This window comes from Amborella trichopoda, chromosome 2, assembly GCF_054954075.1.
Source record: "Amborella trichopoda isolate Santa Cruz 75 chromosome 2, AtrichopodaSantaCruz75HAP2 v2.0, whole genome shotgun sequence".
Classification (NCBI taxonomy): Eukaryota; Viridiplantae; Streptophyta; class Magnoliopsida; order Amborellales; family Amborellaceae; genus Amborella; species Amborella trichopoda.
In genome coordinates, this window is record NC_142337.1 from 47145620 (window position 1) to 47217708 (window position 72089).

At 36.3% G+C, this 72089-nt stretch overlaps 2 protein-coding genes across 7 annotated transcripts; one reads left to right on the top strand and one right to left on the bottom strand.

Annotated features, from left to right (window-relative positions):
* Positions 1-20466: 20466 nt before the first annotated feature.
* LOC18426383 (casein kinase 1-like protein 10) lies at positions 20467-24362 on the top strand. Its single transcript, XM_020662498.2, has 9 exons — positions 20467-20472; positions 21710-21834; positions 21925-21986; positions 22108-22171; positions 22313-22397; positions 22711-22837; positions 23628-23701; positions 23843-23909; positions 24022-24362. The coding sequence occupies exons 1-9, from the start codon at positions 20467-20469 to the stop codon at positions 24042-24044; spliced, it is 633 nt and encodes a 210-aa protein (XP_020518157.1). The 3' UTR covers positions 24045-24362.
* Positions 24363-25463: 1101 nt separating this feature from the next.
* Positions 25464-46068, bottom strand: LOC18426384 (Adenine nucleotide alpha hydrolases-like superfamily protein). Of its 6 annotated transcripts, none has more exons than XR_016049443.1 (4): positions 45176-46068; positions 33442-33495; positions 33223-33272; positions 25464-25734 (listed from the first exon to the last, which is right to left on the bottom strand). XR_016049443.1 is itself a non-coding variant. In XM_011622175.3 (3 exons), exons 1-2 carry the CDS (start codon positions 45843-45845, stop codon positions 33488-33490), a joined length of 678 nt encoding a protein of 225 aa, XP_011620477.1. In that variant the 5' UTR covers positions 45846-46068; the 3' UTR covers positions 25464-25734; positions 33442-33487. The 6 variants fall into 6 exon arrangements, 2 of the variants coding, with proteins under 2 accessions (XP_011620477.1, XP_011620478.1); XR_016049442.1 differs by having other exon boundaries at positions 25464-25737; XR_002279627.2 differs by having other exon boundaries at positions 33223-33282.
* Positions 46069-72089: the final 26021 nt, after the last annotated feature.

A 72089-nucleotide genomic window follows, 5' to 3' on the forward strand; every position in this document is an offset into this window, starting at 1 on the left:
TACTTAGGTCTTTCATGAACCAAACCGTTATAGTTATATAAGCCCATCAACAATCACAAGCAAGCGAAGACCTTAACACAGTAAGACATGCAAGGGAGTGGAATCAAACCATGTCCTAATCTTTCGAGTCACAAAAAAGTAGGTCCGACTCCCCTCATATTGTGATGCTTGGTGGGTCGTCCTAGATCCTTTCGATGACCTATGTTGAAGCGATATCTATATGATCAGATCAATTTCGTTAGTGCTCTCGGCTCGGTGAGTCCTTTCTTCTATGATGAACTAGTGGCACCAGTCCTACATTTTGTCTCTGTGGACTCTCATATCGATCCGAATGAATCAATCTTTTCATGGACTCTCATATCGATCCGAATGAATCAGTCTTTTCATGGACCACAATGGTATATCTTTGCCTACTAGGCAAGATGATAACAAGTTACAAATTTGTCTCGTAGGATTAGATGCCCCTGTATTCTCAAATGTAAACGATGGATATTATGCACTGTGCGTATCGACCCGTGCAGTGCTGTAGCTAACTCGTTAAGTATCCTTCATGGGGAGTACATTAGCAAGAATGAAACTCAAAAGAATTGGCCGGGGACCCGCACAAGCGGTGGAGCATGTGGTTTAATTTGATGCAAAGTGAAGAACCTTACCAAGGCTTGACATGCCCCGAATCCTCTTCAAAGAGAGGGGTACCTTCGGGAATGCAGACACAGGTGCTGCATGGCTGTCGTCAGCTCGTGTTGTAAGGTGTTGGGTTAAGTCCCACAACGAGCACGACCCTCGTGTTTAGTTGCCACCATTGTGTTTGGAACCCTGAATAGACTGCCGGTGATAAGCCGGAGGAAGGTGAGGATGACGTCAAGTCATCATGTGCCTTATGCCCTGGGCGACACATGTGCTATAATGGCCAGGACAAAGGTCGCGATCCTGCGAGGGTGAGCTAATTCCAAAAACTCGTCCTCAGTTCGGATTGCAGGTTGTAACTCTCCTGCATGAAGCTAGAATCGTTAGTAATAGCCGGTCAGCCATACAGTGGTGAATTCACTCCCGGGCCTTGTACACACCGCCCCATCACACTATGGGAGCTGGCCATGCTTGAAGTCGTTACCTTAACTGTAAGGAGGGGGATGCCGAAGGTGGGGCTAGTGACTGGATTGAAGTCGTAACAAGGTAGCTGTACTGGAACATGTGACTCGATCACCTCCTTTTTAGGGAGAGCTAATGCTTGTTGGGTATGTTTGTAATAGATTATTACCTCCATACGAAGTCTCAACCTCTTGGTAATAGTTGTCCTATCACTTCGAGAGAGAGAGAGAGAGAGAATGAGTGTGAAATAAAGAAGGCCAGGGCGAATCTGACAAAAGAATCAATTCAAGAGGATTCCATGATTTCAATTATGAATTCGTTGGGTCCTTTAGGGACTGTACCTAATATTTTGAATTTGTCCTCATCTTATCATTCAATAACTCATAATGAGATATTGTTAAATAAATATTTACTACATGACAATTCAAGAGAGACTTTCCTAGTACCTAAATCTTATTTAATAGATGAAAATAGAAGGATTTATAATCTTGATCCATGCAGTAACATCATTTTGACTCCATACAATTTGAATTGGTACTTTCTCCATCACGATTATTGGGAAGATACATCAACAATAATTAACCTTGGACAATTTATTTGTGAAAATATATGTATATCCAAAGACGGACCACACGTAAAATCTGGTCAAATTATTTACTCTTTAGTAATAAGATTAACTAAATACCATTTGTCTACCCGCGGAGCAACTGTTCATGGTCATTATGGAGAAATCCTTTACGAGGGAGATACATTAGTTATTTTTATATATGAAAAATCAAGATCTGGTGATATAATTCAAGGTCTTCCAAAAGTTGAACAAGTGTTAGAAGTTCGTTCGATTGATTCAATATCAATGAACCTAGAAAGAAGGTTGACGGATGGAACGAACACATAACATGATTTCTTGGAATTCCCTGGGAATTCTTTATTAGTGCTCAGCTAACCATAGTGCAAACTCATATCTCTTTGGTTAATATGATCCAAAAGGTTTATTGATCCCAGGGGGTGCAGATCCATAATAGGCATATAAAAACTATTGTACGATAAATGACATCAAAAGTCTTGGCTCTAGAAGATGAAATGTCTAATGTTTTTTCACCTAGAGAACTAATCAGATTGTTGCAAGCATAAAGACTAGGTAGTGTTTTGGAATAAGATATATATTACCGAGTTATTCTATTGGGAATAACGAGAGCATCTCTGAATACTCAAAATTTCATATCAGAAGCGAGTTTTTAAGAAACCACTCGGGTTTTAGCGAAAGCCGCTCTCCGAAGTCATATTGATTGGTTGAAAGGCCTGAAATAGAATGTTGTTCTTGGGGGGGGATAATACCTGTTGGTACTGGATTCAAAGGATTCGTTCATCACTCAACATTTCTTTGGAAATAAAAAAGAAGAATCTATTCGATGGGAAGATGGGAGATATTTTGTTCTACCATAGAGAATTTTGTGGTTCGTGCATCCTAACGAAATTTTATGATACATCAGAGCAATCATTCTATGGGATTTAAAGATTCATAAGAGCGAATACATTATCTTATCTATATTATATTATATAGTTACAAATTATACAGTCGTTTGATGATGAATTTAATTTAATTTCAATTTAATAAGGAATAGAAAGGAGTGAATAGCTGGGACCATGTATCAACGTTCCATCCCTAGTAGAAGGTTCCGTAAGAACAATTATATATTTTAGATTTCAGGGTACCTCATTCCTGAAAAAAGAGAGGAAGTGAGGGTAGAAATGACAAGAAGATATTGAGACATCAATTTGGAAGAGATGATGGGAGCATGTGTTCATTTTGGTCATGGTACTAGGAAATAGAATCCTAGAATGGTACCTTGTATCTCTCGAAAGTGTAAAGGCATTCATATTACAAATCTTAATAGAACTACTCGTTCTTTATCAGAAGCCTATAATTTAGTTTTTGATGCAGCAAGTAGAGGAAAGTACTTCTTAATAGTAGATACAAAAGATAAAGTAGCCGATTCAGTAGCATCAGCTTCAATAAGGGCTCGGTGTCATTATGTCAATATAAAATGGCTTGGTGGTATGTCAACGAATTGGTCCACTACAGATAATTATCTCACTTGCAAACATATATGGGCGGGATCAACTATATGACAGGGTTACCCGATATTGTAATCTTCGTTGATCACCAAGAAGAATATACGTCTATTAGAGAATGCCTCACTTTGGGTATTCCGACGATTTGTTTAATCGATACAAATTGTGATCTGGACCTCGCAGATATTCCGATTCCAGCCAATGATGACGCTATAGCTTCAATCCAATTGATTCTTAACAAATTAGTATTGGCAATTCGTGAGGGTCATTATAACTATCTAGGAAGTCATTGATTATAAATAAGATAAGTCAATTATAATAAGATAAGTCAATTATTTCGGTAAATCAAGGATTTATTGAATCGGCTACTATTCTTGAATCTGGAAAAAGAGATTCAAATAAATAGTCACGATATTTGATTACTTCTTACTGTGTATCCAAAATATACTATACAATTGAAGTAAAGTCAAAGCCAAAGTAGGAGAGTCGAGAAAGAGATGATTGAATCGAAATAATTCTTTCTTAACTTAAGCTTCATTTCTGTCAAGGGGTAATATGAATGTTCTACCATGTTCCATCAACACACTAAGATCTATCCGGTGTGGAAGTAGGCCAACATTTCTATTGGCAAATTGGGGGTTTTCAAGTCCATGCCCAAGTATTTATAACTTCTTGGGTCGTAATTGCTATCTAATTAGGTTCAGCCACTATAGTTGTTCGGAATCCACAAACCATTCCGACCGACGGTCAAAATTTCTTCAAGTATGTGCTGGAATTTATTCGAGACTTGACCAAAACTCAGATTGGAGAAGAAGAATATGGTCCCTGGGTTCCCTTTATTGGAACTATGTTCCTATTTATTTTTATTTCTAATTGGTCAGGCACTCTTTTACCTCATAAAATCATAGAGTTACCTCAAGGGGAGTTAGCTGCACCTACAAATGATATAAATATTATTGTTGCTTTAGCTTTACCCACACCAGTGGCATATTTCTATGTAGGTATTAACAAGAAAGGATTGAGTTATTTCAGTAAATATATTCAACCAACTCCCATACTTTTACCAATTAATATCTTTGAAGATTTCACAAAACCTTTATCACTTAGTTTTCGACTTTTTGGGTATATATTGGCAGATGAATTAGTAGTTGTTGTCCTTGTTTCTTCAGTCCCTTCATTGGTTCCTATACTTGTCATGTTCCTCAGATTATTCACAAGCGATATTGAAGCTTTGATTTTTGCTACTTTAGCCGCGGCTTATATAGGCGAATCCATGGAAGGTCATCATTGAGTAACTTTTAAAATCAATCACAATCAAAATAGTCATTTTTCAAATAAAAATGAAAAAGCCCATTATTCTTATTCCAATTCATGGGTGGCTAAAGACACCCCTTGGGGTTGGGGAACATGATAGATACGGCAATCTACAGTACATACAATATAGAATGGTAGAAAGAGATATGTACGATATTACAAAATTCTAAAAGCAAACAAAAGGGAAAAACCCTAAAAAATATTTTTCCTAAGATCTCCATTTGTCCCATCCATGTCATAATTTGAAGAACAATTGTTATCTATTTGCGACATGCGACAAAAAAAAAAAAAAAAAACTTACTTCTACTTCCATGTACATGTAACCATTAACCATTCTCATTTCATTTGGTTTCCTTCCATTCAATCAACGATTGATCGAAAATTGTAATTAATTGCAATCAGATCCATTGAAATTTGATGTGTGACGTTTCAAGCTGGTGGATCTGTCCCTTTGTAGCAGTGTGCTGCTAAAAAAAAGGAGTTTACAAATACGAATAAGATTCAAAGTGGGTTAGGAATGATTCTAGGATACGATCCAATTCTACAAAATCCAATTCTAGTCTATATAAGACTAAGATGCAGATGGTTTACATTATGGAAGAGACACATGTATATGTGATGTAAGAAACTCATTAGTCATTAGTTATATATGGACTATCCATAGTGTAATTTTCTATTTCCCACTTCCCACCAAACCAAATTAGATAGATTCTGATATAAGCTCTTCCTGTGACTGTGGATTGAATGAATAAACAAATCAGAAAAAATCAATCAAATCATACGCATATAAAGGAGAAAGAGCAAAGAATTGAAAAAAAAGGTTCGGGAACAGAACAAAGAAATAGAAGAACTAGAGCCAAATGGACGTAATATCATCATTTCAAGTCAGAGTTCTTAGTTGCTTCGATCATATGGATCTTAGTAATGGAATAATGAGCAATACAATAATTAATTAGTTGATTGTGTCATTAACCAATTCTTAATTTTGGTACGAGGAGCTTATCAAGAATCCCCTGATTTCTGTTGCTTTCGTTATTGATGCTGGATTGGTCGTAGGACTTGCTTCTATTGGACCCGGAGTCGGTCGAGGTACTAGTGCGGGTCAAGCCGTAGAGGGTATCACTAGACAACCAGAAGCAGAGAGTAAAATACGAGGTACTTTATTGCTTTACTTGGGCTTTATGGAAGAGTTAACAATTTATGGACTGGTCGTGACATTAGCACTTTTAATTGTGAATCCCTTTGTTTAATCCTAAAAATACATAATATACCTATTACCCTGACCTTGCCACTTCTTCGAATTATATCAACACCTCAGTCCTACAATAAATTATTCATTTTGAGAAATCCCCCCTTGGGGTAAGGATTGATTCGAGGAATTAGCAAATCCACCTGTTCTCTTCCTTCCCGCTCTTAGTCCAAAGGAAACAACTTTTTGGAGTGTTGCAATGCATGAGGTATCTCCAAAATGATACGAGACCCGGGACCTAACCTAACCTAATGAAGTATCTTATAAGGAACTTCAATTAAATAAAAATAAAAGATGGGGTGAAGTGATACAAAAAGAACCCCGTTTGATTTTGTTAGTCCTATCTAGAAGAGGAGAGTTTATGAAAAATGTAACCGACTCTTTCGTTTCCTTGGGCCACTGGCCATCTGCCGGAAGTGTCGGATTTAATATTGATATTTTTGCAACAAATCCAATAAGTCTAAGTATGGTGCTTGGTGTGGTGATTTTTTTCAGAAAGGGAGTGTGTCCGAGTCGTTTATTTCAAGAATAGGTTGAATCCTACCAGCAGCACTTTACTCTTATCATTAATATTAGAATTATATATTTTATTTTTTTACTATACTATAACTATAAAAGAAAAAGAAAACTATAAAATAAAATAAAATCTCATTTTCATTTTTTGTTTCTTTTTTACATTTTACATGAATAATTCTAAATTAGATTAGAATTCCTTTTCTCAATTTCTATTAATTTTTAGAATTTATGTAACTTATTTTATTTATTTCTTATTTTATTTGTATTTGAATCCCTTTTATTTTTCAATAGCTTTTCCTTTATCTTTTATTTGATCTTTTACTTCTTCTTCTTTTTTTTATTATAAATTTCTATTCTATTTTAGATTGATATTCTATCATTTTATATTTATATATTATTTCTTATATAAAATTAGAATAATTCTAAAATTGGAAAAATAAAAATGGAAAATATATTTAAAATTGAAATTCAATTTAAATATCTAAAATTAAAATATATAATAGAAATTATTATATTTTATATTATTAGAATTAGAAGAAATATTCTAATAACTAAATATTTCTATCTACAGAATAGAAATTCGATTCTACTAAATTAAAAGAAATTAAAATAGTAATAATTTAAATAATAAAAATTACTTATAGTTATACTTATACTTATATTTAATAATAATTATTATTATATACTAATAATTTAATAATTATAATAATCATATTATAAATGATGTGATGTTATACGCTTATAAGTTTTTTTTTTTCTTTTTTTTTTTTTTAAAAAAAAACCCTAAGGTGTATGATCTCGACAAATTACTTCTGAATAACTAAAAAAATCATCTGTAGGAACTATAGCATTTTGTGGCTCATTGGTAAATTAACTTTGATTCTCTGTCAATTGATCCAATAATGTAGGCCCTTTACATGGTTAAAGCTAAAGTTTGAAATGCAGGCACAATGGGGTGCTCTTTCTACCACTGCATTAGTAGAGATGGTTTCAAAATGAAGAGTTAGTAATTTATCTGATGTAGAACACTCATATCGATAAAATAATTGTGAACCATTTACTGTAAAAGATGGGCACTTCGACTTTGTTTATCCAATGCTGAATTGACGATCTATGTAGAATAAAAGCTCTTTGGATTTAAAGATAATCAAATAAAAGAAACGACTTCCTGACAGTTACCTGGTCGGAAGAGCCCACCGGGGATCCTGGTCTTGTATCAGTTTCGATATCTTAGAAGACAAAGAGAGGATAGGCTCATTAAAAGATACGAGAGTATCCCATAATTAATTGAGCATGAGAGCTAAATGAATTGAAAGATTCATGTTCGGTTCGAAAAGAGATCATAGAAGTTGTGGAATTGATATGGAGACAATCTACTTTCATTAAGTGATTTATTAGATAATCGAAAACAGAGAATCTTGAGTATGATTCGCAATTCAGAAGAACTACGTGGGGGAGCCATTGAGCAGCTTGAAAAAGCCCAGGCTCGCTTACGAAAAGTGGAAATTGAAGCAGATAAGTTTCGAGTGAATGGATACTCTGAGATAGAACGAGAAAAAAGGAATTTGATTAATGCTGCGTTTGAAAATTTAGAATGATTAGAACATTACAAAAATGAAAGCATTCATTTTGAACAACCAAGAGCGATGAATCAGGTCCCACAACGAGTTTTCCAACAAGCCTTGCAAGGAGCTGTAGAAACTCTGAATAGTTATTTGAACAACGAGTTACATTTACGCACCATCAGTGCTAATATTGGCATGCTCGGGACCATGAAAAATATAACTGATTATTTTACTTCTACCATAGGTATTATTTTTTTTATTTTTTCTTGTTTTGCTTCCAAAAAAGAATTAAGACACTAATGGTAGCCATTCAAGCTGACGAAATTAGTAAATATTATCTGTGAATGAATTGAGCAATATAATAGAGAAGTAAAGATTGTTAATACTGGCACTTTACTTCAAGTGGGCAATGGCATTGCTTGTATTCATGCTTTTGATGAAGTAATGGCAGGTGAATTAGTAGAATTTGAAGAGAGTACAATAGGCATTGTTCCAAATTTGGAATCTAATAATGTTGGTGTTGTATTAATGGGTGATGGTTTAATGATACAAGAGGGCAGTTCTGTAAAAGCAATAGGAAAAATTTCTTAGATACCAGTGAGTGAGGCTTATTTAGGTCGTGTTATAAATGCTCTGGCTAAACCTATTGATGGGAGAGGTGAGATTTCATCTTTCGAATCTCGGTTAATTGAATCCCCCACACCATGTATTATTTCAAGACATTCTGTATATGAACCTCTTCAAATATGTCTTATTGCTATTGATTCCATGATTATTATAGGATGCGGTAAGCGAGAATTAATTAGTGGGGACAAATAGACCGATAAAACAATGGTAGCTATAGATACTATTTCTGAATCAAAAAGGGCAAAATGTAATATGTGTTTATGGAGCTATTGGTCAAAAAGCATCTTCCATGGTGCAGGTAGTGACTACTTTCTAGGAACAAGGAGCAATGGAATACACTATTGTGGTAGCTAAAACAGTGGATTCACCTGCTACATTATAAGCTCCTTATACAAGAGCAGCCTTGGCTGAATATTTTATGTACTGTAAACGACATATTTTAATAATTCGTGATGATCCCTCTAAACAAGCACAAGCTTATAGCCAAATATCTCTTCTATTAAGAAGACCGACTGGTCGCAAAGCTTATCCAGGAGATGTTTTTTATTTGCATCCCCGACTTTTGGAAAGAGCCGCTAAATCAAGTTCTCGTTTAGGCGAAGGAAGTATGATTGCTTTACCAATAGTTAAGACTCAATCTGGGGACGTTTCGGCTTATATTCCCACTAATGTAATTTCCATTACAGATGGACAAATCTTCTTATCTAACGATCTATTCAATTTTGGAGCCTGCTATTAATGTGGGTATTTCCATTTCCAAGGTAGGATCCACAGCTCAAATTAAAGCTATGAAACAAGTAGCTGGCAAATCAAAATTGGAACTAGCTCAATTTGTAGAGCTAGAAGCCTTTGCACAATTCGCTTATGATCTCGATAAAGCTACTCATAATCAATTGGCAAGAGGTCAACAATTGCGCAAGTTGCTCAAACAATCTCAGGCAGCCCCTCTCGCAGTGGAAGAACAGATAGTTACTATTTATACAGGAGTGAATGGATATCTTGATCCATTAGAAATTGGATAAGTGAAGAAATTTCTCGTTCATTTACGTACTTATTTAAGAACAAATAAGCCTCGGTTCCAAGAAATCATATCATCTACCTGGACATTCACCGAGGAAGCATAAGTCATTTTGAAAGAAGCTATTCAAGAACAGATAGAATTGTTTCTATTTCAGGAACAAACATAAATCAATGAATTCATTGATTATTTTGAGGTATCTTTTAGTACAATAGGAATCATTGAACAAGAAACTTTGGTTTCATTTGGCTCCTTTATGAAGATGGATAGATTCTCACTGCATAAAGCAAGGAAACTAGATAAAAATAAAAAACCATCTTTTGATAGGCGGGAAAGAAAGGAGTTATAGCAAATCCGAATTCTTTTTTTTTTTATTCAATCCATAACATTTATGTCAGCTTTTATGTTTGAATGTGTCCAAAGATACTCGCTTTCTAGATGATCTCTCCAGAAGAGAGAAGGATTTGAACAAATACTTCTAGTTACTTCATTCCCTATTTCTATTCGTAAGAATCCCGAGGAAAAGATTTTACTTCCACCGAGCCGAAACTACATGCTAATGCCCCTAGCAAACTAAAGTCATCATTGAATGGCTATTTGGCTTCAATCTCTCTTTTATAGAAATTGAAGATTTAGTTACGATTAGAAATAGATTTTTGTATCTTCATCCATGGATCCCTTACTCATACTCATCCAATTGGCAGGACGAAAAGCTAAAACTAAAAACAATTATGCTTTGCAATTCCATAATCCAAACAATTTTTTTATTCTTTATATATATATATATATATATATATATATATATATATATATATATATATATATATATATATATATATATATATATATATATATGAGTAATGATCCTATAGGACCGTCCCCCACCCATATGTGTAAGACCCTAAAGGATCACCATTAAATTTGACACGGATCCCTAGAAAAGTTATCATATGGGTATAGGACTTGACTTTTTTAGAGATTCATTCCAAGTTTAATGGTGATCCTTTGGGGTCCTACACACATGGGTGGGAGAGGGTCCTATATGATAGAATCATCTCTCTCTATATATATATATATATATATATATATATATATCCCTTTGGATACAAATCATGAGAATGTATATTTTTTCCTCAATAGTGGCATTCACAAGAAAGGATTCAATCCTTTTAAGAAATAAAGTTTTTTATCAGAAGCGAAATCAAACCGAGGGACCCTTAACTTTTTTGTTAGGTAATAGAACAAATCACACTTTTACCGCTAAACTATACCCACTATAATGTGATTATTGTATAATAATGGATCGTTGGTCGAACTAAGATGTGTGGCATAAGAATAATGAAAATTTGAGTTCTGATGTGTCCTCAGGGGTACTTGATGAAAGAGGAGAAGAAAGAAACCTAAGATTTCAAAAGGAAAAGATCAGAAAGTATTCATTTTTTTGCTGAAGGAGCCCGTACTGAAAGCTATGATGGAACCATGGAAGCCGGAACAATAAATTAGTTGTGTAAGAATCCATAGCTCCATTTTCTTGCACGTTCCCCTTGATTATTATTTTTAAATATATTTTATCAAAGTAAAAAAGTGCTTTTTTATCAAGATTGGGACTTGAACCGTATGTATCTTTTCTTCCATCTCCTCCTTTGGATTCTTATAAATTTGGATCAATTGGGCCGATTGTCGTGCTCCTATTATCTTCTTACTTCTTACCCTCATAGAAAAATTTCATTTCAAATGGAATTTTCTTTCCTTTACATTTATATATTCACTTAATACTTATTTACTTTACTTAATACTTAATTTAATTTATATGTATTTCTTAATATGAAATTGAAAATTTCAAATCTCATTTACACCTATATCCTAATACTATTACTATACTACTCTCTAATTAGAATTAGATTTCTTACTTTATAAGTAATACATAATTTATTTTACAATAAACAATCAATAAGAATATAAAATAAATATAAATAACTTTAAATAATAATAAATAAGAACTTCATGTTATTTTAAATTTAAAAGTAAAAGAATCAAAATATGAGATTAATATTTTTTATAATATTAATATTTGAATTGAAATTTCATTTTTCTATAATATAAATAGAATATCAAGAAATTCTATATTCTAATTTAGAATAGAAATAATTGAATTTCGAAATTCATTTTTTATCAATTCATTAATTATAGAATTTCTTTTCTTTATATATATATATATATATATATATATTAGAATAGAAAATATTTCGGATAGAATTTTAATATATAAAGAGAATTTGAAGTACAAATTCAATTTGTATATAACTGAATATAATTAATAATTAGATTAGAATGATAGAATATCAGAATGAATAGAATTCATTAATTAATTATTGAATGAATTCTTATTCTTAATAATCAATGTAATTGTAAATAATGAATGTAATTGTAATGATAATGAAAAAGAAAACAAATCAAAATCAAATCATAGTATAATGCTGACTCAAGCATTTCTAGAAGGTTTGTCTCTTGAAAAAAAAAATAAAAAAAAAAAGAAAGGAAAGAATATAGTAATTGGAATAGAATCATAGAATGAAACTAAATAAATGAGATAGATATTTATATTCTATTCTAGAATAGATTCTATAAGAGTGAAACAAGAACAAAAGTTGTTTCAATAAAAACAAGGAAAGTTTTTTAGTTTTTGAATCAAGTAAATCATTTGATCTATGATTCGTTGGAACAAGAAAAAGGGATGGTTTGGCCTAAGTATTGGTTAGGCTGGGGAACAAAATAACTTTTAAGGTGAAGTAAGAAAAAAAAGAGGTATCATTTTTTTTTCTTTTGAAAATCTCGGTTTTAAGTTTCAAATTGTTATTTTTTATATAAAAAAAGATTCTTATCAATCTTTACTTCACGCGTCACATTATGAATTCTCCTTTTCTAATACAATTTGGAGAGATGGTTAAATAGATTAAGGCGTTGGATTACTAATCCGTTGTATGAGCTATTTGTATCGAGGGTTCGAATCCCTCTGTCTCCATTCCCTCTGATGATTTGAGATTTCTCTTTTGAATTCGAAACCTGATCTTTTTTTCTTTTCTTCATAGATAAATGCATGGAAGAAATCAAATTTTAGGAACCAAGAAAGCAAAAAACCTCTTATTCTTTATTCTTCACGCTCAGGATTACGTCTTAGGTCATTAGATAGGAATCCAAAAATGAATAGAGAAACAAAGAATATCACTACTGTGTAAACGAACAGTTTGAGAGTAAGCATTACACAATCTCCAAGATAGTTTTTAGAAGAAAAAGGGAATAGATTATCAATCTTTGTACCAATACCATATATCCCTTTTCAGGGAGAGCTAATAATGACTGAAATGTTGAGTTGAGTGCGTGCAAACTTCGTATGGAGGGCACTTAAGTGGCACTTCTTGTGCACGTGTTTAGGAGAACGTGAGGCAAATCTTACGGTGCACAAGTGCGAATAAGCTGCCATAAATGCGCACAAAAGACTGATACGATTTGCGCGCGAATCGCACGCGTTGAGTTGAGCTCGCACTGTGCGTATGTACATGAAATTTCGTACGGAAGGCACTTTGTGAGTACATGTTTAGGGAAGCGTGAGGCAAATCGTACGGTGCACAAGTGCGCACGAGCCGCTATAATTGTGCGCAAAAAATTGGCACAGTTTGTGCGCGAATCGCACGCGTTGAGTTGAGCACGCCTTTCACAAGGCTTACTCGATGAGGACTAGTGGTGCTTGAGTCACAAGGCTCATCTTCTTGGGAAAATCTTTGCAACTCATACACCCCCATGGCCCGGCGGTCAATGGAGGTCGGAAGGCTTTTCACGACGATCATAAGTAGGGATCTAAGAGGGCCACCCCCTGGATGCATCCCAACAATCTTTTAAGGTAAGTCTTGCCTTGGAACTTTTAATTTGTTGGTTTGCCATCGTACGCAGCGCGTGCCTTATCCACACACATTGCACGACTTTGGGTTCACACACACAAGCACATGAAGCGGGGCGACAATGCAGGGGCCAGCCGACCACTAGGAGTTAGGGCTTAGAGCTGACCTAGGGCTGATCTAAGTTTTTCTTTTGGCTGTTATGGGATTAAGAGATGAACGTTTAAGGCTTTGGGATTTAATTCGAAGGTTGATACTTGAGGGCACTTTGGGCTTTGGGTTTGAAGGTCCGAGGTCTATTACTCTAGACATCTGAGGCTCTGAAGTTTGTTGCTGGATCTTGGAAAGGAGGGGGCGCGTATTTATAGGCTGGAGGCTAGGAAATTAGGCTATAAATGGATGGCTCAGATCACAGGCTCTCGTATATAAGGGCCGAAATTGTGATCTAAAAACAATCTTGCTCTTGGGCATACAGCCTAATTTTGAATGCATGAGGCCAGAACTAGGTTTCATTGAAGCCTATAGTTAGCCGCATATGGCCTAAAGTTGGCAGCATGGGGCCACCTCTTGGCCTCATGAGGGAACATTTAAGCCTAATGAGCAGGCCATACAGCGTTGCACTCAACGGCTTTTCAGGTGCACTTTTAGTCTTCTATCGGGGTTCCAAATCTTCTTGAAGGATCTGGATAGTCCTGAAAACTTCTAAACCGCAAAAGGACGAGTGTTGCCCACAAGATGGCATATGTAGGCCGCATGAGGGCAATTGTGACCCGCATGCGGCCCAAACCGTTTTCAATTCCCTATAACATGATTTATATCTAATGTGCAGATAAAAAATATTTCATATGGTGAATTGTATGATAACGCTAGGGTATCAATGTGGTCTGTTTTGGCCTTTTTGGGGGTCGTACAAGATATCAGAGTATTCCAATGGGTGATTGGGAGTTCCGCCTATGATGCGAGACAAAGAGACTGTCTAAACCAATTCGGAAATTGGGTTGAATCTCAAAGTGTCTACAATGAGGAATATAAGAATGCAAGTAAGAAAAGTCAATGACAATTGTTGTTGAGAACAAAAGTGGGTTGGCAGTAGGCCTCTCAAAATTCGATTTCCAAAGCTCGCTCTTTCAATAGTGGACACATTATGGGGAATTGGATGTAACACAATTTAATTCATTTAATGAAGAGACAACAAAATTTATGAAGTCTTTATTAACCAATTCCAACAGCTAAATAAATTGCTCTAAGGAATCTACTAAGCATAAGTTGGGAGGATAAGATAATATGGGAGTTGTAATTGAAAGGGGGGCTCACACTCAAATCATTGTGCAATCTACTTTCCATTGGGCGGGGAAGGGATATATTAGATTAGATAAGAGTGGAAGGTAGGATCGAGAAACAAATGGCTAATTGGCTTACATGTACTACGTGGGGTTTGAGGGTGTCTCGGTTGACTCAATTTATAAGCTCAAGGAACTAGCCAATACGAAAATTATCAAGTCTCAAAAGCTAGGATGATGGATGATTAAGCTAAGCTCTTTGGGAAATCCAACGTACCTTGTGATTGGGGGACCGATTAAAGATTACCATGGTATGATTTTACCTAATGTTTGTAAAATCGGATCGGAATGGTTAACCGGACATGGGCCTAGAAGCGGGTTAACCGGCCTAACCGTTAAACTAGTTGATCCAACCGCTCTAACCGGACAAGTATTGGGTGGTCAAAAAAATGTTGAAAAAAAAAATCTACTAAAATATGAAAAGCATATAAAGAATGATTAAAACAAAGCACATTCAAATAAAGTTGAAAATTAATAAAAAAATAAATTTTAACCCATTTTATATTTTTCAAGGGATATTTTTAAAATTTTCTAGAAAAGAAGGGAAAATATAAAAGTGAGTATTAATTGCCAAAATAATTTTTAATCTTTACCATAATGTAAAGAATATTTAAAAATTCATTACAAATCAAATTCTTTATTTTTGAGAATTTATATATATTTTTTTGAAATTTTATTTTAAAAATTTTCGATTGATCACCCTAACCAACCAAAACCGAAACTGGCCGGTTCCGATCTAACCGAGCAATTAACGGTTTACCTCACTCCATACCCAACAAGCAAGGGAACAACAAATGAAGCAGCATGTGAAAGGGTTTTACGAGGATTGAGGGGATCCAATGAACGCGATTACTGATGCAAAGGTTAATAGGGTGTACAATGAAATTCAGAATCGCTGGGTTGGTAGCGATGTGGTGAATCATCGGTGATAATGTATGTTCGAACCATAGTTAGTAAGTCAGAATATATTGGCAAACCAAAGCATCAGTAATAAATCAGTTTTGCTTCAAAAAGTCAAGAAAATATCAGGTCAAGAATACGGATCTAGCCCAAATTTAGTTAGTTTAGATAATTGTGATATTTTGGATTTGGTTAAAAAAAAAACCCGTGAAAAAAAATGGATGTGTAAACATAATATAAGATTATGAGTTGCAGTTATCTTATGGATACATTAAAACTATCGTACTATAAATTTGTCTTTACCTAGTATTATTAGAGTCATACTTCGACAAATTTTTGCCTAAACTTTCAATAAATACAACAACAATGTTTATTATGTTATCACGACACAAAACATATGATAGGTTTATTGGGCACATACAATACTGCAGACAAAATACTAAACACAATAACTACAATAGCCAACAACAGAAACTAAGATATAGGATTACCAATAGAAGAAAAAAAAAAACTAAAGGATTGCTGCTAACTAAAACACAAAAACCCAAAAATGTAAAACAATGGTCCGTCTAAATTGTCATGTTGTATACACTAATGAAATTTTAAAAAATAAATAAATGAAAAGATTAAATTTATTAGGCTTCTGTGTGCAAAAAGAAAGCAACAAAATGCTTAAAAAATCTAAATATTCGAAGCTCACCTTAAATTCTTTACTACCTAAATCTTTAGTTGTCATTGAATCTCTCTGTTTGCTCTCTACAATGATGCTTTGTATTTAGAAGGAAAAAAGAAAAATAAAAGATTCTTCGTTGGGTTACTTTTCAGCTTACTCTATTGTTTTGAGATATACGGTTGTTTTGATGAATTATTTTTTAAGAGAATATATGGTACTTTTTAAGGGAACATATTGGTAAAAGAATTTTATGAGTTTTTATTGAAAAAATTTCTGAATTTACTTCCACTTTTAATGTCCTTATCTCTTAACCAAAATTTTAAAATATTAAATCAATGAAGAGATAAAATTATAGGGAGAAGCTTCTATGAAATTTCTTCTAAAAGAGATAAACTGTGGATTTATATTGGTTCCACTTAAAAAAACACAATTTTTTTAATATCTTTTGAAGAACTCGGAGTTCTTAGTGGATTTCAAAAAAGCAGAGATTTTAAAAAAAAAAATCATATTTCAAACATAATATGGATTTCTATGGATTCCACAGAAAAAATCTTGCTAACTATAGTTCAAACTGTTGCAATGTCATATCTTGCCATCTATTTATTGATTGTCCAAGGAAAGATGTAGATACAATGATGGGCATCATGATAATAGTCTTGGGCCCTTGGTTGTTACTGGAAATATAGGCAAGGTAGAACAACGAAAAGATATGCGTCTAATATCTGATTTTTTTAATTTCATTCAAGCTCTCTATCCATACCAGGGTTTAAAAAATTGGTGATCCAGATCGGAGCCAGATCGAGAATTGGTTAGGTCAATCCTGATCCCACAAAATACAAGGAATTGATCAGCTCGTTTTGATCCGGATCACCAATTTTTAAAATATTGATCCATCCCATTCTACGCTCTTTTTTTTTAACATTAATGATACAAGGCAGTCTCCCTTGTCAAGGTAGTGAAAATGATAGCATAGCAACTGTAAAAGATGTATAAATTGTTGTGCAACCACCGAAGTGACCCTCTGCAACCTCAGCTCACATCTCATGCCACACCAACCACGGCAAGCAAGCATTATGAATATCAAGCTTATAAAAGTTTGGAAAAAGAATGCTTAAGGGAATATCGTCCAAGCCATTTAGTTGACCTCCCATCTCCCACCAGTAGAACAAGAAGAGGGACCTTGCTTTGTATCTTTCCATATGGTTGAAGTGCATATACGAAGCCCTTTTAGTCGAAAAACCACTCCCATTTGTGCCATATTTATTGAACAGAACCTCGTGTACCTGTACCTATTCTCCACCATTATTTAGTTAACAAAGTATCATTTACTAGCTCTAATCTTCCCATGCCCAGCCCACTAGCATTCTTCAACAAACAAACTTCCTCCCACTGTTTCTTTCTTCCAAGCCCACCACTCCATAAGAAGTTTCTCATCATGGTTTCAAGTCTAAAGACAATAGAAGATGATGCTTTGGATATAGAAAAATACTACAATGGGAGATTATACCAGCCTTAATTAAGGTGATTAGAAAGATAACGACTCTTTCCCCCCATCCAGCTTCGTGTGAAACCTTTCAATGACTGGATCCCGCTCTGCTCGATTTAATCTTCCTTCCACTAGAGGGAGTGAAAGGTATTTAACTGGGAGAGATTCATGCTCACAACCCATCCACAAAGCCCAATCCTATGTTCACTACTAGTCGCCAAAATAATTAATGCACATATGGTTAGTTTTAGTGAAGTTGATTTTTGACCCAGATATGAGTTGATAACACCTAAAGAACAACCACAAATGTTTCACAGGTTCAAAAGATATTTTAAAGAACAACAAGGTATCATCTGTTTAGTAAAGATGCAAGATAACATGAGCAATTCTTGAGCTGGTAAACTTTTTAATAGTCCATTCCTAGCCACCCCCTTCAAGATTAAACTGAACCCTCCCCTACCAATCTATAGAAAAAAGGGTACAAAGTTTTACCGTCTGAGGCCCTCTAGATGCCTTGAAGTTCTCTACAGCATTTCCATCAATCAAAAGAGAAAAATGGGCAACGAGAAAACCATGGATCCAAAAGTGCCATTTAGTACCATAGCACATAAGATTGAGGACCTCATCTAGATAATCCCACTCTACCTTGCAAAGCTCTCTCAAAGTCAATTTTACACATTAAAATCTTGATACGTTGAGCATTAATAGAATGAATCATCTCTTGGGCGATAAGAATACTGGCCATGACTGTCGATCTTTGATGAAAGCAGAGTGTAGGCCCCCAACCACCTCATCTTCCTTCAATCTATTGGCCAAAGAACTTGGCTAGAATTTTATACACCAATGAGGAGGCTAATGGATCTAAATGTCTTGGAGGGTTTGAATATTCTGCTTTTTTAGATCAAAGCGAGGAGAATAAAGTTAAAGATCTTTATCAATAATATCCCTATGGTAAAACTCTTGGGAAAAGATAATAGGTTAGAGCTAATAATATCCCAAAAATCCCACATAGAATCCATCTGGCTCAAGAGCTTTATCTCTTGGCAGATTGAAGACAACTTCTTTGATTTCCTTCCAAAGAAAACTCATCTTCCAACTCTGGAATACTTCTCAGGCAACTTCTTAAATGGAACTTGTTCCGGATTGAATTTCAACCAAGGCTCAAATGCAAATGTGCAAATGCTTTTTTTTAAAAAAAAAAATCAACAATGCCCTTCTCTTGCCTGGAAAATTATCATCCCCAATCCCTAGAATAGAGATACACTTAATATTGTTAGGCTTTCTTCTAGAGTTTGCAATGGCGTGGAAATATCCATCTCATTCTAAACAACCTTGAAAAATGCTAAAAGAAATACCTAACATGAAAGATCGGTTGCACTTCCATAATAATGGACGGTCACGACAGGCGCGCCCAAGGCACAGTTCATTACAATCTCAAGATGATAAAAATACAATAAAATATCCTAAAAAAATCTCAAAAGGTATTAGATTAAGAATTAAAGTTTTACAAAAACTAATAGTCCGCAAAACAGCAGATAGTATTCCTTTATGGCATGTACAAGCATTATATTTAAGCATTTATATAAGGTTTATATAAGATTGATACCTTAAGAATGAACCTCAAAAATCCTTTGAGAAAAGCTGTTTTGATGTTGAAAAAACATATAATTGATCATCTCGACATCGAGACAAATAGATATGAAGAAAAAAAAGATTTCAAGTCTCAAAAATAAAAGAGTATGCAATACATTATCTAGATTGTCAATTTTCAATAATTTCATGCATTTATAAATTTGCTGAATTATTTTCAAAACATAATATTTTATAATTAGAGATAAAATAAATTATCGCGGCATCTTAAAAATTTTCAACACCAAAATATCTTTTAACAATATCTATATAGGTCTCTAATGTGTTTGAAAAAAAAAAAGCAAATATCTAAATTTTGGATGGTTGGATTTAGGTGTTTACAAACTTAAAATTCAAATGTTGTTTTTTAAAAGTATTCATCCTATAATTCAAGTAACTAGAAGTGGGGTTCAACAAAAATCCTCCTAATAAGCCCTTTTGCCCTTTATTGGGTAGTTCAGAAGGGATCGGGTCCTTTTGGCAGGAATGGAACTCAATGCGCCATATGACGTGGTGACCCATTTACCTTGACCACGTAGCCTTGAGCCCATCCCAAGTTTGCCGAATTAAATGACAGTGGACCCGTTGTTTTTGTCATTCCAATTCCTTCTCCAAACCAAAAAAAGATTCACACAATAAAAACAAAAAACGAACAGATTCAATCTAAGCAAACAAGAATTGGAAATTAACGAGTTTGCTTTTGGGTTGGAGATGGACTTTTCAGGGTTTTGGGTGAGATAGATTCCCATGTTCAGAACCTAGTGGAGACATGCAATGTACAAAAAGCCTCCAAAGGAACAGTATGGGCCCAACCCATTTTAACTCTTTTCAAGTAGTAGTTGGGGTTGGAGACACAATGGAGAGAGAAAGAAATGAAGAGAGAGAGAGAGGAGAGAGAGCTAAAGAGCAATGAAGAGAGAGAGGGCTAAAGAGCAATGAAGAGAGAGAGAGAGAGGAGACGGCTAGAGAGAAGAAGCATATGGTCCTTCGCCCCACCATTGTTGATCAAGACAGAGAGAGGAGGTCATGGTGACTAAACATTTCAAATAGGTTTCAAATAGTTGGGGTTTTGTAACGACAGTATGAAACGAGACATGGAGGTATGGGTGTTGGAAAACATAATCATCGGTCAACTCTTGACTCCAATTTTGACTAATGGGCGAAGATGGATAGACTTAACATGATCATAAATAAGCCCGTTATATACATTTTCATTTTGAACAGTGTAGAATTAACATGTACAGATCCGAGGCTCTAAACAATCGAAAGTGAGCGCACCTTCAAATTTTAATATTGAAAATCTTTGTGATAACCTTGAAATATATTTTCATATCTAATTCTAAAATTTAAAGCTTCCAAAATAATGTTGATCGAGCAGATCGATGAAAACTTGAAAATCATGAAAGGTCCAATTATGTATTACAAGATACACTATTTCCAAAACTTGAAATCTATTTTTTTCTCATATCCATGAATCTTGACGTCGAGATGATCAATTTGAAGATATTTAGGCATCAAAACCACCTCTATTAATGAAAATTTTGAGTTGCGCACTAATTTAATTGTTTAGAGTCTCGGCTCTATATAAACATTTTTCTTTGCTTTAAAGAGCACGTCAAATCCATAGCATCCAACTAAAATAGATGGTGTAAAACATCGCAACCATTCTTGTACAAGTAAAATTACAACCTTATGCTTGTATAAAATATAGAATTTAGTTTTGAGTAGCATTAGAGTTATACACAAAAATAATATTTGCCCCTCATAATTAGAAAAGAGTGCACATGATCTTGAAATAGAATTATACTATTGCTTATTCAAAGTCAGGCGAACAACACGAACCATTGAGCACTGGAGTTAGACTCTTCTTTGAGAAAAAATCAAGTGTTTGAGAGAGTCACAAAATTCGTGACTGGAATGAGAGCTACAAGCCCATTATATGAGGGGAAAAGTTTATGCAGACCCTACGCTCTAAACAATCAAATTAGAGCCTACCTCAAAATTTTACTAGAAGTTAGTTTTGATATTCAAATATCATCAAATTGATCATCTTGACATCAAGATGGATGGACATGAGGAAAAAATGAATTTCAAATTTTATAAATAATGCATCTTGTAATGCATTTTTTACCATCAATTTTCAAGATTTTCAATATTTTAAGTAAAACTATCCCTGTAGCCTACTTTTGTTTGCGCTTTGTTCAAAGTTTTGGGAACCTTATGGTTTATGACTGCTAAATCTTCTGGTCGAACACACACTATACATGTTGAATGATTGCTTATCATTTATGGTCGCACAAATTTTTGTTGATTTGCGTTGCATGTGGGCTTTTGTAGTTGGAACTCAAGTTTGCATTTATTTTTTGTTTGTGGATAACCCCTCTAATGCAGGTGTATGTTATAGACTTTGGCCTTGCAAAGAAATACAGGGACCTTACCACTTACAAGCACATACCATACAGGTCGGTCTATGTCTTATTCGTCTTTTAATCACCTGAGTTATTTGCTTATCCTTTTTCCTCTACCTATATTATTTTTTGATGATTTCACAGGGAAAACAAGAATCTCACTGGAACTGCTCGATATGCGAGTGTTAACACTCACCTTGGAGTAGGTGAGTGAGTAGTTTTACCAGCTATGCATCAATTTGTGATTTTTCAAGAGTCTTAGGTGATGGTTTTTCTTCTTCCTCTGGATGTCTTACCGATGGTTTTTTTCGTGTTGCATCTTATTAGAGCAAAGTAGGAGGGATGACATGGAGTCCCTTGGTTATGTCCTCATGTATTTCTTGAGGGGCAGGTATATTTATCATAACCGTGCCATTGATATTTCTTGTTTTTTATTTGATATTGTTTGATGTTTGTAATGCTTTCTTTCATGATGTACCTCAAAATGAGGAAGGCAGTGTTTAATGATGTTTGTATGATTACTTTGTGTTAGCCTCCCCTGGCAGGGTCTGAAAGCTGGTACGAAAAAGCAAAAATATGACAAAATCAGAGAAAAGAAAATGCTAACCCCAATAGAAGTGCTGCCTTACTATTCTCCTAATTGATCTTTTCATGTTTTTCTTCAGAAAGAAAACTGGCATACATTAGTAAAAAGAAAAGGAAAGCCAATGTGGGGTCCTTTCAATTGTGTGAAGAAGGATTCACATTTCATGTGTGGCATTTTCTTTTTGCCTTTTTCTTGGCTATATGAGTAACAAATTGTGAATTGTTCTGCTTTTTCTTTTCTTTTTTGAATTGAGTAGCATCTTTCATAAATTTTTTTCTCTTTTACTTGTAAATTTAGAACTCTTGTAGTACCTGGCTTGAGTTTTGTGTGTGATTCTTAAACAGGTGCTCTGCAAGTCCCACCCATTAGAATTTATATCATATTTCCACTACTGTCGCTCCTTGTGGTTTGAAGACAAACCAGATTACTCATATTTGAAGAGGCTTTTCCGGGATCTCTTTATTCGAGAAGGTAAGCATTTGGGCTAGTAGGATAATGAATTAGTTAACCTACTCAAGATTTTTGGATGTAACATTGTCCTGCTCTTTGGGCCCGTTTGGGTCCGGGAAAATTAATTTCCAAGATATTTCTTCTTAGAAATTAGGCATCTCCAATGATTTGTAATGGTTGACACCCACATTGGGGGAGGTTCTTCCTGGCATTTCGTTTTTTCCCTCATTTTGGGGAAAGGACCTTCCAACTTAAAGAGATGGGACATTTACTTCTAAAAATGAGTCTTCTTTGCCCCCAATCATCTCTCTTGTACAGGCGCCATCCCCTCTCCCCCTCAGACCCTCAATCATCTCTCCCTCGGAATTTTCAAGAAATATTTGTTTTAGGGAACCAAATGGGTCCTTTATTTTATACCTTTTTTAGGATGGGGATAGTTTCCATTAAAATGGCGGTTTTTTTTCTTGTTGGGCGGAGGTGGGGAAGGGGGGGGGAGTGGGTGATGAAGATGAAGTATAGAGCTGTAGTTATGTTGGCACATGCCATGCAATACATGTAGTGCTTCATTACGGCTGATATCCTTAGAATGTCAGCCCTTGCTTTATTGTAACTTTGTTGTTTCCATTTGCAAATAACAAATTACATGGCAAATATTATCTGAGCATATTCAAATATATTTGTTGTGCACACACTTTACAACTTGGGTTATTTATAAGTCTCACTTCCTAAATGATTTTGTAATTTTCCTTCATTAATATGTATTTTACTTTCATTTATAATGCCCATTTATCATAATATTCTGGGGCTGCAGGTTCTCAGTTTGATTATGTGTTTGATTGGACAATATTGAAATACCCCCAAATTAGCTCGAGCTCGAGGACTCGCGTAAGTTTATTATAGAAATTTGATATATATATGATCTGATTTCTCTTTCTTGAGATTTGTGGGATATGCTAGTCATATTACTGAAAGAATTGATAGCTTTCTGGGCCAACATTCATACCTAATATCTGCTTCTCTCTCTAGCAGCCTGGACTTGCCAGTGGGAAACCAGGAGTGGGCCCCTCAGCAGAAAGGCCAGAAAGAATTTCAGGTTCGACTTATTCTTGCTTTCTTTTGTTTAGAACAAATATTAGCTAATATTTGGTTTCAATATTCAAACATATGGCAGAAATTCTATATCAGCTAATATTTGCTTTCTTTAGCCTTGCCTCTTAAAACGGGGTGACAATCCTAAATCCACACCAGCATACATGGGGATCTAAAAGGACGTAACAAAGCAGAGAGCACAAGGATCTATTAGAATTGTGGTGCTTCGTAGGGCAACAAATGCGATAGGTCCATGGCACTAAAAAGTGCCACAGATATAATACATAGCTCTTTTGGCATTGTGGCATTGCAGATAAGCTAGATTAACACTACAGATGTATGATTACTGTGTGATTATGTGAATAAATGGAGAGAGGTAATTTGTTAGTATCCAAAAAATTAAAGGGATACGAAACCAAGAAATGACTTCATATAAATCACAACTTTAAGGAACAAATATTGGATTGATCTGAATTCATTATAAAACCTTATATCTTGAAGCATTTGGAGAAAACAAAAAATAAAAAATTTGAATACCACCATGGTATAGAACATTTTGGGGGAATTTTTTATATAATGGAAAATTATGGGATGAGTAGAAATTTCTCTTTTTTAATCATGTAGATCCAAAAGTTATGTTTCTCACATTTGACTTTGTATGTGAAGACCTAACTTCAAATATTCAAGATTCCAATTAAAAAACGACTTCAAGTTGTACAGTTTTTTAATCTTGATAGTAAATAGTGAATACTGCATATGCGTGTGAATGTAATCCAACAAATACTTCCCATGAGTTGAGGTGTGGCTTGCTTATGCAAATCACATTATTAAAAGAAGCGTTCCTTTTCATAACATTGCCTATTATTAATTTTTTAAACAACTAATAAAATATTTAGTATAAAAAAAAAATAGAGGTTGAATTGGACAGGGGAGTCAGTTACCCTAAATTCTCACGTTATAATATCCCTTCCATGGCTACCTTATCATAGGGTCGTATTCTAATCGTTAGGCACCTGTCCTAACCATTAGGGCGTGATTGTTCCAAAAGCTATAACTTCTATTGTAATTGCACTTCCCATGTTTGTTTGCGGGAAGTGCAATGTTGACATCCAAAAAACATTTGGGGATGCGGCGGCTTCCATTGTAAATGACTTCCAGAGTGCATGGAAGAAACGGCTTTTCAGCCTCTCTTCCATGAATCAAACAACCCCATAATTCCACCAGCTCAGCCCTTAAGAGGTGGTTTAATAGATGCATAAGTTTGATAATGAGCAATCTTTTTTGGTAATGGTTTACCCACCTAGTAGCTCATAATGCACGGCTAATCTTTTAACACCGGGTGTTTCCAATCCAAATGCAAGATATCTCAGGGTCTCGATACACTTGGGGTTTGAATTTCCTATTGCTTTTCGTGTCATTCAAGCATTTAGCTTAATATGAAATTTTCCCCTTCCATAAAATTTCCAATAGGATCTAAATTTGAGATTAACAGATTCCTGACTTCTGATATTCACAAACCAACCAAAACGCGAAGGAGCAGGCCAGCGAGAGAGAGATATGAGAAAAGCATTCATAAACCAAGCAACAGGCATTCAGTAAAATGTTTTGAAGTTGTATTTCACATAGGCAGAATTGTGGACGAGGGACCGTTGATCGACCCAAAAGAAAAGAAAACGGCCAAGATACAACCCCCAAACTTTGTTTTATGCCGTAGAAGAGGCAGTTTTTACAAGCAGAAGTTACAAAGACTTAACACCACAGGCTAAAATGGTCCAACAAAGTCACAACACGGTCTCTCCACAATCCAAACTACTCAAAGCCTCCTACGCCTTCTGCAACATATGAAGAATTCAGAACATATCTTAAGTAAGAGCGAGCAGTCTACAACAGGCTCTTAAGTATCTCACAAATACACATTGCAAGGATCTCAAACCCTAACAAAACGTTCAAAAGCTGGACAGTCAAAGAAGCAAGCCATGGATAGGAATCTCTCTTTATGTAACAATTCAATGAGCTGACAAACCAAAAAGACATAATGCCATCTCCTTACTAAATATAGCAAATGCAGCAGCTTATAAACACCAAGTATAAAGCTAAACAACCGACATTAAATGTGAGCTGACATGTTTAAGCTCATGATAGATGCCCAATAAGTGTCCCTTGAATCCTCTACTCAAATTTATGGCCAATGCATTGAATTTTAGGGCCTTGTGAGAAAAACTACCATGTGCATTTTTAAAGATCTTGGCGCGCCTCATTTTGTTTTTACAATCCCACCTAGACATGGGGCCGGTTTTAGGAGCAAATGACTACTTTAGCTTTTTTCCTATTAAAGTGGTCAACATATGGGCCTATTTTCCTTTCCCATTTTTTCTCTCTAAGCTCTTTTATTTTCCTATTTTGTTTGAGAAACCTTAAATTTCGGGACTCTATCAAGTGAAGATAGCTGTAATCCGCTATTTATGGTGATCCATAATCTAGTGAAGATGACTTTTACAGTGACTTAATATTCTCAGAGCCTTCTCTTTCTTCCTGCTCCTCTTCTTTGTAAGGACACTGGCCAGAAGTGTCAGATTCTGGCCATCTGACAACTCAATTGTGCATCAGAATTCAGCCACGTAAGGCACCCAAACCTTAATTTGGAGGTTGCAGAATTTGTGAATTGCATAGGAAGTTTGGCATTTAGGGTTTCATCCTCGGTGAAAACTCGATCAGTCAAGTCTTGTGACATATTATCATAATAGGGACAGTAACAAAATTGGATTGTCATTCTTCGAATATTTCAAAATAGGATTGCATCAAATGTTGATGTGCATGCTGCGCTCTTCCATAGATGGCTCTTCAAGCTATGTTACTATGGTTAATGATCCCTCTCTTTGTTCATTGGGCTCGCTCTCAACTCTTTCCCCATGGTTTTAGACTCAAGCCACCTTACCCTAAGTGACTCAGCTTATTTGTCATCTGTCTCTCCACTTGGGCATGAGATCATAATGTCTAAGCTCTTGGCTTGGACAGCTCGTAGGAATGCTTTTCTTAGCGAGCACGAGAATTGAGGCAAATGAGATGTAAAACCTTTGGAAAACTTCGATAAGGTGTAGGAACTGCTTATTGAAAGTAAAACCCGTTCGATGCAAAATACTTGTGTTGGCCATATATCTTTAAACAGTTCGTGCCCGATATACTAGGAGCCAAGGGCTTGGACAGGATGGTTGGCTCAGGTATTATCAGTGATTCTGTGGGGAAAACTGGGAAAATTTAGAGTGAGAAGTTGGGTTTGAAAGGCCTAGCTGGGTTATAGATTGGATGGGATCATTCAGAAGACAATGGGGGTCTCGAGTTCCATTTTGGAAAGAAATGGTAGCTCTTTTCTTTGGGTGATGAAGTCGGTGTTTACCTGCAGATTCATATGGGGGTTTAGTTATCTCTCTGTAGCTTGTAAATTACTGGGTTCTTTTCTTTATCATCTTAAAACGGCTTTGGTTCAGCAGGTGGAGGTTTCCATGGATGGAGACCAAAGGTCAAGATATAGAACGGGAGGCAGGACCAAATATTCAGGAGAATACGGGGGAAAAGGCAAAAAGAAAAGTTGAAGAGATTGGCTAGGTTAGAGAGAGAAATGGTAGAGGATAAAATGAAAAAAGAGATAAGGGGTTCCAGGACTTGGATAAACACTCAAAAGAAAAGGTTTCAAGACTTATGATTCACCATCCAAGCTTAGAGAGAGAAAGATGATAGAGAATGAAAAGCTTATTTGAAAGTCACCGTTTTATTTTTAATAGGAAGAGGGAAAATTTGGCACGTGAAAATGGGAGAGCAAAAATCAACATAAAAAATAGAAGATGTCAAATGTCTTAAAGAAAAAGTCATCATTTTTTTCTTTAAAAAGCCCTTGACTTTAGAAAGATTTTCTCATGATAAATTCTGGTCAATTTGGAAACCCTAATACAATTCCAACAAAGTCAGACTACAGGATTATTTTGAGTTTTCCCGCAATTACTGTTGTAGTAGAAAGCCTTTCAATAAAAACAGGATGGTACTTTCACAGACCCTTTTCTTTTGGGGTGGAGGGGGCTGTTAACATATGTTCAAAGACAAGGTTATGGTTCATGAATGGTTATTAAGAGAAGGGAAGTTACCAAAAAAGTAGTTACGAAAAGGCAGAATTTGCTTAAACAAAGGAGTACATGATCGGTAGGTAAGTTGAGCAAAAGATGGAAAGACACCATGTTAACAGGTTGGCAGTGAATATTAGGAAGATTTGCATTGATCCTTTCCACTATAACTTGATTTGGATATAAACTGATTAGTGCTACAGGAAATAAACATTAGATATTTTAGAAATAAATAAATGGAAAATTGAAATGCTACATGCTTATCCATTCAATAGTCAGTTTCAGCAATGCCTTTATATTTTAAGGGGGACAAAGGAGGCGTGCCACACTTTTTCAGCTGAGTGGGGGCCTCACCAATTACTTTTCCTTTAAGTTAATTGACAAATTTATTTTTTATATTAAACAATTTTTTTGTAAAAAAGTGTAGAAAGACCATTTACTTTTAATACAAGGAGGTCACAATCACTCTCGTTCGTCATATTTCATATCGGAGGTTATGAGTATGTCACTAACTAAAACTTTAAAAAAATGCTAAAATCTCGAACTTTATGACACACCCCAAAGCATCCAATTTGTCATCTAATGGTCAGTAGCAATTGTTACCTCCTTGTAACAAGCATGAATGGTCTCACATAGTATACAGTCCCTTTTCTTGTATAGTGCATGATATTTGAAGCAAATTGTTATGTCATATATAACAAACATTAGTTTATAGGACAGATTTGTCCTTTAATATGTAAGTAGTATCTACAAAAAACAAGAAATCAACTCACAAGATCGCACACCCAACTAAAAAGATCCTCACTATAATATCCCAAAAATGTAACCGGTGACTAAGTATAACTCATTCCCGTAGGAGATCCTCTCTTTGAAAGCATGAACACCAAAGAGTGACAAATTGGATTTTTACCCACTCAATCCAGCCAGCATGTGCCATAAGTGGGCTTCCTTGAAGAAAAGGAAAGAGGAGCAAACAGCCTGAAAACGCAACTAAAAAGACCCTCCCTATAATATCCTAAAACTCCCAATCGATAATATCTCAAAATTGATATCACTGACTTAAGTATAATTCAATCCCATAGGAGATTCTCTTTTTAAAAGCATGATCACCACATACGCGAAGACTTGAATTTTTGGCCACCCAATCCAGCAGCCTGTGGCAAGTGGGCTTCCTTGAGGAAAGGAAAGAGGAGCAAACCCCCTGAAAAGGCAAGTTATGAAAATTTTGCCTTTCCACACACTACAAGGCATCCACATGCTATTAACTATATATCCCTCACACTTGGAACAAGTGTATGATTACGTGATCTTTGTAGGACAAGAACCTACAAGCATTGTACATTGAATACATGCAACTGAAAGGTGTTCCACAAGCACTAAAATGACAGCAGGACAATACCAAACACCATTGGGAATAAACATGAGGCGCCTAAGACAGAGACATACAAACAACTGTTCAAAACACTCCATATTAGCAACAGCCCATATACTTGGACATATCTGGGTATATATTTGCGACACCTTGGGCGAAGAGGCAGTGCATATCACAACTATCCCTAATTATGCAATAGTGATAGGAGAACTCTAACTGGTTTTCTGCTCAAAATTCCCTCCTAGCCTTGGGCAGTCCTCAGAAAATGACACGGACCACTATTAGAACTACCAACTAGACATACTGTCCGGCTTTCAAAGGCATACATTGTTGATTCATTGGACCATTTCAAAGAACAGCGAATCTAGAGATTACTGCAAAATGTGGATTCATTCGACCATTTTAAAGGCATTCGTTTGAATGTTTTGAAATAGATTGCTCACTCAGCACGTAAGTTACTTCTCTTGCTAGGCTCCTAGCTAAGAGGGTTATGGTAAAATATATAAGGTGCTGCCTTAAGCGAAGAAACGGTGCTTACTAGCGGTTGGTGCTAAGAGAAAGACAATTGAACGGCATAAATTGTTGTATATTCCCACGATGTGCAGAAGCGGACCACATGAGACTGCTAAATTACGCAACTACAATCCACTTTGTTTGAGATTAAGGATCTTCCTAGAATAAAATGTTCAAGCTACCAGGGAGAAAACTTACATGAGCGACCAGCATTTCAGGTCAATCAACAGTGCCCGTGAAGTTAAAAGATAAAGGGTACCAAAACAGTTGATTATATGTAAAATTGAAAGGAAAAGTTAACCTTTGAAATCAAATTTAGTGGCAAGTTTGGATGGACCGCCAAACAAAACGTCTAATTTTCTAACATGGTAGTACACTCTTCTGCAACACTACCCGTCCCATTTCGAGCACTGCCTTATGTGGAAAACACCGCATATGGTGGTAAACAAGAATAGCCGTAGAAATAAGAAAACCACTACCATTATACTAGAAATTCAGTAATACAAACAGATATTGAAGGACCAGTCCAAACTTGATGCAATGTATTAACATAAATGTCAAATAGTTAAACAAGGGCAAATCCATCAGTTGATTAATTTCAGTATGGTAACTCAAACCCATCATCAATGCATCAAAAACTCAAAATCCTAGGCAATACTATGTACTGGTATTGTGGACACCCCATTTTGAATTTGGCAAATTTCATGATTTCCTGGTATTAGAAATCCTTAGAAAGCTTTTAGGACCGCATTATTCCAGATCACCTTTGGACCACAAAGCACCATAGTTCATAATCCTTATCCTTTAAAAGCCTTATCCAAATTTGAAAATGATCGAAAAATAGAATAAATATCGCGTTTAATTTCAAAAACAAGATGATAATTATCCAAAAACGCATGAGAGTTATCGAGAGTCAAAAGTCCGCGGATCTGAGACATTTTGACTCGTGCAACACAGAGTGTATTGCCCAGTGCGACACACTTAGAGTGTGTCACCTAGTGCGACACAAAGTATCGCCCAGGCCACTTTGTGTCAATTCAGTGAATTTCATCCGTATTAGCCCATGCGACACAAAATGTGTCGTCCAGTCCAACACACAGTGTGTTGCCTAGTGCAACACAATGTGTCACTCAAGTAATTTTGGGTTAGTTCATTGAATTTGGTCATTTTTAGGCCATGCGACACAATCTGTGTCGACTAGTCACGTTTGACCAAAGCAACACATTTTGTGTCACCCAAGCTTTGACCATTAGATTTGAGCCCTAACCACCTGGATAAGCATTAGAAACCAATCGCCAACCTCTTAGAGGTCTATAGAAAACCTGAATTTGACCTCTTTAAAGTTGGTCAATCAAGTCTTGCTTAGAGCCTCTGAGTGCATAAAACCCTTAGACTTCTAGGATCATCCATCCATCCCATTTGAGAAACCCTAAAAGCAATCTTCAACCTTTAAGTCAGCAACCCATAACGTTATTTCAACCAAACCAAGGCTTGGTCAGTTCTAAAGAGGAAAATGAGAGTGTACGGCATAAACTCAGCCGCGGTCCTGATACGGGGGACGCTCTAAAGCCTCGGGTGTCCCAAGCAATCGGCCCAATCAAGTAAGTCTCATTCCACAATGTCCATTTCATTTCAGTTACTTTAATTAGATCTAAATCAGTTTGATAGCATTTCTTTTAGTATTTTATACAAGGATCGATGCTGGCTCTGCCGCTGATCTAAGAGAATATTTATTCATATCTGAATAGATCAGCCCTTAGATCAGAATTCGATTGATCCCACTTCTCTATCATTTTTGAAATAACAAGTTTGTAGTGCCAGATCTAAGGATCTTCACTTGAAGATCTCTCTGATTTTGCGTTGTAAACAGCTTGGCGTCCACAATTGGGCCTTTCGAGCTACATCTTTACACACAAATATGCTGCTTTTTCCCTGTTTTCTTCTATTTTTCATTCTAAAAAGAGCAAAAAGTGACTAGCTTTGAGTCCAGGATCTATGAGTTTTCAGGATCCCTTAGTGCAGGCTGCTCTGTCTGCCTACTGCGACACACAGTGTGCCGCCCTACCTGCCTCTGTCTGCTTGGGCAGCAAAATTAGAAAGATCTTCAAGTGAAGACCCTTAGATTTGACATTATAGACTTATTATTCCATAAATGATAGAGAAGTGGGATTAATCAAATTTTGATCTAAAGGCTGATCTATTCAAATATTAATAAATCTTCTCTTATAGATCAACAGTAGAGCCGGCAGTGATCCTTGCACAAAATACTAAAAGAAATACTATCAAACTAATTCAGATCTAATTAAAGTAACTGAAATGAAATGGAAATGGTGAAAGGAGACTTACCTGACAGGGCCAGTTGGCTCGGGACACCCGAGGCTTTAGAGCCTCGGTTGTATCAAGACCGCAACTGAGTTTACACCGTGCGGCCTACTTTTCCTCTTCAGAACTGACCAAGTCTTGGCTTAGTTGAAATAGGTTTATAAGTTTCTGACCTAAATGTTGAAGATTGCTTTTAGTATTTTATCAGATGGGATGGATGGATGATCTTAGAAGTTTAAGGGTTTTTTACACTCAGAGGCTCTAAGCAAGACTTGATTGAACAACCCTAACGAAGTAGAATTCAAGCCTTTTATGGACCTCTAAGGGGTCGGTAATCAGTTTCTAATGCTTATCAAGTTCATTAGGATTCAAAATCCAAAAATCTGATAGTCAAAGATTGGGCGGCACAACGTATCGCTCTGGTAAAATGTGGCCAGTCAACAGACTGTGTCGCAAGACCTGAAAATAACCAATTTCAATAAACTGACCCAAAATAACTTGGGCGACACACTCTGCGTCGCACTGGCTAATACTAAATAAATTCTCTGAATTGACACAAAGTGTCATGCGCGACACACTCCACAGTGCGACATAAAGTGTGTCGCACCAACCAATGTCTCAGATCCACAAAATTTTGACTCTCGAAAACTCATGTGTTTTTGGATAATTATTATCTTGTTTTTTAAATTAAACGTGATATTTATCCTATTCTTGGATCATTTTCAAATTTGGATAAGGCTTTCAAAGGATAAGGGGTCATGGGATGAGGATTATGAACTATGGTGCTTTGTGGTCCGAAGGTGCTCTAGAATAGTGTGGTTAATGCTTTCTAAGTGTTTCTAATATCAAAAAAATTAATGAAATTTGCCAATTTCAAAATGGGACGTCTACAAGTATTCAAACCAATAAGACATGAATTTGAAATACAAAGGATTTTACAACAGTGCTGAACTTACAAGAAAAACACAAGAATACACGGAAATAGCAGCCATAAATACCTAAAAGAATATTCATCAGTTGCCCTTAGTTCCACAACATACAGTGTTACCTTAAGATCACTGTGGATTAGTCATTTAGACGATTAAAAGCAGAATATAACATTAAGAAATATATAATATTTTGAGTGGCAAAATGCTACTCAAAGGAAATATGAAGAAAATGTTAATTTATCTTAAGGAAGAAGGGTGGCAGTTAACGCACGATGCAAGAATACATACCACTTCACCTAAACTCGTAAGGGCCACAGCAGCCTCAGCATTCTTTCTAGAACTCTGGAAATAAAAACAATACAAGACATTATTACTTCACGAATTTCGTCAAGAAGAAATTATTTGGAATTTCATGCAATCTTTTACTAAATGTGGTATACTTATTTTGTCAAGTGCATAAAACCAAACCTTATGTGCCTTCATTGTTTTCTTCTTCTTCTTTTTTTTTTGATAATTAAAATTTCAATTTAACTACAAAAAACTGTTCCAAAAAAAAAAATTAGACCACACAAATAAAGCATTGAGTTCATATGGTTCAGCTAATCATTATTTTGTACTAGATCACTGTCTGACAGTTCTTAGAAACGATAAGATGTTCTTTTGTATCAGTATATATGGCAATAATTACTTCACTACTACCGCCTCCCATTGATGAATTTGTATCATAGATGGCAATAATTACTTCACTATTACTTCACTACTACCGCAATAATTCCTCTATGATGTCCAAAATCCTTTATGCAAACAGACCCTCAACTCTTACTCATCTAATGACATTTCAGGAATCTACTTCCACGATAATAACGCCAAAAGAGATGTAGGGTGACCATACGAACTTCTTACCAATTTTCAGACTGTTATTAATTATTTTTTACATTTTCCAACAAAGCCTTCATCTAATTTTATTGATTTTCGACCAAGTCAACCAAACTTGCCAATAGGTATTTTTAAGAGCGAGTTAAAGTTTCTGAGATTTGAGTGAAATCACCATGTTAACAATGTGGCCGTTTACATTATTGTTAGCTCAAAGTTAACAACCACTTTGCATTTTGGACAAATTTCAAAAGCGAAACATGACACTTAGCTTAGTTACTTAGCTTAGTTGACAAAATAAGCAATTGGCCCTAAATCTGGATGCCAATATGCATTCAGTTGCAGGCACGGCTTCTTATGCACTAGACAGATTAGGTTTTGTCGCCATCTTTGGATGCTACATGTTACCCCCGTTTAGGTGCCGATAAACACCAAAGCATTGGCATATTGTGAGTGAAAAAGTAGATAATACTAAATCTAATCTAATTAGCAAAAATGGTACTTTTTATAAAACTCAAATGGAGCCAAACATAATATAAATTCAATAATGCAACATAATCTAATCACAATAATGCTCAAATAGGAGAAATACAGGACACCCAGAGGAGATAGAAGGCTTCGGGGTCAGGGAGATTGATTGCTTAATAGGTTTTGGTACGTAGGTGGCAATGACATTTTTTGAATGGAAGAGGACCAAACCTTGTGCTAGTGCTAAACCTAGCGCCTTTGATTTTTGGGTAGCTTTTGCAGTGTGGCCAAAGCTTGGATGAGTATTCACCAAGTAAAAAGACCGATGTCTGTGAATGGGAAAGGCAAGGTACTGAAGTTCAGTGAGTCGGGTAATCACTTATGCAGGCATGCTTCCCAAAAATTACCTTCTTAGAACAGAACCTAAGGATGTCAATTAGGAAATAACTTAAGAAAAAACATTAACTATACAATACTGTTCAAAAGCAACCTCAGCAGCCATCTAGTAGCAGGAAATCCGCCTGGCCAATGCCCAGTAGGCCTGCCGGAGCCAAGTTAACTCCAGGAACCTGTCTAGGGAATCAAATAGGTCCTAAAGCACTAGGCAGAAGCCTGGACTGCCCAAGCAGCTATTAAGACCATTTTCAGATTAAAAAATATATATATATATATATATATTGCTCTTGCAGCTCTAGGCACCTGTCCTGAATGCAGGGAAAGCAGTTGCCTCATCACATAAAAAACAGCCTTACAAATTTCAATACATTGGCATCCATAGTTCCAAAAGATTCTTGGGGGACAATATATTCAGGAACTGCATTATGTTCGAAGTATCTTAGAGCTTGTGTTCGTCACTACAGGTTAGATTGTTAACCGGATATGGAATTACAGTGGTGCTTTCTCATTCGGATAATTATTCCTATTAATGCAGCCCATAAATGATGATTACTAATCAGTTCACCTTGTTTAGGATGTCAGTCGAGACCATTTCAAATCAACCAACATGGATGGCCCTAGGCTCCCTCAGGATAGGAATTGAGCTTGAAGCAGCTTAGACCCAGGTCCAATCCTAGGGGTAGGAAGTACAACAACACTCGTCAATTTATGAATCACATCAATTTATTGATCAGGTTCAATATTCAAAACACAACGAACTCTTTTATGCTAAGGCTACAAAAACAATGAAATTCCTAATACATCGTCAGAGTGTATCATACAATATACCGAGGACAATTCTTCTTTAGTATACCCCAAAGAAAACTACCAAACCAGGTACTTTCCGTCCCTGAGGTCCTTTTACAAGGAGGGCACCAAACCACCCTAACACCTCACTCTTTCATGTAACAAACCTAAAGTAGCAATATACACAACACATATTCAGAGCTGCCACACTTCATTACACCTCAAATTTTCTACTCTAATCCCAAAAATTAAATCTCAGCCATAACTTAATTCACTCTTCTTCTGAAATCCTAGTATTCCTTCTTGACACTTTAAAGAACACCATTTTTCTCTCATGATTATACTTCCTCTCCACCACTTTAACATAAAGCCCTCAACTCTTTACTAAAATGTAAGTGTCATTTGGCCAAAAGGACTTTGTTCACCTTCCTCGTGTGCATGATCCCCAAACCACCAAGATCTAAGGTTTGAATACAAACTCACAATGATCAGGAGATACGTGTGACTGTTATTGCAGACTCACTATATGAATTTCCTTGGAACTCCTTACTGATGTTTTAGGCCCCCCCACTGTGATGTGAAAGAGATCACAATGAACTGAAATATGGCAAAATGAAGCCCTCCTAAGGGCATTTATCCCTCCCAAAGATAAGAAGAATTGGCCCTTCTCAATGGTAATGTTTGCTAAAGATTCTCAATCACCACACCAAGGCCCGTGACAAGGTTGCTAAAGCAAACAAGCTAGCCAAAGTATACTTCCGGAAGCTCCTCTTGAGCCATTACCTCAAAGTCCTCTCACCTTCACTTCTTCTTTCCCTACCTTGCCCTTTGTAACAGAGGCCATGGAGCAGAACAGCAACCTCCCATTCAACTGTGAGGACAAAACACCCTTCTAGCACCCTCGCAAAGCAGGTGTTTGCGTTTAGGAAGTAAAAAAAGCGGCCCGTAGTTCAAGTCAAACAAATAAAGATAAGAAAGTACTGTGTTTAGAGAGTCTCATATTTTTTGTGAGTAAGGTGTTATGTTATACTTTTTATGATTTTATTTTTACTTTTTTTTGAAGTTTGGCTTTACATTTACAATGAAACTTTTATAAGTGTTTCTTTTTTAAAAAAAAAAGGGGCTATTTTTGTGATTATAATATATTTTTGGCTATGTTTCTACTTGATAATGCACCTATGAAAATTTATAATATTTTTTTGGTTATATTTGGCTTTGTTTCTAATTTATGATGCCAAGTTGCCCCCCCCTCCCAACCCCAAAAAAAAAAAATACAGCGGCAGCCCGAGTCACTAGGCGGGTAGCCCCATCGTCTTGAACATTACCATGAAGTACTAGACTCGAACTCGAGTTGGGACGAGCCTCCGGGTCAACTCGACCCAATTGATAGCCATAGTCATAATTATTGGGTACGGGAACGGGAACGGTTCCGGGATCGAGACGGGATTGGCGGATCGAAGCTATACTGAAGATCCTTGTGTTAGGAATCGATACCCGTACAACCTCAAAGGTCAGGATCGAGGTCCATGTGCGTTGGAGATCATGCTCCTTTATTACATAGGATCGAGAATTATTATATAAAGGTGCGAGATCCTATACGTAAGAAGCAAAGTTCCCAAGGGCATTTTTTTTAGTTTCTTAACTCAAGGAGCGCATTACTAAAAGTGATCCAAAATATTATGGAGCGAGGAATAAGTTTTATAGGAGCGAGCTCCATTTTCTTAGAACACGAGTTCCTCGTGTAGGTAATAAGGATCAATGGCTTTAAAATGTAGCTCCCGGAGTTGTTAACCAATAACATGTAGGCTTAGTCCTTCTATGAAATAAATAAGGAACTTTAAAGCGATCCCATATTAGTGGGATCTGGATGCCATATATGGCGATGCTTGTGTTCCGTTATTTTGGAATCTAGATCCCAATGCACTCTAGAGCACGAACCATAAGACTAAGGAACTAAATCTTATAATGTTCAAGAACGCGAAATTAAATTGTAAGGAACTCGTTCCCTTATAAGATGAAATGAGATCCCAAAAATACTAAATTGAGTTTCAGACGAGACTTGTTCCAGCATCGAGAGAATCGAGGTTCTGCAAGGGATCGCCAAGCATGGGAGGAGATCTTCATAACTATGGCCATAGTTGTAAGGTGGCTCTTAGGAGGAAGAGGAGGCTCATCTTTAAGCTCCTCAAATGCACTAGTCACTTTACTTTACTTGCCTGGTAAGTGGGGGTTATTCATTCTCCTACTCAAGTCAATGGCCACTTACACGCACAATGTATGATACTCCTACAATCTCTCAATACAAATTATCATATCCTCAACTTTAAAGGCTTCGGCAGTAAGAAAAGAAATAACACTCCCGACAAAGTCCATTGTCAACCTAGAGAAGACTTGATAGCATCGTAAGATCATCTAACACAATAAATAACATCTTGACAAAGTCTATTCACATCTTAGAGCAAACAATTATGCAACATAATGAGATCATCCCTATGAACTCGAGAAGTATCAGATTTTCTTCGCAAAAGATAACAATTAATCGTTGCAAACTAGAGACAGATAATAGTCTATGATGCATAAATACCATAATCATTATTATATTACACATGTTTCTGAAATATCAAACACATATTCAGCACCCGATTTTATGTATTTTTAAGCATTTGTGTGCCATAGATGATTAACACCTCCCGACCATGGAATCTCTCTAAATAAGCCCCCTTGCAGACACCGTACAATGTATAAAAAAAAAGAAATGCAAAACATATACTCAAACAAGTAAGATACATCAATTACATATAAAAAAACAGGCAACAAAGTCAAGGTCATGTTAGAGAAATGTCCAGAAAAGGAACCCAGCCAACTCCAAGTGGTGCCAAGTGCCACTTCAAGAATGTGGGACATCATAGCACCCACTTCTTCTTTTTTTCTTTTTTGCCCCCTTTTCTTTGTGTTTGTATATGTGTGTTTTGAGGGATGTGTTTCTTTGCATTTTTTTTTTTTTGAGGGGGGGGGGGGGGTGGGTGTTTAGATCAACAAGGAAGGGGTCCCCTGTAGGGATCTCGAGAACCCCTTAGCTTGCGGAACCGAGAATCCCAAATACAGGGATCCCACCCAAGATAGTGTACATGATTGGCTAAACACGAAGTAGATAAATACAACTATAAATCGAGTGCAAGAAATAAAGCAAACATAAAAGACACACCACAACAACACATGATTTAAGTGGTTCACCCCGTAGGGCTACATCCACGGCTTCGGCAACTAGAAATCCACTATCACAATGAAGATTACAGTTTTGGATTACAAGAGATAATACCTATCTCTAAACATTAGTAAAAGACCATCACTGATCTTCCCTTCTAAACTCGCTCTCCAAACCGAGCAACACTGTCGATCAACATCCTCTTTCCCACTGCAATACCACTACCGGAAAGATAACCTCGAGAGTGACATAGAGATGTTCTCTATCTAGAAGTGAAAGTTAACCAACCCAAAACTCATGAAAAATCGCCTCTCTTTCGAAGGCCATGTCTCTCTCTTGGAGACCCATCTCCATATGGGAGATCCATTCCCATAACCCCCAAAGGGGTGACCCTCAAAGGATGGGTAACATGTCCTCCTTCATTTTCTTATAAAGATATCACTTTCTTGCTTCCCAAGAAAGTCAATTTTCTATTTCCCATAATACCCTAATCTTTAAAAGAATATATGGGTATGGTGATTTAGCTATCACCAAACCCAACAATCTCCACCTTGATAGCAAAATCACCATAATTGCCTTGACAACTTTCATTGAATAGATTTCTTGATTTCATTATACTTGCCTCCATTGTGGAACTTTCACAAACGGTTTGCCTTCATATTTCTCCACCTCAAACCATGGATATTTCTTGATTTCTTCTCACTTGCCTCCATTGTGGAATTTTCACAAACACTTTACCTTCCTATGTCTCCACCTCAAACCATGTATCCATAGAACTTCGTCATTCCTCTTTTTCTTAATATAAACATTAGCCCCGTACACACCTTGTGCTCTAATACCAATTGTAGGGATCTCGAGAACCCCTTAGCTTGCGGAACCGGGAATCCCAAATACCGGGATCCCACCCAAGATTGTGTACATGATTGGCTAAACGTGAAGTAGATGAATACAACTATAAATCGAGTGCGAGAAATAAGCAAACATAAAAAGCACACCACAACAACACACAATTTACGTGGTTCACCCCGTAGGGCTACATCCACGGCTTTGGCAACTAGAAATTTACTATAACAATGAAGATTACAGTTTTGGGTTACAAGAGATAATACTTATCTCTAAACATCGATAAAAGACCATCACCAATCTTCCCTTCTAAACCCGCTCTCCAACCCAAGCAATACTGTCGATCAGCATCCTCTTTCCCATCGCAATACCACTATCGAAAAGATAACTTCGAGAGCAACATAGAGATTTTCTCTCTCTAGAAGTGAAAGTTAAACAACCCAAAACTCATGGGAATACCGCCTCTCTTTCGAAGGCCATGTCTCTCTCTCTTGGAGACCCATCTCCATATTGGAGATCCATTCCTATAACACCCAAAGGGGTGACCCTCAAAGGATGGGTAATATGTCCTACTTCATTATCTTATAAAGATATCACTTTCTTGCTTCCCAAGAAAGTCAATTTTCTATTTCCCATAATACCCTAATCTTTAGAAGAAAATATGGGTATAGTGATTTAGGTATCACCAAACCCAACATCCCCTACCCGTGGTAGGAATGGAGCTTAAGACGTCGTGCACCACCTTGACTACCTATGCCTTGAGTCTGTTCTTGGCATGGCACCCGCTTGACCACCATCCTCTATAGGACAAGCTCATCTTGATATACAAGCATGCAGTCCACAATTTTGCATTAAGGCAAGCAATATTTACCCACATCATCAAAAGCAAATCCATGAAATGATCAAGAACCAACTGGCATCCCAGATGTTTTGCCTTCTAGATGACTTGGAACACTGATCATGCTGTAAACCTAATTTTTGTGCTCTCATGGAGGGGAAGCTTGACAATATTAACCCAGCAACAAATTACCTCACATATTCATAGCGCCAATCACAACCAAAAGAGTTTTGAAACAAATTCTTAAATTGATCCATCTTAACACATGTCACATGTGATACAAACTAAAGAAGGCAAATACAAATACAAAAAAAATCAATTTCCGTAGTCTCTTTTTGGACAAATTATCCTACTAATGCACCCTCAACAGTTAACAGGGAATGAGAACACACACACACACACACAAACCAAAAAGAGTTTTGAAGAGACATGGACCAAACCACAAGCATTATGATCAAGCTTCCAAATAACATAATTGGATCTAGCCTCATCCACGAAATTGTTCATTAAACTGATTCTCTACTCCAACTCCAAACGAAAATGGCTCAGGATCCTTGGGTTTTTCAAATTCTCCAAGGTATCCTACAAAAGCAGTGCGTATCATCAGCAAACTAAAAAGTGAAAAAAATATCCCATCAAGTGTAGCATAAAATCCCACAATTCATTGCCTGCTTCAAAATAAGGTTGAGGATGTAATATACATAAAATTCAAAACCTCAAATACAACCATGAATAAGATAATGGGAACGGATCACCTAATCAACAAATCAGTATTTCCCAAGTACAGAGGAATCTCTAACATCATATTCCTTGTTAACCAACTTGTCAATCCCATAAGACAAGGCGTTGATAAAAACTCATGCATGTGATATCCACCCCATATGAGCAATGCACTCACTACCGTAGATATCTGCCAAAACCCCGACACAATAAAACGTGCAATTTCTTGGATTCCCCTCGCAAAAAGAGGGTGATGTCTTCCTTGTACCTCCAATGCACATAATCCTAAAAGAAGGGCCACACCACATTTTACACCTACTAAGGAGTAATTTAGCATGCCACCATTCAAGAGAAAGCTTACTTTTTTAAACCTTGTTTATTCCCAAGATGCATCACAAGAAGAAAATAAACATATTTTCCTCTATTCCCAACACAAAGGCACCTCTTTTCTTTTATATGATTATGATCACTTAAGACAACAGTCTTTCAGAATTGCCCATAAAGATAACAAGGGAAATTTCTTTGATACGAGTACTAAGACATCCAAAATGGAGCCTTAGCGGATAAAGCTAGAGAAATTACTAGCGCACGATGCTATCAATCCACCACATCAATCTGCTTGACAAATCTCATGGGAGCTCATATTTGCCCATTGCAGCCTACTTATATCATCTTCCTCTAACAACCTTTACCCACGGCTGAGATATCACAAAAAAAGAAAACAAAAACACATTAAGCTGCCACCAAGACAAGCAATTCACAAAGAGAAGCCTCAATTATATATGCTACTATTGCAATATTCAACCAACAAAGATGCCTAACTCTCCCTAAGAAGTGTTTCCAGTGAATTTTAAATAAAAAAGGCTATAGTTGATAAAAGCATCACATAACTTCATAAGCTCTTAAATCGCACATTGATAAAAACAATGCATGCAAGTTAACGTTTATCAAAAAAAAGACAATGCATGCAAAATTGATAATATTTGCATTAGTAAGTCTAAAATCTTATCCCTAAAGATAATTACACAAAGACACACACAAACGGCAATGACTACAGCCAAATTAGGTTGTACATGCACATAAGCCAAGCGTGACAAGAAATAGCGAGAACCAAGTTCATCATCATCATCATCCGAGCCTTATCCCAACTATTTGGGGTCGACTAGATGAATCTTGTTCTGCCATTCCATTCTATCATGGGACATACCCTGAATAAGACCATATGTCACCGTATCTTTTCTCACTACTTCCATCCATGTCCTTGGGACCTTCCCCTTGCCCTTTGAGAGCCTTCCACTTAAACCAAATCGTATATCCTAAGTACTGTTATATTAGGTCTATACTGCACATGGTCAAACCATCTAAGTCTACTTTCCCTCATTTTATCACCTATTGAAGCCACACCTAAATTCCCTCGAATATATTTATTTCGGAATCTATCCTTTCTTGTCTTGTTATTAATCTATCTCAACATCCTCATCACAGCTATACTCATCATATGGATATGTTGTTTCTTGACAGCCCAACATTCAGTCCCATAGAGCATGACTGGTCTTACAGTCGTCCTATAAAACCTCCCCTTCAGTTTCATTAGTATGAGGTGATTGCATAAAACTCTAGATGCACATCTCCACTTCGCCCACCCAACTCTAATTTTATGCATGACATCTTTCTCAATCTCTCCATTCTCCTAGACTATCAACCCAAGATATCAACAACAATCCCTTTTTGGTATTTCTTGGCCATCAATCTTTTCCTCGGTTCTACCTATTACTACCAAACTTGTATTTTATATATTATGTCTTAGTCCGACTAAATTTAAAACCTTTAGATTCAAGAGCATTCCTCCAAAATAGCAAGAATTAAGTTACACGCCATAAATTGTTGCTTCCATTCGTTTTCCTACTTCACGCATCACGACACCAAATGGGACTTCACTATTGGCTATAGCATCTAACAATAATCTTGAGTTAATGAGATACATAGTAACCGTAGATTTTCTCAATAAATATGTTTGTGGGAGTATAGTCACTAACCAAACATCAACCCACACCAAGGGAAAGGTATCACCATACTGCAACAACAAAATATAAGAAAGACATATGAAAGGCTCGATCATCAAACGACCGTAAGGAGACAACCCATTAAACTCCAAAAGTATTATATTTATAATTTGTAGTTGTGACAAAATTTTTCAAAATTTTTCAAACCCATATCCATAGCAGAGAAGAGGGAAATCAAACTAACAAATAACAAAAGGCAATAAGAGCATCTCGTTTGTGGGCTGCCAAAACCCATACATCATAGCATTTTTTGTAAGCATATATTTTAGTAATACAATGCCACCTTTTCCTCCCCAAAAAAAAAAAAATAGCAAAAGGCATTGCAACTAGAACTTTGAGATTTCAAAGCATTCTCCAAAATCCTAAACTGTCAACAGGATACATTTGAACTGAAGTAGATATGCATAGGGCAACAAGCTTCATATGTGACATAGCAAGTCACAAAGTAACTCAAAGTTTCTCACAAATGCATTACAATGTAGAAAAATGCAATATCAACAGAAACCAACCATCCTTCTTATCCTAACAACAGAAATAGTTGTAAAAGAAATATCATCCTAACAACAAACAATGGATAAACCTAGCCACCAAATATTAACAACATGCATACTTTGTGAATGTTATAAAACTCAGAAAGCACTGGGTTCACTTACAACTAGAGCTTTGCAACCGAGACATACATGCTAAAGGATAGAGTGATAAAGTAATTAAAAAAAAAAGAAGAGAGAGAACAGTATAGAGTAAAATTGCATATTCCCAGCAGAAAAAAAGGATGCACAGAAAGCGATAGGTAATCAAGTGATTAGCACTATAATTCTATCAATGAAAACAAAAAATCCAGATGAGATAAAACCAATAGAATGAATTCAAATGAACCATCAATCAATGTGAGAAACATTACATACTTGATTCAGCACTTGCCAACTTAGGAAGAAATCAACAATACCTAATCCTAACAGATATATTTAAGTATGAAAATGGTCAAAATTATAAAACAGAATTCCTGATGTCATGGTAAATCGTAAGCAAATTAATTATGGGTCTCATGTTCATCCTCAAAAAACACAAATGCAGACTGAGAAGAATAACCAATTAGGGAAAATAGCTAGGGAGCTAAATTCCATCTCCTTAAATTCCAAATCAACCACACAAAATCATTTAATTGTGGTTGAATGAAAAATATGTAAAGGGAATGAAAACAAACAAATGAGCAAATAAAAAACAAACATAGAAAAAATGTCAAAAAACAAAAGCAGCACTACAATACTCTCTACAGGGTGTCAAGGTATCAAGATAACAAGACCTATTTGTTTCAATGTTAATCAAAGAAGACTTTAAGAACAATTTTGAATAATGTAGCCAAAAGATTTCAAAAAGTAGCATCCTGACACCTTAGCGTGCCCTGAAATCCCAATCAAACACTATGATCCAAACCATAAAATCAACAAACTGTCATCACAAAATCAAATAAAAACAGACAACAATTGCTTCCATGTGCGTCAATAAGCTCATTACTAAATTACAGAATAACATTGTCACAAAGAAAAAATAAAGTGCGATCAAACCCAACGATACAAAAAACAATCACAAATTTAACAAAACAAACCAACCAACCAAAGTTTATCTCAATATCAAATCACCCAAAACTAAGGAAAAAATAAACCAAGAAAAACGTAACAAAATTGAAAACATAAAAATTAACAAAAAGAACCAAGCGAAGTTTATTCCAATCTCTTTAACCACCCATCTCCAATACCAAAATAACAAAACCAGCAATGGAAAAGCATCAACCCCAAATAAAAATCATCAATCCATAAGTAGAACCCTAACCTTTCTGCTCATCAGCTGAGTGATACTCCTGCTCCTCCTCAGGAACAGGGTGCAACTCTGGATCCTTCTCCACCTTCTTCACAACTTCCCCACCGCCCACACCACTAACCTGAGCACCACCTTGACCATCTTTCTCATCAGGGAACCTCACCACCACTACAGGGCAAACACAGTGGTGAACACAGTAATCACTCACACTTCCAAGCCTCCCCTTACTGTTCCTCTTTGAGGCGCCAAACCCTCGACTCCCCATAATCACTGCACTGAGCCCCAGCCTCTCAACCTCGAGGCAAAGCCTCTCCTTCATGTCATGGTCCTTCACAATATGGATCTTGAAGGGGATCTGGGCTTCAACAAGAGGCTGAGCAAGATCAGTTGCTTTGGTAGTGGTAAAGGTATCAAAATCATCTTCAAGCTTTTGCTGAGACTCTTCATCTGTATCAACTGATAGGTCAATGGAGCCCCAATCGGCTCCATAGAGGACACTGGTGGGGCGAACATGGAGGAGAATCACATTATCGCCAGGACGAAGGTAGTTTTGGACTGCCCATTTCACAGCAAAGGCGCTCTCATCACTTAGGTCGACTGCTATGGCGATCTTGCGTTGCCCGCCAGTGAGAGGGGGCACCTTTCGGGGGGAGGAGGTCATGGGCTGGCTCTCTGTGTGCATCAGGGAAGGAAGGGATTTCGGCAATTTAGGATTAGAGTTTTGGCGTGGGAGGGGCTTTAGTGACAACGGGATTTGGGGGTTTGCAGGTGGGTTGTGTTTCAATGGAGATGGGAATTAGAATTTTGGGGAACGGAGTTGCAGGTGATTAGGGTTTTGATGGGAGAGCGTCGAGAGGTGCAGGGGGTGCTCGTTCGTTCTTGCAGGGTAAATGATTTCTTACAGTGACGGAAATGAGCAGAAACGGCAATTTAGATAGAGAGAGAGAGAGAGAGAAATGGAACTCCCCAAGAGAGAGAGAGGAATAATGGGCTCTTACTGTTGCGGAGGGTCGGGCGCACGGTGGAGGTGCGCTCGCATTATTCGCTGGTAAACTGAGATGAGTGGCCGCGTCCAAGACCAGTTCTGAAAATAAAAGTGACTAAATCGCCCCCTCTTCCATTACTGAAGCATGTTTCTAGATGCCTTTGTGCGGCTGCTGATTCGAATGGAAATTTGCCCTTATGTCCTCTTAAACATTTCCCCTATTGGAAATATTTTTTTATCTTTTTGTATGTCATGTTTGATTGTTTTTTATATTTTTCAAAATGTCTTATTTTGAATTTTGAAGGTTGAAAGTTTTTTATTTAAAATCTTTTGAAACACATTGAAAATAATTGAATTTTCAAGATCTGAAATTAATCTCTATTCAAACTTTGATCCAAAGTTCCAAAAAAAATTTTATGATTTAATCACTCACGGGATCATAAGCGCAATTCTTAATAAAAGTGGGGTTGTTCATATGCGAAAAAGGGTATAAGACACAAGGGATTTGATGTTTTGTTATGGGCATTCGGGCAAAGGAAAATAAAACTTTTATTGTATTTGGGCAAAGCTTATCCATGGAACACGCGCAGTGCACAAAAAGTGGGTGTGCCCGTCAATCAATGACATTCCATGTAACAAATGTTATGTAACATTTAAAATGTGCTACGCTCGCTCGCTCGCTCGAAGCATTGTTTAAGTGACTTTGAATCGCCAATCCCAAAACAGGTTTGGATCGGTAGATTGGTGAATTGGATTAGATCTGGCTGAAAACGAGGTAAAAATAGAAAATAATTGAAAAAAATAAAAAAAAAATGAAAAAAGTGAGGATTCCTAACTGAACCGGCCAGAACCTGCTGACTAGAATGACTCCGTTGATTCCCGTTTGATATCACCATTTTTTTAAATCTTGACATGATGTAAGAAGGATGCGACCATTTGCCTAACATATAATAGTGGAGAGTAGACTGTGGGTTACATTGTAACTGAAAATAGTATAATGATTGTATCATGATGAACGATGGCGTTTTGGCAGTAAAAAACCAGTGTTCTAAAAGCTTGCTTGGTCACTTGCATCAGTCACTGGCTTGCCCAAGCCGGTTCATGGGGTTATTTGGCATTAAAATTCCATAAAAATATGATAAATGAGTGGGAATATGTCAGAATCAAGCGTGTGTGGTGCATCTTTAAACCCATACCAAAACCCCACTAGTTCCAATATAGCTCAAACAATTCGGAGCCAGCTTGCCAATTTTTTAAAACACTTTAGAATAATGTAACTTGATTGTAGTAACACAAATGACAAAAAATTAAACAATGGTAAAAACACTTTGATTTGATTGTATCAAGCGATACAAAAATAAAATAAAATAAATGTGACTAGGAAAAAAACTCAAGCTTAGATGATTAGCGCTTCACGATTTGTAATGCTAAGTCTTAGGCTCAATTCCTATCAAGATTAGAGGCCCTCTTGTCAACGACTCAGCCAAAAAAAACAAATTGTGAGTGGTTTTGGGGCAGTAGAAATGATTGTGGTTCTATTGAAGAGGCATCATGAATTTTGTTTGCTTGATAAAAAAAAATACATCTTGTGGACTGACATATTTTTTAAATAGGACCTTAGAAGCCGTATTTTGTTTGACTATGAAAAGGATAATGCTTAACTTTGGAAGTAGAAGATAAAATAAGTATGACCATGAATGTAAATTTGTTGTTTATAATATATCTAATTAAATCTATTGGACATGGATTTATTGATGAGATTGCTGAAAATTTCTTAAATAAGAATCCACCTACAGTTGTTACGGGCTTTTTTTACATAGGTTTCCATGCCAATGTTTCAATATTGAACGGTCGTCTATCGCTAGGGTTTCATGTGTTACTTAATAAAGGCATGCATTAAATTAAGGAAAATTGTTTCTTGCGGGCTGGACCCTATTTCTATAATATGTAATTCAGAGGTATAAAGCATCCATCTTAAAGATGGATGCAAATAGGTGGTCTATCTAAAAACAAATGTAACTGGCAGTCTAAATGTTTTTTTAATATACTTTTTATTTTTATTTTTTAGTTTATTTATTTTTCCATATTCATGATCTTCATGTTAAAAATTATTTGTTCTCTAAAACTTAAGATCAATTATATTTAAAAAATCTATTTATTGCCAAGCCCGCGTTTTTACAATATACAAGCTGGCATTATAGAAACCGTGTCCTTAAATTAATGTATGGTTGAGATGGCAAAATCCCCCGCAAGAGGACACTAAATCGAAGTGGGGCCTTCTTTGTGCTTGCTGTGTGGAAGAGTAGGGAAATAAGGAGTTTCCTCGTAATTGCAAGCAAACAAAGTGCAACTGGTTTGTTTTCTTTTCTTTTACAAACACCCTTCTTTTTTTCTTTTCTTTTTTTGTTGAACATCTACTATTCGGGGTAGACAATCGGTAAGGAACTTCTTTTATTGTTATGAAGCAACATAAGGGCTCATCTAGATCCACGAGGTAACAAATCCAAGTTTTGGATCAAAACCTTATTATGTTTGATTATGTTAAAATCTAGTTACTCAAGTAGGATTTCTTTGGATTGCTTTGAATGATGTCTAGATTATGCAAATCTCATATTTGGAGAATCTTTTTTGTATAAGGAAATATTTCCATACCTCCCCTACAACATTGAAGGTATATACTTCCTTCCAGCCAGCTCCCCAATTTAGATCAAGTGAACCACCATTTGATTTAGATTTGACGCCTCAGAGAATTTTATTTTTAGTTTTTTTTATAAATTGTATAAATATGAAATTTGATACATGTCATCTTCTCAATTAGGAGCACCTAAATAAAATATTAAAAATATTTTTAGATAAAATATAATAACCAAAATACCCCTTGAAGATTTCTGTGGTATTTTGATCATTTTATTTTATTCATAAATTGTATTATAGTGTATTCCCTCTTACATACTAACACAAATCATGTTTTGGATATATATATATATATATATATATATATATATATATATGAGGCTACATTTGATAATTATCAGCTTGTGATAGTTTTACCGTAGGATTAATAATGGCAATTGAAATTAGATCATTTGTTAGATTCTTTTTTACCATGGAATAGGTAAGCAAAATGCCGCTTTATATGGTTATATCTTAGTTTATCTAAAAACCCCGGCTGTGCCATTGGGCGAAGCTTAAAGCTGACAAACACATCCTTTATTGATGAACGGTTTAGATGAACACTCCTCCATTATAGCAGACAACGAGGAGAGAAAAGATTTACATCAAATATCCAATGTGGATGGTGGATTGTTGATGTGATATAGAGTTTGGCAGTAGTAAACCATAATGCACCACGATACATTTTTAACCCTATATAACTCTATTTTAAAAATCATTGAGTTGACTCGAAACCACTTGAATGAGTTCAAAACCCCTTGGTGGGTTGTCCAGGTATAAAGACCCAGACACCTCTTTTCCCATTAGTTTGCTTTTATTAGTTTTTTAGGTTAATTATGAAATTTTCTTTGACAATCGGGCAGTTCCGAACCTTTTATTAGTTTTTTAAGTTAATTATGAAATTTTCTTTGACAATCGGTCCGTTCCAACCTCATCAAAACTTGCGGAGAACCGACTTGGAGCAAGTCTAGTTTCTTAGAGCAATGATCCAAAACGCTATAGGCGTTTCCCATTTCTTGTGCAACATGGCCTTCCCGTTTCAAACACCAGTGGGAATAGAAGCCACAGACATTGATATATACACCTACCCTCTTTGTCCGATAACCTACTTGGGAGGAATTTTTTCAATTTGAAAATTTTCAAAAGAAAAAAATTTGAATACGGAGTTTTTTAAATCTTGGATCTTATCCACCAAAAATTGGACAGTCTCTTTCTCTTTCTAACTTTAAGATTTTATGTTTTTGGCAAGTGCATAGAGAGTGCGTTTTGAAAATTTTCATTATTGATGGATGAAAGACATTATATATCCAAAATTTGAATTTTCTAAAATTACTCCAAGATTGGGTTTACTTAAGGGAATATTTGGGATTGTCTATAAAGAGACAATTTATCTTTTGTATATGAAGTTCACAATCCTTCTCATTCGGATGTCAAATTGGATTGCTTGGAGTGAGTCATGAAGTCCGATAATATTTTTTTTAGAAATTTTGTGTCTATTCAATGATATGCTTACAACCACCATTTTGAAATTTAAGGGACAATAATAATTGCAATCTCCATATACAAGAGATAAATGGTCTCTTTATAGATAATCCCATAAATGAATAGTCACAATCCCATAAATGGATAGTATACTCATGCATGAGTATGAAACCTTTCAAAAACATGAGAACCAATAGTTGATGCCTTTTGTAAACATGAGCACCAATGGCAGCAATTCAAAAAAAAAATTAACACTTCAAATCTCCCAAAAAAATAGAAATTTATTAACGCTTAACTTTTCAACAATTTACCATTTTTCAATTATCTCGTAGTCATGTGTACTTTGATGGGTAACTTGAGATTAAATTAAAAAGACGAAAGGAGCACCTCTAAAATTTGCTAAAACATGTCTTTTTGTTATCTCAAATTTTATGATGGCTTCAAAATCTATTTTCAAAGTTTAAATTTTTTAAATTGTATAGATCCAGCAGGACAATAAACACTTGAAAATTTTGATAATAAATGTTCAAGAAGACCTGTTATAAAATGCACTATTTTTTGGACTGGGAATTCCTTTTTTTATTTTATTTTTCTTCATGTCCATGCATATTGAGATTGACATGATCAATTGGAGGATTCTCCTACACTGGAACGCTCTCTTCCAAGGTGCACCTCATTTCAATAGTATAAAGTCGTAACCTTATATAAACTTTTTCCTAAATTAAAGGATATATTCAAAGGGTTTTGTCAGCAAGGGTGGCAACATGCCCTGGAATGGGACAGAGCCATCGGTTGTCACGGTAGGGCTGGCCCAAGCCCGACCCTAGCGCTATTAGGGTCAGACCTAGCTCGACTGGTCACAAACAAATGAACAAATGAACAAAAGAAAAAAAGAAGGCTGGGCATCGTCGAAAGGCCCGGCACTGACTCTAGCCTGGCCCTCAAGTCATAGTTTGTGGCCCATGCCCTACTTTTTGAGTGATATGCCATTCGGCCCAATGTTACCCTTATTTGTCGGGGTACTCCTATATATGGAGTTATTTTTTAATATACTCAACATTTATTGGATACTCATGACCCTTGTTTTTTAATACAAAATTTTTTTAACAATAGTATTTTTTATCAATAGGAAGGGTAAAATATCTATTTTTATAATAAACTAGTGGCATCTTATTAGTGGATAAAAGTAATTAATGCTTTATGTGAGTAATGTCATCCTTTATATGCATGACATCGTTCTCTACTATAGTTAGTAAATTATTTTCTTTCTATCAAAAAATTCAACTTTATCTTTTGTTAATTACTTAAATAACTTCGAAATAAAAAAGTTACTATATTGTAGAGTAAAGGTACCAAGTGTCAAAAAAAAAATTGAATACATTGAAAACAATATTAAAAAAAAGATGTGATTAGTATGCGGCCCGCACATGTAGAAATACAGGCTTGTCAATAAATATACTTTTTAAATATAATTTGATCCTAATTTTTAGAGAATATATAATCTTTAACATGGAGATCATGAATACGATTTTTTCTTTTTTTGAAACCTAGCAATAATAATATATTGAAAAAACATGTAGACCGTTAGTTACAATTGTTTTTAGATGGACCACCTATTTGTATCCATCTTTAAGATGGATGCTCTATACCTCTAGACCGCATATTGTAGAAATGCGGTCCAGCTCGCATGAAACAATTGTTCTTATAAATACGGGTTTTGTTAGGGACTCCTATACACATGTTGTATTTGTTTAGGACTTCTAATTAGTTTGGAATTATAACTCTTTATGGTCAAATCTGTTGGGCTTATGTGGCCTTTAAAGGCTTTATGAGTGTGTAATGGAAAGCATTTATTATAGTGGAACATAAACTCAGTGGGAGTGTGGTCCCTCAAGGATCATACTAAGCAAATGATGTTTGCTGAAACCGGACTGTATTTGACGATCTAGGCCAATCGGTTGGAAAACCCAAGGTACCTGGGTATAAAGAATAAACTGATAAGGGTTTTGGGCTAGCCCTTGATAAGGTCGGAGCTTATGCCTGGATGAGTGAGCCGAAGGACTGTGTGACCCTTGTGTGTGATGGTAGGTCTACAGAGACGGGGCCCAAATCCTCATCCATGTTCCATCACACGACATGCATATCGATAGATCGTTCTAAAAAGCCAGTTATCCACTTTTGGATAAAGCATATGCATGTGCAAGAGAGATATCCCTATGCACCATAGAGCTGTGGACGCATCAGGTTGTAGTGATATTGACTCGTCTCTAGGGGAGGACCTGTAATCCACAAACTGGTATTGCTACCCCTTGGTTTATCAACCAGACTTTGGTGACCCGCTAATGAGCCCCTATTTGGACTGTAGGTCATGAGAAACACTGGGTCGGTTCGATAAAGCAAGTGTGGTCTGTAGTCCACAGTTGAAGGTGGAGTATCCCGTGATCGTTGATAGAATTTTTAGACCATATGGATTCACTTCCTATCATATTAATTTAATTGTGTTCATTTTATTATAGAAATTATTTTAGATTTATTATTTGAACTTTTATAAGTCATTTGATATTTTATTTATGATTTTTGGAATTATAAGAATGAAGTTATTGATTTTACAAATTATATAAAATTCGAATAATATTTAAAGACTATTTTAAAATATTTATAAAATTTTCATGGGGGCCCATAGTGCACATGGGCCCACCATGTGGCAAATGGTGGGGGCCCACATATGCCACATATGGGTGGCACGCCCCACCCATTGCTTTCTTTCTTATTACTTTGATATCAAGTTTTGTAATTTTTGGAAAGTCTATCTTATAAGCATATGGTCAAATATTGTTTGGAAAATATTGACCATATCTTATATTGATTATTGATAGAATATCTTGACTTGATATTTCTTGATATATTCTTATGGAATATATGAGATGGATAATGTAATTTTATGGAATGTATGATATCTTTAATAGATTTAATTTATTTAAATATATTGATGGGAAAATTGCTTAAGGAAAGGGAGATAATAGTTCATGCATATTCCATAATGTTGATGGCTCATTTATAGAATGGATAGCTCAGATCTCTCACCCCACATGTCACCTTGATCAACGGTCTAAATTCAATCCTAGAAAGAGGCAAACAATGGGAAACCCTAAATAAATCCTAATCCTAAAATTCACTATAAACTCTCTCTCTCTCCCCCATAAACTCTCTCTCTCTCCTCCCTAGGGGCCACCTCCCTCTCTCTCCTCTTTGATTTTCTCTCTTTAACTATCTCTCCTAGAAACCTTAGGGGGCATGCCCCAACCCTAGAGACTCTCCCTCACTCTCATGACCTAACCTAAGGGTTGGAAAAATTAGGGTTGGAGTCTAATTATTTTGGAGTTAAGGTTTTGTAGAGATTTAAGGGCGGTCACTTAGTTTGGCCGAAATTAGCTGTCCCGGTTCGAGATTGAAGCTAGACCGCTAATCCCGCACTATAGGATATGATAACTTGGTGTGGGGTGTAATAAGCCCGGTTGAGGTAATCTCCGACATCTTCTCTTTTACTTACTTGCTCTTTTATTTTATATTCTCAAGCATAGTATTAGGTTGTATAAATGGCATCAAGTAGTTGAGTTTTATTTTATTGTTGTGCTGTTTTATTTTGAAATATTTATTGATTGTACTAAGACCATCTATAAGTTATCTTTTTGCCAAAATAAAAAGGGGTGATTACTATCATTAAAAAAATAATAATAATTTGTATTCCCTGGCAAAATATCACATAGGCCTTTCTTTCTAGTCAAAATCCCATAATAATCAAATTGGCTCCTAGAAACATCGAGAACCTTATGGAACATTCTAAACATTATGGGTCATATGAGCATAGCAACTAGGGTCCTACAAGCCAATCCGCCCTAGTGATGCCCCCAATGTCACTGAGCCAGACCCACCACCAGTTCATACAGGGGATTTTGCTGTGTCCAACAACAATAGTTTGGTTCAATTCTAAGAAATATCAGGGGATCCAATTGACCTTTTTTTGTGGTTTTTATGTTACCTTAGATAAGTTTGGAAAGATTATAATCAAATTCGATAACTTGATTGGTTTTGAGTAGATTTGGTGGTTTTCATGGGGATTATGGACTACTCTTTATAGTTCACTAGGGTGGTATGGTTCCCATGGTTAAGGGTTACATGTTTCTTGGAATTTTATGGTTTAGGAATTAAAGGAATTAGCCAATTTCAAATTGGGTGTTTATAATTGTTCATCTTTGGCACACCTTGTTTTTCGAGGAACATGTAGGTGTCCAAGGAGTAGACGCCCGCAACACTTTTGACATTACAGGTTTTCCTGATACCAAATGGTTAGAGGGAACACCAGCCCATTTATGGAACATCCTTAAGATGACACGTCATCCCACTTCGTTTCCTTGGGTTTGTAAAACATGAGCTTTTTAGAATGTTTTTTCACGTTGGCCTTCATCAAACTCTGAACTGGATTTTCTAGCCATGACACTTGATCTTAGGCTTTCAAATCTTGAATTTTTTTGCCCTCTTTCTCTCTCATTTGTTTGTTTTTCCTCAGTTCCTTGCTCCCTTTAGCTAAGGTTTATATGAGAAAAGTTGCTTTTGCTGGGAAGGTTTTCCTAAAGGTTTTTTGGTCATTCTTTAAGAGTTTTTGAGCAGGCGGAAACATGTTGACATCATGTATGAGTTTTCCAACTCTTTTGTTTTAGAAAAATTTTATAAATCTTGAAAATAAGGAGCATGTTGGAAATAGAAGCAAGTGGCATGCGTGTGGTTTTTGAAATTACAAGATACAAAACATAGAATTTGAAATTGTTTATGAGAGAGATTTTTGAAAAACGAGCTGGTCAGTAGTTTAAACTCATACAATTAGCATCTAAACAGTTTTATGTTATGCAATGATTGACATCTTTGCAGTTTAACGTCGTACCCAGGACGGATCTTTGCAGTCTAATGTAACACCCTGGTTAGAGCTTTGTAGTTTAACGTTATGTTGAGGATAGATCTTCGCAGTTTAATGTCATGCCCAGGATGAATCTTCATATTTTTAAGTTTTAAATTGATTTTTCAAAGTGGATAACAGTTTAGGCTCATGCTCCGTAGAGCATTTTTTGAATGTTTTTAAAGTTTGTTTTTTTTTCTATCTTTCTCTTTAAAGATTTTGAAAGAAAATTTTGAGAATTATTTTTAAAATGTGACCATTTATGACCCCTCTCGTATACCTATGAGTTTTGCCAACTTCAGTTGGGAATTTTGAGAAGATGAATCATCAAATGCTCATTCTTCTTCCAACCTTGCCCCCCATGTTGCAATCTAGCGAGGAGGTCTCAAAGATTTATGAAAGAATAAATGTATCGGAGAATGCGAGATATTACCCTTGAGTGCTGAGGAGCTACTTGGACGTGCAATTTTGACTCTCCATTATTATTATTTTTCTTTTTCCTAGTTTTACTCCCGAAAAAAATTAAGAGACACTAATGGTAACCATTCAAGTTGACAAAATTAGTAAATATTATTCATGAACGAATTGAGCAATATAATAGAGAAGTAAATATTTTCAATACTGGCATTGTACGTCAAGTGGCCGATGGCATTGCTTGTATTCATGGTCTTGATGAAGTAATAGCGGGTGAATTAGTAGAATTTCGACTCTCTACTACTGATCTTTTGAACTTCAAATGTTCGAAATCCTTCAGCTTTACTTGGAAAGTTCTTTAACCATGATTTGTCAGACTAATGCCCCTTGACTTTGCTTTGTGCATTAGAACAACTTTGAATTGAAACATATGACATCTTATTTATTTTCTTTGATATATTGGACCCCTTTTTTACTTTAATAAATTTTATCTGTCTTCATTTTACTATTGGAATTCTATTGGCCTCATTGACTTTTGGATTTTTTTTTTCTTTTTGCCCTGTTTGCACATGGTTCTTTTTGGATTTTCAGCCTAGTGGCCTTTCATCCAATACTTGGAGTTCCATTTTTTATCTTCAACTTGGCATGATCTTTCTTTTTATATTTTTTTGTTCATCATATAATTTGACTTCGATGGATGGTTGAGGCCTTCGACATGTAACTTTCAGTGGCTTTTCCCTTCTAATCCCCTTTGCTTGAAGATGGGTCTTCTTTTTTATTTTCCTTTTTTTTTAAAAAAATATTACTCGTACTTTGTTCGTTTATAATTCGCCCTTGGACTAGGTCAAGACTTCCTTGCTTGCCCTTGAAAACTCAGTCCATCTTTCCTATTGTCCGGGTAGTAGGAGGGTCCTAATCTTGGTTATCATTGGATCTCCCTTGTCTCTCAATCGATATCCAACAGCTCTTTGACAATAGTTGCAGGGAACCATTGTACTTTTTCTTTTTGAACTGCACTTGAAGTTCGACTTTCAGATTCGGAACAACTTTTGGTTTTTCTTAGTCCTCCAGTCTCTTGCTTTGATAGTGAAATCCATTTGAAAGACCCTAACAATAATCTCTCTTCTTACAAAATTGAGAACTTTCGGACTATCCATTGAAGCTCGAGATTTACACCGTGGAAACTCTTCTTGGTTCTAGTAACTAAAAGAGGAAAACATAAATACATCGGACTCTCGACATACGAAAAGTGAACAATCGGTGCTAAAATGGGATATCAGATCTATAAAAGACATGTAACTCCTATCAGTCTTATATATATAAGGGAAAAGTTTATATAGAGTTGAGGCTCTAAACAATCAAATTTGAGCCTACCTAAAACATTTCACTAGAAGAGGTTGTTTTGATGTTGAAATATCTTCAAATTGGTCATTTTGACATCAAGATGCATGGGCATGAGAAACAAATAAATTGCAAGTTTTGGAAATAGTGTATTTTGTTACGCATTTTTGGACCGTAAATTTTCAAGTTTTCATATATATCTTGATTTACACTATTTTTTAATCTTTAAATTTTATAAATAAATATGAAGATATATTTTAAAGCTATTACAAAGATTTCTAACATTAAAACTACATTTTTTGACACAAGGTAGGCTTTAATTTGATTGTTTAGAGCCTAGGCTCTATATAAACGACACCCTATATATAAATCTTTCCTTTTTTTTTTCTTTTTTTTTCTTTTTTTTTTTTTGTCGTTTATGCTGCCGTGGGACTCCTAAAGTGTCCTACAATAGTGAATGCATTATTTAGATTTTTCAATGCAAGGGTTGCAGCGTAAAGAAAATCTATCGTCTTTGTCCTTGTCCTTTCATAACCATCGCAAAGGATGCAACTTACGCAATACACACGTGCACTCTCTCTGTCCAAAGGCCGGCAAATAGGGGTGGCAATGGACCCTGACCCAACCCGGGACCTGTCCGGCATATTCAACATGGGTTGGGAAGGGGTCTAGCATTTGGATCCGATTGGTCGGGTCCCGGTCTAAAACTTAGACCTGAACATTGTATGGGTCCGAGTTCAGCTGGACCCGAACCGTACCCGTAAACTGTTAGAGATAAAATACTTTACTTTAAGCCTTATTCATTTGAGTATATTAAGAATCGTATATAATTAGAACTAGAAGTCATCTTTAGCTATTATACGGCAAATCACACGACTTGAAATCTAATAGCGGGTGATTGTAACATTGTTGTCAATAATACAGGTATATGATGGTAAAAAAAAGACAAAAAAAAAAAAGAAGCTTCTAATGTGGGTGACAATGGACCCGAAACCCGATGGAGTAGATCCGAGATCCGACGGATACGGGTATGGATCAAATCTTTGGACCCGACGGGTCGGATCCAGATCCAAAACCTGGACCCGAATCTATTCGGGTCTTGATCACGGCCTGGGTCGAGCCGAACCTGACCCGTTGCCACCCCTACCAATAAACAAGAGTCCCTCGCAAACAAGACTGACTAAGCATCGGCTCTCTCTCCCACACATCTAAGTGTGTTTGCACGTGCATGGTTCGGCCAATTAGACCCGGTTTATTACTTGCTCTGGTGGTAGTAGAGTAGTGGTTCACCACTCAATTGCTACACTTTTCCAAATTGCACTCATAGAGGAGGGGTTTCGTTTTATGACAAACCTGATCGTTATTAGTAACATACACTGGGTGGATATCCACAATGGAGAAATTCAATTGGTTACTCTCCAAGTTTAGAAAATAAAATAGAGACAAAATATTTATATAATAATACATGCTCTTTTTTTTCAAACATCAAATGTCAAAAAGCATATTGGTTGGGTAGTCCGACATTGAAAAACCTCTTAATCAGAGGTCCTCGGTTAGATCCTCTTGATGTTTTTGTTTTTTTTTTTTTTAATTATTCTTTAAAAAAAAAAAAAAACTCATGTTTCTTAACCTTATAATAATAAAAAGGGAAAATTACAAAAACTCTTGAGCAGCCGACTTTTTAGACAACTTCTCCCCAACCAATTTTTTTCTCTTAATTTTTACCCCAAAATTAACTTTCCTCGCAAATACCCCTCAGTCAAATACGTTATATTTTTTTGACAAAAATATAATATACTATACATAAAAAATTATGTTGGGCCAGACATGACGTGAACTCACGAACAGAGTGCCGAACCCCGTGTGAAGACAGCCTCAGGCCAATAACTAAAGTGCTGGACCGAGACATGGTTATGCCTCACCGAGCGAAAAACTGTCGCACTGAGAGAACAAAGTTCTGGAGGGGGACATGGTTATGCATGGCCAAGAGAAAAAAGTGACGGACTGAGAGAAAAAAGCGTCCGACTGACAGAATAGTGTAGGACCGAGACATGGCCAGACCCAAAATATGCAAGTCAAAATGTGTCGAACGACATGTAAAATATGTTGGACACCTTATTTTCCAGGAACAATTGTCTTGGACCGCCTTTAAGAATTGTCGAACCCTTAAGTTTTCTAGAAACATTTAGTGCCAGACCGACTTAATAAAGTGCCTTACCCCAATTTTTCAATAACCCCATTGTCGGGAAAGAGGCATTTTAACTTAGGAGAGGATATTTTCATCTTTTTTTTATTTTTATCTTGATTTGGGGGGCATTTGCTAGAAAAATATGTATTGGCGTAAAAGTTGTGAACAAAAATTTAGTTGGGGGGAGGTTGTCTATAAAGTTCAAGTTGGGGGGTATCTGCAATTTTTCCTAATGAAAAAAACAAAAAAAAGAAGATCGTCTCATGGGTTTTACAAAAGGGTACAATTTATATAGAGTCGAGGCTATAAACAATCAAATTAGAGCCCACCTTCAAATAGTGTCGAGAAATGTGGTTTCAATATTGGAAATCTTTGATTAACCTTAAAATATATTTTCATCTTTAACTATGAAATTTAAAGCTTAAAAAATAGTGTACATCGAGTATATGTATGAAAACTTGAATAACAAAAAAATTGACAGTCTAAAAATGCATTACAAGATGCACTATTTCCAAAACTTGAAATCCATTTTTTTCTCAAGTCCCTGCATCTTGATGTCGAACGATCAATTTGAGGATATTTAGGCATCAAAACAATATCTTCTAGTGAAAATTTTGAAGTAGGCTCTAATTTGATTGTTTGGAGCCTAAGCTCTATATAAACTTTTCCCTTTTAAAAATGAGGTTTGTTGTGGGGGAGGGCGGGGGCTCAAACCCCAATGTTGGAAGTTCACGTGAACTCTGCTCAAAGTGCCACCTAAATGTGTGTGACTGAAAATCTGACTATTAATATATATAAAATCTACAAGCATGGTGTACATCATGCTTGGGAAAAACACTCCTCGCCCATGGGACGAGGCCGAGTGGACTCGATTAAGTCCCGGTAGACTGGGCTACAGTGTCAGCGAATGGCCCAGATTGAATTTGGGCCGATCTGACGGTCACGAACTCATTTCGTATTTGAATTTTCATTTTGTTTCTACAAATCTAAATCATTCAAAAATAGAAGGATATAATACAATTTTAAAAATAATTCGAGGGTATTTTGGTCAATTTATATTTTACGAATTATTTTTTTATATTTTTATTAGGTGCGCCTTGATGAGAAGAATGAATGCCTATAATTTCAAGTAATTTGGATATGTAGAAAAAAAAAAAATTCAAATACGAAATGAAATGTAACCATCATATCAGCCCCAATTGAATCTAGGCTATTAGCAGGCACTGTAGAGTAGACCCATTAGCCTACAACTACATATGAGCCCAACGGTCAATGGCAATTGAAATTAGACCATTTGTTAGGTTCTGTTTTACCACGGAGAAGGTAAGCAAAATGTCGCTTTATATGGTTGCATCTTAGTTTATCTGAAAACACTCGTTGTGCCATTTGGCGATACTTAAAGCTGACAAACACATCCTTTATCAATGGACGGTTCTCTCTCTCTCTCTCTCTCTCTCTCTCTCTCTCTCTCTCTCTCTCTCTCTCTCTCTCTCTCTCTCTCTCTCTCTCTCTCTCTTTCTTTTAGTGTGCTTCTAATAATTCATTGCACGTTCCTTTTCCCTTTATCTAGAGGACCTTACAGACCAAAGTACCAAATCAAGAGGACGAAAGAAATGCAACATAGGAGCAGTGCAATTGAATTGGGGCTCTTGGGTGAAAATGATTAGAGCATTTACAGAGAGGAAAGATAGGAATTGAGAAGGTCCAGAGACACTAGAGAGAGAAGAAGAATTGGAAGATTTTGTTTTGGGTCAAAAAGGAAAAGAGTTTTAGTCTTGAGTAGGGGTACTCCAAGTGTTGATAAAAGGTTGAGGTGGTGGCTGCTCTTGGGTTGTTACTATAGGTAAAAGGTAAGTAAAAAGTCACCAATTGCTTGAGAGTTCGCCTATGAGAGAACTCGTGTCCATCGAAGTTTGAGTGAATTTCAACACCTACGAGGGGGAGAGGAGTGATGGAGACAGAAGAAGTTAAGGATGGAGTAAAGTGTCCTTCGTAAGCTCAAATTCTTCGCTCTTCTACTAGGTTTGATCATTGTGTTGGTCTAGTGATTATGGTAGGTGATAATGTTGTCAAAGATAGATTCCAACGTATCAAATCTAGTTTTGTCATATCTTTTCTCTCCAAAGGTACATACATTGTGGCTTTTCAGAGACGGGTGGATAAATCTTGGACTTCAACCCATAGCCTATGTAGAAGTATCCCTAGAAATAAAGCTATATGTTTTCTTAGATCAAGCAATGAAGTAGACAAACTGATAAGACAATTTTTGGAGATTCCAGGTGTGGAGTTGATAGCCAAAAAATGGGTCCCAGCAATGGAAAAATCTCGTAGTAAACCTATATCTACATATTTTTCAGTGAGCGATATACCAGTTATAGCATGGTTGATGGAAGTTTTTAAAGAAATTGCCAGCTTATGTGGGATACTGATTAAGATTGATTGGACAAAGACATCTTATCACGCACTGATATTTCAAGTAGAGAAAAAAGAAGTCAAGAGTCCTATCTCCTGTATTATGAAAGTTGGTCTATTTGATTTTCTCTTGACCTTTAAGGAAATCAGCTCCACACAAGACAAGATCAACCAAAACAATGATGCCAGTAATTGTGCTTATTTGAATGTCCCTAATTTCAATGAAGCACAAAGCATGGGGATCTCTATGAGCATCAATGGCTGACCTAGTACGACGACACGAAAACCTCAAGAATTGAATCATCTCAGAGCAATCTTAACCGTTCATCACAATCAAGAACCACTTTATCGGAAAATGCATTGTTCAATGGTGGATAGTAAAGTATGATGCCAACAAAAGCTTGAATGTTATATCTCAAAATTCAAATGAACAGTCAGCTCCCATCTCTATCAAAAATAAATTTGTTGTACTCAAAGATCTACCTAGCTGTGTTGGGGACATGTGTATGGAAGGACACGACCAATGAAAGCAGAGTCTCCCAATGAAATCTCAAGTCTGCCATCATGAAGCAAAGTCTCCCAAGGGGCCAATCTCTAGTGTGTTTGCTGGTTCCCTCCTTAACCACCCCCAACTATCCCTTTCATCGACAAAAGGCAAAGAAAAATCTATGTGGCCATGGTGCACAAGAAGAAGATTCTAATGAAAAGAGTGGCTTCAAAACCTTTGAAATCCCCAAAGAAAACTAATAACCCAGAGCCTAGCCATTAACCCTTGATTGATTACAACTTTGAAGAGAAGAAAAATTCTAAACCCTTGATATATGATAAGAGTGAGAACTTGCATTGGGATGGAAATGTCTTTCAACAACATTTGAAAGAAGTAGAGCCTATGGAAATGGCATGTGGTGGAAACAATGAGGAAGTTGAAGAACTGGTCATGGCAATCCCCTTGGCCTATCACTTACTAGATGAACCCCCCCAAAGGATGAAGAAGACGATGAGCTCAGAAGCTTATGTAAGAACCCAGACGTTTTTGGCATGTATGAGGAAGCCACCGTGCGTGCAAGAGATGCAGTCGTGCCTGAAAGGAGAAGCCACTGTGCGTGAAAGGAGAAGCCGTTGTGCGTGCATGGGATGCCGCCGTGCATGAAAGGAGAAGCCGATGTGCGTGCAAGGGATGCCGCCGTGTGTGAAAGAAGAAGCTGTCGTGCGTGAAAGGAGAAGCTGTTGTGCGTACAAGGGGAAGCCGACGTGTGTGCAAGGGATGCCACCGCATGTGAAAGGAGAAGCCGCCGTGCGTAAAAGGAGAAGCCGTTGTGCATGCAAAGGATGCCGTAGTGCGTGTAAGGAGCACCGCCATGCGCGACACCACCATGAGCAACAAAGAGTTCATGATTATTTGCATGTTTCTAATGTGTCAAGTGGCACCTGCATGTCCCTTTGAGGATACTTAGCTTTTGCATGACTGCCACCTCCTCCCTTTTGGGCTATTTAAGCCCATTCTCACCCTTCCTTAAGCCTTTACTCTCTCTCTCTCTCTCACACATGCCCAAGCCTTGAGGCCCTTGGCCCAACCATCTTTAGAGCTTGGCCTTGGAGTGCATTGGGAGTCTTTGTAGTACAGTAAGTGGATTAAGATCTATGTTTCATGCTTTGTTTGAATGCATGTTCAATTTAATTGTTAAAGTATGAAATTGAGTAGAAATATGAATGCACTTGGGGAACCATGCTTTTGAAATTTGGTTATTCATGCACTCTATTTTCCAGTATTATGACTCTCCATTGGGCAATTGTTTGAGAATTGAGAATACCTCTGTTAACCATGAAATTTTGTGGGGAAGTACCCTTTTGAGTCTATTTCAGAGGGAAAAGACCTCAAATCAATATTTCTTGTGATTGGAAAGTTATGAGACTTTTACTAGAAAATGTCAAATCTATGATATGAAATTCCAGAAACTCTATATGTTTTTGTAATGAATGTTTCACTGACCAAATCATATCCAAATGAACTCAAACTACTTTTGAATGAAATATGAGTGAGTGTACTTCAAAAATAGCTTTGGAACCGTGTCAAAATTTGCTATGATTTGGAAATTATGTTCCTTTTCTTATGAAGGTATTACTGTTGTGGTTGCAGGAAATTTTCAGAACTGTTACATGTTTTTATAATGAACTGTTCACTGACCAAATCATGTCCAAATGAGCTCAAACAATTTTAAATGAAAGATGAGCGAGTTTATTTCAAAAATTATTTTGAAACCTGTCGAAATTCTCTATGTTTTAGAAATTATGTTTCTTTTCCTTTAAAGGTGTCACTGTTATGGTTGCAGGGAATCTCTAGAACTGTTATATGTTTTTATAATGAACTGTTTACTGACCAAATCGTGTCCAAATGAGCTCAAACTACTTTTAATGAAAGATGAGTGAGTCCACTTAAAAATTAATTTTGGAACCATGTCAAAATTCTCTATGGTTTGGAAATTATATTTCTTTTCCTATGAAGGTTTAATTGTTATGGTTGCAGGGAATTTCCAGAACTGTTTCATGTTGTTGTAATGAACTGTTTACTGACCAAATCTTGCCCAAATTAGCTCAAATCACTTTTTAATGAAATATGAGTGAGTTTATTTCAAAAATAGTTTGGGAACCATGTTTAAATTCTATGTGGTCTAAAAACTATGCTAAAAATGATGGACAATGCTCACTTCTCAAACTAGCAGAATAATTCGCAAGTGTTATAAATGAGCCTGATGATTTGTATTCTGCCCTAGATATATGTGGGTGTGTATTAAAGTATGCTCGGTGGTGATAAAAATGTATGATAATGAGGCGGGCTTTGTTATGATATAAAAGCATGTTGTAAGATATGCCCTATTATGACATGTGTATATGACTATGATGCACAATTTGTAGTGATATGTATGCATGATTCTAAGACAAGCTAAGTGATATGTGCTCTCTCGGCATGCCTTGAGTGTATTTCATGATAAGAATATGCTCTGATAAGAATGTGCTCTGATAAGTGGCACTACTCATGGGCTACCAGTTGGTAGTGTAATGTGATCACTTTGATGTGAATGTGATAAGTGGCACTATGCACGGGTTACCCATTGGTAGTGTAATCTAATCCGATAAGAAAGTTTTGTCGGCAGTTGAGAGCTTTCTTTAACCCCCGATGATAGGAAGGGAGTCAGGATGTGAGTCACATGGGAGGGTCGCGTCCCCCACTATGTGCATATGGTACTATGCAATGGGTCATTCATTAGTAGTGTAATGCCCTCCAACAAGAGAACCATTTAGGGTTGTGTCTTGCAAGGCTTCCACCTATCAAAAGCCTCAAAGCATGCTGGAGACTGTGTGTGTGTGTGCGCGAAGGCATTACAAAATATGTCATCCACTTGTCAATGTTTTCCCTCTTGAGAGATGGTAGAAGCCCCAAGCAATGAGACTGGCTTGGCCTGATAAATAGGGCTTCTACCTCGAGAGTAGGGAACTAGGGAGTGAGTTGGTTAATGCCTGCTAATGTTGTGTATACCTGTTATGCTTGTCAAGCTATATTTATGATAATCTATTATGATGCTCGTGATGGAAAGATTTGATAAATATCTAGTGTATATGATGTCTGCATTGTAATTGCTCATCCTTGAAAAGAATCACTCACGACTTATTGTTAGATATAATTGTAACACATGACATCTGGATCTACATACTGGGTTTTAAAGCTCATTCCTTTAACTTCCATCCATGTAGATTGATAGCAGCAGGTCGAGAACAGGTGGCACGGGGACAGCGACTGGTGGTTGGAGCCGCATTATTTTTTTAAAGTTTCTGGCTACGGTATGTTTCAGAATGGCAGCTCGGCCATAGTTTTTGTTTAATTCTGAAAGTTACGTAATGAATTGGGTCTTTGATGCTCGGAACTCTTTTGTAATACTTTGGAAACTTTATGCATAGTGTATTTACAGTATGAGGACTGGGTTGTCCAGCTTTTGATGTATATGTGTGTGATATGGAAGTTTTGTTTTCTTTTGTGGTTTACTTTGATTACCATTTTAGCTAAGGCGTTGAGCGCACTACCACCTGAGTGGCATTCACTACCCTAGATCACGGTCCCGCACTCTGTTGCCCTCTAGCAAGTATAACAAGGGTCAGGAGGCGGGGTCGTGACAGCTTACCAGTAGTCATGCATCTCTCAGAAGTTAGCAAGGTCGTTGATGCGTTGAATCTTTATTACGAAAACTCTTTAGACTCTATCACCGAAATGTTACAGAAAGATCATGACAAGGATGTTTATGCACAACTTGGAGGCTCAAAATTGCAAAAATCAAAGCACAAAGGGCGAATGCAAAGGGAGCTCGACAATTTGGTATGCTCTATGAACTACGACATGGTCTTTCTTAATGGGTGCACTCGCACTGTTTCTGAACCCTAGGATACTGTGTTTGCTGGTTCATCTAAGATCACCAGGCACATTAGAGGTTATGTCTCAGAATGAAAATACTATGCCGGAATGTTCGGGGCCTCAATAGTAGTAGATAGAAAAAATAGATCTTTTTTTTTGTTAGGCAGGAAAAACCTAACATTTTGATACATGAATCAAAGATGGACGCCCTGAATTTTCAATCTGCTAAATTAGTTTTGGGAAGGAGACAATGGACTTTGTGGGTTTTGATTCTGGTGGCTTATTAGGTTGTTTGTGGGTCATATGGGACTCGAATGTGGTTCAAAAAGATGATTGTGTTTTAAATGAAAGGCATAACTTTTCTGGCCCTGTGGATGGTTTTAAATGGTATTTAACAAATGTATATGGTTCGAACCGTCCCAATGAAAGCACAATTTTTTGATGAACTGAATGCTTTGACCAATTTCGTTAATGTGCCATGGTGCATTGGGTGTGATTCAATGGCTCAGTGAATCCTCATTTAATCCTAGTATCTCTCCTTGTATGTGTATTTTTAATTATTTTATTCAGAATAATGAACTTCTGGATATTCCTTCTATTGGAGCGGCCTACACCTGGTCAAACTATGCACTTTCGGACCCTACCCTTACCTGCTTGGATAGGTTCTAAGTGACCAACTCCTTTCTTAATAAGTTTCCAAAACTTTATATTAAGCATTAGTGAAAATTTTCTCCGATTGTATCCCTCTCCTGTTAAATTTGGTGGGTATGAAGTTACACTTGGTCAAACTATGCACTTTCAGACCCTACCCTTACCTGCTTGGATAGGTTCTAGGTGACCAACTCCTTTCTAAATAAGTTTCCAAATCTTTATATTAAAGCATTAGTGAAAATTGCCTCCGATCATATCCCTCTCCTGTTGAATTTGGTGGGTATAAAGTTTGGCCCATCACCTTTTAGAATGGAGCTAAATTGATTATCAAATATAAAATTTATTAAGTTAGTGGAAGAGTTTTGGCAAAATACCAAGATAAAAGGTTGGGTGGGTCATCAATTTACTACTAAATTGAAAATGCTAAAGAATGAAATATGGTAATGGAAAAAAGAATATTGGGATAACCTACAATACAAAATTGCAGTGACAAAAAGAATATTGAAGAGATCCAATTTATGGGAGGATCAGTGTCACCAAAAACAACACTGAGGGAAATAAACAACTATCTTGCGTTCTTGCATGACTTTATGAAATTGGAAGAAATATATTGAAGGCAAAGATCTAGAGTAAAATGGTTAAAGGAAGAAGATAGAAATACTAAATTCTTTCATGCTATTGTTAATGTTAAAAAAAAGAGGTAACTCTATTAGTAAAATTAAAATGGGAGATGTAGAGCTTGTTGAACCAGGTAGTATTGAAATAAGTTTAATTAACTATTTCAATGAAGCTTTTACAGGGGAAAAAAGAAATTATTTTAGTCTTGAGAATTTCATCTTTGATAGTTTGCCTTCAGAAAAGGTTTTATGGCTGGAATGACCTTTCGAAATGGATGAGATAAACGATGTTGTCTTCTCTTTATGGAGGGATATATCAACGAGGCTAGACGGTTTTCCTTTAGCCTTTTTTCAAATCGTTTGGGAGCTTCTAAAGGATGATCTTTTTTTACTCATAGATGAATTTTATTACAGAGGTAAAATCTCAACAACAGTTAATTCTACCTTTGTTGCTTTAATTCCCAAGAAATATGTTATAGAGAGTGTGAATGACATAAAGCCTATTAGCCTACCGGGGAGTTTCTATAAAATTATTACAAATATTTTAGCAAATTGATTGAGAGAAGTATTGCATCTAGTTGTGAAAGGTCCTCAGTTTGCTTTCCTTAAATACATACATATTATGGACAGTATCTTAATGACACACGAATACATGCACTTAAGGTTGAAAGAGCAAAAAACATGTATTCTATGTAAAATTGATTTTGAAAAAGCATATAACAAAGTTGATCGTCATGTTCTACCATGAAATCTTAGGGAAGTTGGGTTTTAGATCACGTTGGAGAGTGTGGATCCAGGGATGTCTAATGTCAACTCATGTCTCGATCATTTTTAATGAAAAATATTGGGGTTATTTTAAAGCATCAAAAGGCATTCGGCTAGGAGATTCTTTGTTGCCATACTTATATACTATTGTGGCTTAAAGTTTTAGTACTATGCTGAATTCTATGGTGAATAGAGGCCTCATTTCTGGATTTAATGTTGGTAAACTAACAATCTCTCATTTATAGTATGCAAATGATACTATTATCTTTTGTAACCTAGAGGAAGAAGAAGTAAGGAATTTGTAGTGTTCTTAAAGTGTATGGAAATAGCAACAGGTCTCAAAGTAAACTTTGAAAAGATAAATTTGATTGGGATTGGAGTTTCAGAGAACATGATTTCATCTTTGGCATAAATTCTTAGATGTACTAGGTTTCCTTGCAAATATTTGGGTATTCCTTTATTTGAAGGAAATCAATCGACAACTATTTAGGATCCTATTATTGATAGATTTAATAAGAAACTAGATTCATGGAAGTTTAAAGTATTCTCGTTTGGAGGAAGATCTACTCTTACCAAGTTTACTTTGTCCAACTTACCCATCTATTTTATGTCCATTTTCAGAATGCAGAAGCAGTCGGTGAAGACTTTGGACAACATTATGAGATCTTTTTTATGAGGCAACGTAGGAATACAAAAAAAACTGAAATTCGTGAATTGGGAAAATGTATGCACTTCCAAGAGAAATGGGAGTCTAGGAGTTAAAAAGCTCAAATTGATGAACACTAGCCTGTTGATTAAGTGGAGGTGGTGCTTCCAAAATCAATAAGATAGCTTATGGGGAAAGGTGTTATATGGAGTAGATGTATTGACTTGCCTCATTAAAAGTTCAAGATCTAAAGTTGGTTTTTGAAGTATTTGGAATGGAATTGATGTGTGCCGATCATTATATGTTAGCTATGTTCGCAAAGTGGTTGGAAAAAGTGATCATACCTTGTTCTGGTTTGATAAGTGGTTGGGAGACCTAACTCTTCAAGATTCTTTCCCTAAAGTCTTCTCCAAAGTCGACAATCCATTGGCCTCAGTGAAAGATCTCAAAGGAGCTGATTTTACTAACTCTTCTTGGAATATTGTTTGCAGGTACAGGAGGGTCTGAAATTCTTTCTTTCATTAGTTCCAATTGCTTATGATGCATACTTTTTTTTATGTTCCCAATAAAGATGATCGATTGGTGTGGGAACTCACAACTTCAGGGAATTTTTCAATTAAGTCTGTCTATTGACTGCTGCATGAGGATAATCACAGAGTGATTGATCATAGTTTAACAAGAATATGGAATTTGCAGGTGCCGCTAAAGGTTCAATTATTTTTGTGGGTAGCTCTTCAAAAAAACTGTATATTGTGGATAACTTTAGTAAGAGAGGTTTCATAATTGTCAATGTTTGGAGGCTATGTTTGAGGGATAACAAAAGTGTATACTATATTCTTTTACATTGTCCTTTCACATTAAGCATTTGGGATCGGTATAAAAAGTTGTTGAAACTAAGTATCTTGATCCCACAAAGCCCATAGTTGATCCTCTCGCAATGGATGAACCCTAGTTTGTCAAAAATTGGCACCGTGCAATGGAGAGCATTACGGGTGAGCACTACTTGGAATATTTGGACAGAGAGAAATAGAAGAACATTTGAAGGGACACAAAGTGAGATTAAAGGTTTGAAGTCCAACACCTTAGCGACAACAGTTGAATAGTTTTCAACAAATAAGGATTATAAGTTTATTCCAAAATCACATATTTTTTGAGTTGTCTCATTGTTTTAGGGAGTCTAATATAGAAGCTAATGCTTTAGCAAAGGGTGATATGCACCAACATTCATTGGTGATTACATCCTTTTCTTCTTGAGCCTCCTTGTAATCGTTCTTGGGTGAATGAAATTCATTGTAATTAATTTTTTTTTTAAAAAAAGATAGTAGAGATGAACGTTCCTCCATTATAGCAGACAATGAAGAGAGGAAAGGTTTCCATCAAATATCCAGAGTGGTGGATTGTTGACGTGATATAGAGTTTGGTGGTTGTAAACCACAATGCACCATGATACATTTTTAACCTTATACAGCTATTTTAAAATAACCGAGTTGACTCGCAACCACTTGAATGAGTTGGAAATCCTTTGGCGGGTTGTTCGGGTATAAAGACCCAGACTTCTCTATTCTCATTAGCATGCTTTTTATTAGTTCTTTAGGTTAATCATGAAATTTTTCTCGACAATCGATCAATTCAGACCGAGATCAAAATCTATAGAGAACTGACCTGGGTAGCAAGTCTAGTTTCTAAAAACATTTGATCCAAAATGTTGTAGGTGTTTCCCATTTCTTGTGCAACGTGGCCTTCCCATCTCAAACACGGTTGGGAATAGAAGTACCATACATTGATACATGCACCTGCTCCCTCAGTCAGAAAACCTACTTGGGAGGAATTTTTCAATCTGAAAATTTGAGAACCACCTAAGAATTGCTAGGTGATTATTTTTAGATGAAAAAAAATTGAATATGGAGTTTTTTAACACTTGGATCTTATCCACCAAAAATTAGACGATCTCTATTCAACTTAATAGATTTTTATTTTTGGCAAGTGCATAGAGAGTGCAATTTGGAAATTTTTTATATTGCTGAATGAAAGATGTTACGTACCCAAAATTTGAATTTCCTAAAATTTCTCCTATATTGGTTAAGATACCCGAGGGACTAAATCGATAGTATACTCATACTTGAGTATGAAATCTTTCAAAAAACACGAGCACCAATAGTTGATGTCTTCAAAAATCGGAGCACCAATGGCAGCAATTTGAAGAAAAATTGACACCTCAAATCTTCCAACAAAAGGAAATTTATTGTCACGACCCCGCCCCCGACCCCCATTCCGTACTCAATGGAGGATGACCGGGTGCGAGTTCGTGATCTCGATGTAGCATACGTCACTCAGATCGGAGGGAACCCAACACTTTAATAATGCGGTAAACGGAGCAAACCATGGAAAATAACTAGATCAATAATTCCAGTTACAAGAGAATAATTAAAATTCGGGGAAACATTATCAAATGGGCATTACATAAAGTTCTACCAAAATATTAAACTTGAGTCTGGGGGACCAGAGCCCAACTGTTACATTTTCCCAAACTAAACAAAATTCAGGGCTAAATTGATTGCCCAAGTACATACAAGATTTGGATTTCCCCTCAAGCAAAAGGACTTCATCTCCCAACTACAAAACACGAACTTCTACCCCTCGACCTGGCGTTATCAATCTATATGAGGTGACATGCAGGGGGATGAGCTAAAAAGCCCAGTAAGTAGATCTAAGTGCTATGTATCATTTATGAGTCTATCCATACATCATGAGCAATTCTTCCAATTATAAGAGGTCATCGAGCAACAATCATGTATATCAGAAATCAGATAAATGTATCAATTACAGGCATCATATTAAATTGTCAGATATCATTCAATCATTACAATCGTCAGCATACACAATCACTATTCAAATATAATCCACTTACTCCTTAGTTCACCTACTCCCAAAGTAGAGGCCATATCCATCAGGCTAAGCCAATCTCATTGCTTAAGACCTCTACCATACCTTAAGAGGGAGGGCAACGACAAGTGGGGAAATCCACTTTGTAATGCCCTCATACTCACGCACACTGTCTCCAACGTGCATTGGGGTTGTTGATAGGCACTTACCTTGCAAGGCATCACTCACTAGTTTCATCATAAAAATTTCGGGGGGTGAGACCCTCCCATTCATTTTCATCTAACCCCATCCTATCATTCAGCGAGTTAGGGAACATTGCTGGCATCACTTTTCTCAGAATAGTAGTCTCCACTACCGATGGGTGTCCCATTGCGTAGCGGGCAGTACACAGTATCATATCAGAACAATACCCACTACCAATGGGTGTCCCATTGCGTAGTGGTCGTTATCACTGCACCGTAACATTCTCAAGCATTACTTTCATGCATACTAAATTAGTGCCTTATGACAGATAAT

What these genes read in the sequence shown, in the direction of transcription:
- LOC18426383 (XM_020662498.2), top strand. An exon ending in TACAAGCACATACCATACAG is followed by an intron (nt 21,835 to 21,924) that starts GTCGGTCTATGT and finishes ATGATTTCACAG; the next exon opens with GGAAAACAAGAATCTCACTG. An exon ending in GCTCGAGCTCGAGGACTCGC is followed by an intron (nt 23,702 to 23,842) that starts GTAAGTTTATTA and finishes TTCTCTCTCTAG; the next exon opens with CAGCCTGGACTTGCCAGTGG.
- LOC18426384 (XM_011622175.3), bottom strand. Translation starts at nt 45,845, where the DNA reads ATGCACACAGAGAGCCAGCCCATGACCTCCTCCCCCCGAAAGGTGCCC.